Below are 69,450 nucleotides of genomic sequence, written 5' to 3'. Positions count from 1 at the left end.
GCAGGCCTTTCCTGATACTGTGGAGGGGTGAAATAGACTTTATTGGGAATGAGAAGTGTTTTGTTTCAACACATCCAGCTAGGGGTGAAAAGCTGAAATCTTACCCTGCGCTGAGCTCCATAACCCTGGGTAGAAGGTGTGACTTCTTCCCCTTGAAGCTTACCACCACCAAATGTCACAGGTATCAGTAACATTGGTGCCTGGAGGCTGGAAGAAGGCACAATGCTTTGCAGGCCTTTCCTGATACTGTGGAGGGGTGAAATAGACTTTATTGGGAATGAGAAGTGTTTTGCTTCAACACATCCAGCTAGGGGTGAAAAGCTGAAATCTTACCCTGCGCTGAGCTCCATAACCCTGGGTAGAAGGTGTGACTTCATCCACTTGAAGTTTAACACCACCAAATGTCACAGGTATCAGTAAAATTGGTGCCTGGAGGCTGGAAGTAGGCCCAAGGCCTTGCAGGCCTTTCCTGATACTGTGAAGGGGTGAAATAGACTTTATTGGGCATGTGGAGTGTTTTGCTTTAACACCTCCAGCCAGGGGGATAACCTGAAATCTTACCCTACGCTGAGCTCCATAACCCTGGGTAAAAGGTGTGACTACATCCCCTTGAAGCTTAACAGCACCAAATGTCACAGGTATCAGTACAATTGGTGCCTGCAGGCTGGAAGTAGGCCCAAGGCCTTTCAGGCCTTTCCTGATACTGTAAAAGGGGTGAAATAGACTTTATTGGGCATGTGAAGTGTTTTGCTTTAACACCCCCAGCAAGGGGGACAACCTGAAATCTTACCCTGCGCTGAGCTCCATAACCCTGGGTAGAAGGTGTGACTTCATCCCCTTGACGCTTAGCACCTCCAAATGTCACAGGTATCAGTAACATTGGTGCCTGGAGGCTGGAAGAAGGCACAATGCCTTGCAGGCCTTTCCTGATACTGTGGAGGGGTGAAATAGACTTTATTGGGAATGAGAAGTGTTTTGTTTCAACACATCCAGCTAGGGGTGAAAAGCTGAAATCTTACCCTGCGCTGAGCTCCATAACCCTGGGTAGAAGGTGTGACTTCATCCCCTTGAAGCTTAACACCACCAAATGTCACAGGTATGAGTAACATTGGTGCCTGGAGGCTGGAAGTAGGCCCAAGGCCTTGCATGCCTTTCCTGATACTGTGAAGGGGTGAAATAGACTTTAATGGGCATGTGGAGTGTTTTGCTTTAACGCCTCCAGCCAGGGGGATAACCTAAAATCTTACCCTGCGCTGAGCTCCATAACCCTGGGTAGAAAGTGTGACTTCATCCCCTTGAAGCTTAACACCACCAAATGTCACAGGTATCAGTAAAATTGGTGCCTGGGAGCTGGAAGTAGGCCCAAGGCCTTGCATGCCTTTCCTGATACTGTGGAGGGGTGAAATAGACTTTATTGGGCATGTGGTGTGTTTTGCTTTAACACCTCAAGCCGGGGGGATAACCTGGAATCTTACCCTGCGCTGAGCTCCATAACCCTGGGTAAAAGGTGTGACTTCATCCCCTTGAAGCTTAACACCACCAAATGTCACAGGTATCAGTAACATTGGTGCCTGGAGGCTGGAAGTAGGACCAAGGCCTTGCAGGCCTTTCCTGATACTGTGAAGGGGTGAAATAGACTTTATTGGGCATGTGGAGTGTTTTGCTTTAACACCTCAAGCCAGGGGGATAACCTGAAATCATACCCTGCGCTGAGCTCCATTACCCTGGGTAGAAGGTGTGACTTCATCCCCTTGAAGCTTAACACCACCAAATGTCACAGGTATCAGTACAATTGGTGCCTGCAGGCTGGAAGTAGGCCCAAGGCCTTTCAGGCCTTTCCTGATACTGTGAAGGGGTGAAATAGACTTTATTGGGCATGTGAGGTGTTTTGCTTAAACACCTCCAGCCAGGGGGATAACCTAAAATATTACCCTGCGCTGAGCTTCATAACCCTGGGTAGAAAGTGTGACTTCATCCCCTTGAAGCTTAACACCTCCAAATGTCACAGGTATCAGTGTAATTGGTGCCTGGAGGCTGGAAGTAGGCCCAAGGCCTTGTAGGCCTTTTACTGATACTGTGAAGGGGTGAAATAGACTTTATTGGGCATGTGAAGTGTTTTGCTTTAACACCTCAAGCCAGGGGGATTACCTGGAATCTTACCCTGCGCTGAGCTCCATAACCCTGGGTAAAAGGTGTGACTTCATCCCCTTGAAGCTTAACACCACCAAATGTCACAGGTATCAGTAACATTGGTGCCTGGAGGCTGGAAGTAGGCACAAGGCCTTGCAGGCCTTTCCTGGTACTTTGAAAGGGGTGAAATAGACTTTATTGGGCAAGTGAAGTGTTTTGCTTTAACACCTCAAGCCAGGGCGATAACATGAAATCTTACCCTGCGCTGAGCTCCATAACCCTGGGTAGAAGGTGGGACTTCTTCCCCTTGAAGCTTAACACCACCAAATGTCACAGGTATCAGTAACATTGGTGCCTGGAGGCTGGAAGTAGGCACAAGGCCTTACAGGCCTTTCCTGATACTGTGAAGGGGTGAAATAGACTTTAATGGGCATGTGGAGTGTTTTGCTTTAACACCTCCAGCCAGGGGGATAACCTAAAATCTTACCCTGCGCTGAGCTCCATAACCCTGGGTAGAAGGTGTGACTTCTTCCCCTTGAAGCTTAACACCACCAAAATGTCACAGGTATCAGTAACATTGGTGCCTGGAGGCCTGAAGTAGGCACAAGGCCTTGCAGGCCTTTCCTGATACTGGGAAAGGGTGAAATACACTGTACTGGGCATGTGAGGTGTTTTGCTTAAACACCTCAAGCCAGGGGGATAACCTGAAATATTACCCTGCGCTGAGCTCCATAACCCTGGGTAGAAGGTGTGACTTCTTCCCCTTTAAGCTTAACACCACCAAATGTCACAGGTGTCAGTAACATTGGTGCCTGGGGGCTGGAAGTAGGCCCAAGGCCTTGCAGGCCTTTCCTGATACTGTGAAGGGGTGAAATAGACTTTATTGGGCATGTGAAGTGTTTTGCTTTAACACCTCCAGCCAGGGGGATAACCCCAATTCTTACCCTGCGCTGAGCTCCATAAACCTGGGTAGAAAGTGTGACTTCATCCCCTTGAAGCTGAACACCACCAAATGTCACCGGTATCAGTAAAATTTGTGCCTGGAAGCTGGAAGTAGGCCCAAGGCCTTGCAGGCCTTTCCTGATACTGTGAAAGGGGTGAAATAGACTTTATTGGGCATGTGGAGTGTTTTGCTTTAACACCTCCAGCCAGGGGGATAACCTAAAATCTTACCCTGCGCTGAGCTCCATAACCCTGGGTAGAAAGTGTGACTTCATCCCCTTGAAGCTTAACACCACCAAATGTCACAGGTATCAGTAAAATTGGTGCCTGGAAGCTGGAAGTAGGCCCAAGGCCTTGCAGGCCTTTCCTGATACTGTGAAGGGGTGAAATAGACTTTTTTGGGCATGTGGAGTGTTTTGCTTTAACACCTCTAGCCAGGGGGATAACCTGAAATCTTACCCTGCGCTGAGCTCCATAACCCTGGGTAGAAGGTGTGACTTCATCCCCTTGAAGCTTAACACCACCAAATGTCACAGGTATGAGTAACATTGGTGCCTGGAGGCTGGAAGTAGGCCCAAGGCCTTGCATGCCTTTCCTGATACTGTGAAGGGGTGAAATAGACTTTAATGGGCATGTGGAGTGTTTTGCTTTAACACCTCCAGCCAGGGGGATAACCTAAAATCTTACCCTGCGCTGAGCTCCATAACCCTGGGTAGAAAGTGTGACTTCATCCCCTTGAAGCTTAACACCACCAAATGTCACAGGTATCAGTACAATTGGTGCCTGGAAGCTGGAAGTAGGCCCAAGGCCTTGCATGCCTTTCCAGATACTGTGGAGGGGTGAAATAGACTTTATTGGGCATGTGGTGTGTTTTGCTTTAACACCTCAAGCCGGGGGGATAACCTGGAATCTTACCCTGCGCTGAGCTCCATAACCCTGGGTAAAAGGTGTGACTTCATCCCCTTGAAGCTTAACACCACCAAATGTCACAGGTGTCAGTAACATTGGTGCCTGGGGGCTGGAAGTAGGGCCAAGGCCTTGCAGGCCTTTCCTGATACTGTGAAGGGGTGAAATAGACTTTTTTGGGCATGTGGAGTGTTTTGCTTTAACACCTCTAGCCAGGGGGATAACCTGAAATCTTACCCTGCGCTGAGCTCCATAACCCTGGGTAGAAGGTGTGACTTCATCCCCTTGAAGCTTAACACCACCAAATGTCACAGGTATGAGTAACATTGGTGCCTGGAGGCTGGAAGTAGGCCCAAGGCCTTGCATGCCTTTCCTGATACTGTGAAGGGGTGAAATAGACTTTAATGGGCATGTGGAGTGTTTTGCTTTAACACCTCCAGCCAGGGGGATAACCTAAAATCTTACCCTGCGCTGAGCTCCATAACCCTGGGTAGAAAGTGTGACTTCATCCCCTTGAAGCTTAACACCACCAAATGTCACAGGTATCAGTAAAATTGGTGCCTGGGAGCTGGAAGTCGGCCCAAGGCCTTGCATGCCTTTCCAGATACTGTGGAGGGGTGAAATAGACTTTATTGGGCATGTGGTGTGTTTTGCTTTAACACCTCAAGCCGGGGGGATAACCTGGAATCTTACCCTGCGCTGAGCTCCATAACCCTGGGTAAAAGGTGTGACTTCATCCCCTTGATGCTTAACACTAACAAATGTCACAGGTGTCAGTAACATTGGTGCCTGGGGGCTGGAAGTAGGCCCAAGGCCTTGCAGGCCTTTCCTGATACTGTGAAGGGGTGAAATAGACTGTGTTGGGCAAGTGAAGTGTTTTGCTTTAACACCTGCAGCCAGGGGGATAACCTGAATTGTTACCCTGCACTGAGCTCCATAACCCTGGGTAGAAGGTGTGACTTCTTCCCCTTGAAGCTTAACACCACCAAATGTCACAGGTATCAGTAACATTGGTGCCTGGAGGATGGAAGTAGGCCCAAGGCCTTGCAGGCCTTTCCTGATACTGTGAAGGGGTGAAATAGACTTTATTGGGCATGTGAAGTGTTTTGCTTTAACACCTCCAGCCAGGGGGATAATCTGAAATCTTACCCTGCGCTGAGCTCCATAACCCTGGGTAAAAGGTGTGCCTTCATCCCCTTGAAGCTCAACACCACCAAATGTCACAGGTATCAGTAACATTGGTGCCTGGAGGCTGGAAGTAGGACCAAGGCCTTGCAGGTCCTTCCTGATACTGTGAAGGGGTGAAATAGACTTTATTGGGCATGTGAAGTATTTTGCTTTAACACCTCCAGCCAGGGGGATAACCCCAATTCTTACCCTGCGCTGAGTTCCATAACCCTAGGTAGAAAGTGTGACTTCATCCCCTTGAAGCTGAACACCACCAAATGTCACCGGTATCAGTAAAATTGGTGCCTGGAAGCTGGAAGTAGGCCCAAGGCCTTGCAGGCCTTTCCTGATACTGTGAAAGGGGTGAAATAGACTTTATTGGGCATGTGGAGTGTTTTGCTTTAACACCTCCAGCCAGGGGGATAACCCCAATTCTTACCCTGCGCTGAGCTCCATAACCCTGGGTAGAAAGTGTGACTTCATCCCCTTGAAGCTGAACACCACCAAATGTCACCGGTATCAGTAAAATTTGTGCCTGGAAGCTGGAAGTAGGCCCAAGGCCTTGCAGGCCTTTCCTGATACTGTGAAAGGGGTGAAATAGACTTTTTTGGGCATGTGGAGTGTTTTGCTTTAACACCTCTAGCCAGGGGGATAACCTGAAATCTTACCCTGTGCTGAGCTCCATAACCCTGGGTAGAAGGTGTGACTTCATCCCCTTGAAGCTTAACACCACCAAATGTCACAGGTATGAGTAACATTGGTGCCTGGAGGCTGGAAGTAGGCCCAAGGCCTTGCATGCCTTTCCTGATACTGTGAAGGGGTGAAATAGACTTTAATGGGCATGTGGAGTGTTTTGCTTTAACACCTCCAGCCAGGGGGATAACCTAAAATCTTACCCTGCGCTGAGCTCCATAACCCTGGGTAGAGAGTGTGACTTCATCCCCTTGAAGCTTAACACCACCAAATGTCACAGGTATCAGTAAAATTGGTGCCTGGGAGCTGGAAGTAGGCCCAAGGCCTTGCATGCCTTTCCAGATACTGTGGAGGGGTGAAATAGACTTTATTGGGCATGTGAAGTGTTTTGCTTTAACACCTCAAGCCAGGGGGATTACCTGGAATCTTACCCTGCGCTGTGCTCCATAACCCTGGGTAAAAGGTGTGACTTCATCCCCTTGAAGCTTAACACCACCAAATGTCACAGGTATCAGTAACATTGGTGCCTGGAGGCTGGAAGTAGGCACAAGGCCTTGCAGGCCTTTCCTGGTACTTTGAAAGGGGTGAAATAGACTTTATTGGGCAAGTGAAGTGTTTTGCTTTAACACCTCAAGCCAGGGCGATAACATGAAATCTTACCCTGCGCTGAGCTCCATAACCCTGGGTAGAAGGTGGGACTTCTTCCCCTTGAAGCTTAACACCACCAAATGTCACAGGTATCAGTAACATTGGTGCCTGGAGGCTGGAAGTAGGCACAAGGCCTTACAGGCCTTTCCTGATACTGGGAAAGGGTGAAATACACTGTACTGGGCATGTGAGGTGTTTTGCTTAAACACCTCAAGCCAGGGGGATAACCTGAAATATTACCCTGCGCTGAGCTCCATAACCCTGGGTAGAAGGTGTGACTTTTTCCCCTTTAGGCTTAACACCACCAAATGTCACAGGTGTCAGTAACATTGGTGCCTGGGGGCTGGAAGTAGGCCCAAGGCCTTGCAGGCCTTTCCTGATACTGTGAAGGGGTGAAATAGACTGTGTTGGGCAAGTGAAGTGTTTTGCTTTAACACCTGCAGCCAGGGGGATAACCTGAATTGTTACCCTGCACTGAGCTCCATAACCCTGGGTAGAAGGTGTGACTTCTTCCCCTTGAAGCTTAACACCACCAAATGTCACAGGTATCAGTAACATTGGTGCCTGGAGGATGGAAGTAGGCCCAAGGCCTTGCAGGCCTTTCCTGATACTGTGAAGGGGTGAAATAGACTTTATTGGGCATGTGAAGTGTTTTGCTTTAACACCTCCAGCCAGGGGGATAATCTGAAATCTTACCCTGCGCTGAGCTCCATAACCCTGGGTAAAAGGTGTGCCTTCATCCCCTTGAAGCTCAACACCACCAAATGTCACAGGTATCAGTAACATTGGTGCCTGGAGGCTGGAAGTAGGACCAAGGCCTTGCAGGTCCTTCCTGATACTGTGAAGGGGTGAAATAGACTTTATTGGGCATGTGAAGTGTTTTGCTTTAACACCTCCAGCCAGGGGGATAACCCCAATTCTTACCCTGCGCTGAGCTCCATAACCCTGGGTAGAAAGTGTGACTTCATCCCCTTGAAGCTGAACACCACCAAATGTCACCGGTATCAGTAAAATTGGTGCCTGGAAGCTGGAAGTAGGCCCAAGGCCTTGCAGGCCTTTCCTGATACTGTGAAAGGGGTGAAATAGACTTTATTGGGCATGTGGAGTGTTTTGCTTTAACACCTCCAGCCAGGGGGATAACCCCAATTCTTACCCTGCGCTGAGCTCCATAACCCTGGGTAGAAAGTGTGACTTCATCCCCTTGAAGCTGAACACCACCAAATGTCACCGGTATCAGTAAAATTTGTGCCTGGAAGCTGGAAGTAGGCCCAAGGCCTTGCAGGCCTTTCCTGATACTGTGAAAGGGGTGAAATAGACTTTATTGGGCATGTGGAGTGTTTTGCTTTAACACCTCCAGCCAGGGGGATAACCTAAAATCTTACCCTGCGCTGAGCTCCATAACCCTGGGTAGAAAGTGTGACTTCATCCCCTTGAAGCTTAACACCACCAAATGTCACAGGTATCAGTAAAATTGGTGCCTGGAAGCTGGAAGTAGGCCCAAGGCCTTGCATGCCTTTCCTGATACTGTGAAGGGGTGAAATAGACTTTTTTGGGCATGTGGAGTGTTTTGCTTTAACACCTCTAGCCAGGGGGATAACCTGAAATCTTACCCTGCGCTGAGCTCCATAACCCTGGGTAGAAGGTGTGACTTCATCCCCTTGAAGCTTAACACCACCAAATGTCACAGGTATGAGTAACATTGGTGCCTGGAGGCTGGAAGTAGGCCCAAGGCCTTGCATGCCTTTCCTGATACTGTGAAGGGGTGAAATAGACTTTAATGGGCATGTGGAGTGTTTTGCTTTAACACCTCCAGCCAGGGGGATAACCTAAAATCTTACCCTGCGCTGAGCTCCATAACCCTGGGTAGAAAGTGTGACTTCATCCCCTTGAAGCTTAACACCACCAAATGTCACAGGTATCAGTAAAATTGGTGCCTGGGAGCTGGAAGTAGGCCCAAGGCCTTGCATGCCTTTCCAGATACTGTGGAGGGGTGAAATAGACTTTATTGGGCATGTGGTGTGTTTTGCTTTAACACCTCAAGCCGGGGGGATAACCTGGAATCTTACCCTGCGCTGAGCTCCATAACCCTGGGTAAAAGGTGTGACTTCATCCCCTTGAAGCTTAACACCACCAAATGTCACAGGTGTCAGTAACATTGGTGCCTGGGGGCTGGAAGTAGGCCCAAGGCCTTGCAGGCCTTTCCTGATACTGTGAAGGGGTGAAATAGACTTTTTTGGGCATGTGAAGTGTTTTGCTTTAACACCTCTAGCCAGGGGGATAACCTGAAATCTTACCCTGCGCTGAACTCCATAACCCTGGGTAGAAGGTGTGACTTCATCCCCTTGAAGCTTAACACCACCAAATGTCACAGGTATCAGTAACATTGGTGCCTGGAGGCTGGAAGTAGGCCCAAGGCCTTGCATGCCTTTCCTGATACTGTGAAGGGGTGAAATAGACTTTAATGGGCATGTGGAGTGTTTTGCTTTAACACCTCTAGCCAGGGGGATAACCTGAAATCTTACCCTGCGCTGAGCTCCATAACAATGGGTAGAAGGTGTGACTTCATCCCCTTGACGCTTAGCACCTCCAAATGTCACAGGTATCAGTAAAATTGGTGCCTGGAGGCTGGAAGTAGGCCCAAGGCCTTGCATGCCTTTCCTGATACTGTGAAGGGGTGAAATAGACTTTAATGGGCATGTGGAGTGTTTTGCTTTAACACCTCCAGCCAGGGGGATAACCTAAAATCTTACCCTGCGCTGAGCTCCATAACCCTGGGTAGAAAGTGTGACTTCATCCCCTTGAAGCTTAACACCACCAAATGTCACAGGTATCAGTAAAATTGGTGCCTGGAAGCTGGAAGTAGGCCCAAGGCCTTGCATGCCTTTCCAGATACTGTGGAGGGGTGAAATAGACTTTATTGGGCATGAGAAGTGTTTTGCTTCAACACATCCAGCTAGGGGTGAAAAGCTGAAATCTTACCCTGCACTGAGCTCCATAACCCTGGGTAGAAGGTGTGACTTCATCCCCTTGAAGTTGAACAACACCAAATGTCACAGGTATCAGTACAATTGGTGTCTGGAGGCTGGAAGTAGTCCCAAGGCCTTGCTTGCCTTTCCTGATACTGGGAAAGGGTGAAATACACTGTACTGGGGATGTGAGGTGTTTTGCCTAAACACCTCAAGCCAGGGGGATAACCTAAAATCTTACCCTGCGCTGAGCTCCATAACCCTGGGTAGAAAGTGTGACCTCATCCCCTTGAAGCTTAACACCACCAAATGTCACAGGTATCAGTACAATTGGTGCCTGGAGGCTGGAAGTAGGCCCAAGGCCTTGCAGGCCTTTCCTGATACTGTGAAGGGGTGAAATAGACTTTATTGGGCATGTGGAGTGTTTTGCTTTAACACCTCCAGCCAGGGGGATAACCTGAAATCTTACCCTGCGCTGAGCTCCATAACCCTGGGTAGAAGGTGTGACTTCTTCCCCTTGAAGCTTAACACCACCAAATGTCACAGGTATCAGTACAATTGGTGCCTGCTGGCTGGAAGTAGGCCCAAGGCCTTTCAGGCCTTTCCTGATACTGTAAAAGGGGTGAAATAGACTTTATTGGGCATGTGAAGTGTTTTGCTTTAACACCCCCAGCAAGGGGGACAACCTGAAATCTTACCCTGCGCTGAGCTCCATAACCCTGGGTAGAAGGTGTGACTTCTTCCCCTTGAAGCTTACCACCACCAAATGTCACAGGTATCAGTAACATTGGTGCCTGGAGGCTGGAAGAAGGCACAATGCCTTGCAGGCCTTTCCTGATACTGTGGAGGGGTGAAATAGACTTTATTGGGAATGAGAAGTGTTTTGTTTCAACACATCCAGCTAGGGGTGAAAAGCTGAAATCTTACCCTGCGCTGAGCTCCATAACCCTGGGTAGAAGGTGTTACTTCATCCCCTTGAAGTTGAACAACACCAAATGTCACAGGTATCAGTACAATTGGTGTCTGGAGGCTGGAAGTAGACCCAAGGCCTTGCAGGCCTTTCCTGATACTGTGAAGGGGTGAAATACAAATTATTGGGCATGTGAAGTGTTTTGCTTTAACACCTCAAGCCAGGGGGATAACCTGAAATCATACCCTGCACTGAGCTCCATTACCCTGGGTAGAAGGTGTGACTTCATCCCCTTGAAGCTTAACACCACCAAATGTCACAGGTATCAGTACAATTGGTGCCTGCAGGCTGGAAGTAGGCCCAAGGCCTTTCAGGCCTTTCCTGATACTGTGAAGGGGTGAAATAGACTTTATTGGGCATGTGAGGTGTTTTGCTTAAACACCTCCAGCCAGGGGGATAACCTAAAATATTACCCTGCGCTGAGCTTCATAAGCCTGGGTAGAAAGTGCGACTTCATCCCCTTGAAGCTTAACACCTCCAAATGTCACAGGTATCAGTGTAATTGGTGCCTGGAGGCTGGAAGTAGGCCCAAGGCCTTGTAGGCCTTTCCTGATACTGTGAAGGGGTGAAATAGACTTTAATGGGCATGTGGAGTGTTTTGCTTTAACACCTCCAGCCAGGGGGATAACCTAAAATCTTACCCTGCGCTGAGCTCCATAACCCTGGGTAGAAGGTGTGACTTCTTCCCCTTGAAGCTTAACACCACCAAATGTCACAGGTGTCAGTAACATTGGTGCCTGGGGGCTGGAAGTAGGCCCAAGGCCTTGCAGGCCTTTCCTGATACTGTGAAGGGGTGAAATAGACTTTAATGGGCATGTGGAGTGTTTTGCTTTAACACCTCCAGCCAGGGGGATAACCTAAAATCATACCCTGCGCTGAGCTCCATAACCCTGGGTAGAAGGTGTGACTTCTTCCCCTTGAAGCTTAACACCACCAAATGTCACAGGTATCAGTAACATTGGTGCCTGGAGGCCTGAAGTAGGCCCAAGGCCTTGCAGGCCTTTCCTGATACTGTGAAGGGGTGAAATACAAATTATTGGGCATGTGAAGTGTTTTGCTTTAACACCTCAAGCCAGGGGGATAACCTGAAATCATACCCTGCACTGAGCTCCATTACCCTGGGTAGAAGGTGTGACTTCATCCCCTTGAAGCTTAACACCACCAAATGTCACAGGTGTCAGTACAATTGGTGCCTGCAGGCTGGAAGTAGGCCCAAGGCCTTTCAGGCCTTTCCTGATACTGTGAAGGGGTGAAATAGACTTTATTGGGCATGTGAGGTGTTTTGCTTAAACACCTCCAGCCAGGGGGATAACCTAAAATATTACCCTGCGCTGAGCTTCATAACCCTGGGTAGAAAGTGCGACTTCATCCCCTTGAAGCTTAACACCTCCAAATGTCACAGGTATCAGTGTAATTGGTGCCTGGAGGCTGGAAGTAGGCCCAAGGCCTTGTAGGCCTTTTACTGATACTGTGAAGGGGTGAAATAGACTTTATTGGGCATGTGAAGTGTTTTGCTTTAACACCTCAAGCCAGGGGGATTACCTGGAATCTTACCCTGCGCTGAGCTCCATAACCCTGGGTAAAAGGTGTGACTTCATCCCCTTGAAGCTGAACACCTCCAAATGTCTCAAGTATCACAAAAACAGGTGCCTGGAGGCTGGAAACTGGCACTAGGCCTTGCAGGCCTTTCCTGATACTGTGAAGGGGTGAAATAGACTTTAATGGGCATGTGGAGTGTTTTGCTTTAACACCTCCAGCCAGGGGGATAACCTAAAATCTTACCCTGCGCTGAGCTCCATAACCCTGGGTAGAAGGTGTGACTTCTTCCCCTTGAAGCTTAACACCACCAAATGTCACAGGTATCAGTAACATTGGTGCCTGGAGGCCTGAAGTAGGCACAAGGCCTTGCATGCCTTTCCTGATACTGGGAAAGGGTGAAATACACTGTACTGGGCATGTGAGGTGTTTTGCTTAAACACCTCAAGCCAGGGGGATAACCTGAAATATTACCCTGCGCTGAGCTCCATAACCCTGGGTAGAAGGTGTGACTTCTTCCCCTTTAAGCTTAACACCACCAAATGTCGCAGGTGTCAGTAACATTGGTGCCTGGGGGCTGAAAGTAGGCCCAAGGCCTTGCAGGCCTTTCCTGATACTGTGAAGGGGTGAAATAGACTGTGTTGGGCAAGTGAAGTGTTTTGCTTTAACACCTGCAGCCAGGGGGATAACCTGAATTGTTACCCTGCACTGAGCTCCATAACCCTGGGTAGAAGGTGTGACTTCTTCCCCTTGAAGCTTAACACCACCAAATGTCACAGGTATCAGTAACATTGGTGCCTGGAGGATGGAAGTAGGCCCAAGGCCTTGCAGGCCTTTCCTGATACTGTGAAGGGGTGAAATAGACTTTATTGGGCATGTGAAGTGTTTTGCTTTAACACCTCCAGCCAGGGGGATAACCCCAATTCTTACCCTGCGCTGAGCTCCATAACCCTAAGGTAGAAAGTGTGACTTCATCCCCTTGAAGCTGAACACCACCAAATGTCACCGGTATCAGTAAAATTGGTGCCTGGAAGCTGGAAGTAGGCCCAAGGCCTTGCAGGCCTTTCCTGATACTGTGAAAGGGGTGAAATAGACTTTATTGGGCATGTGGAGTGTTTTGCTTTAACACCTCCAGCCAGGGGGATAACCCCAATTCTTACCCTGCGCTGAGCTCCATAACCCTGGGTAGAAAGTGTGACTTCATCCCCTTGAAGCTGAACACCACCAAATGTCACCGGTATCAGTAAAATTTGTGCCTGGAAGCTGGAAGTAGGCCCAAGGCCTTGCAGGCCTTTCCTGATACTGTGAAAGGGGTGACATAGACTTTATTGGGCATGTGGAGTGTTTTGCTTTAACACCTCCAGCCAGGGGGATAACCTAAAATCTTACCCTGCGCTGAGCTCCATAACCCTGGGTAGAAAGTGTGACTTCATCCCCTTGAAGCTTAACACCACCAAATGTCACAGGTATGAGTAACATTGGTGCCTGGAGGCTGGAAGTAGGCCCAAGGCCTTGCATGCCTTTCCTGATACTGTGAAGGGGTGAAATAGACTTTAATGGGCATGTGGAGTGTTTTGCTTTAACACCTCCAGCCAGGGGGATAACCTAAAATCTTACCCTGCGCTGAGCTCCATAACCCTGGGTAGAAAGTGTGACTTCATCCCCTTGAAGCTTAACACCACCAAATGTCACAGGTATCAGTAAAATTGGTGCCTGGGAGCTGGAAGTAGGCCCAAGGCCTTGCATGCCTTTCCAGATACTGTGGAGGGGTGAAATAGACTTTATTGGGCATGTGGAGTGTTTTGCTTTAACACCTCCAGCCAGGGGGATAACCTAAAATCTTACCCTGCGCTGAGCTCCATAACCCTGGGTAGAAGGTGTGACTTCTTCCCCTTGAAGCTTAACACCACCAAATGTCACAGGTATCAGTAACATTGGTGCCTGGAGGCCTGAAGTAGGCACAAGGCCATGCAGGCCTTTCCTGATACTGGGAAAGGGTGAAATACACTGTACTGTGCATGTGAGGTGTTTTGCTTAAACACCTCAAGCCAGGGGGATAACCTGAAATATTACCCTGCGCTGAGCTCCATAACCCTGGGTAGAAGGTGTGACTTCTTCCCCTTTAAGCTTAACACCACCAAATGTCACAGGTGTCAGTAACATTGGTGCCTGGGGGCTGGAAGTAGGCCCAAGGCCTTGCAGGCCTTTCCTGATACTGTGAAGGGGTGAAATAGACTTTTTTGGGCATGTGGAGTGTTTTGCTTTAACACCTCTAGCCAGGGGGATAACCTGAAATCTTACCCTGCGCTGAGCTCCATAACCCTGGGTAGAAGGTGTGACTTCATCCCCTTGAAGCTTAACACCACCAAATGTCACAGGTATGAGTAACATTGGTGCCTGGAGGCTGGAAGTAGGCCCAAGGCCTTGCATGCCTTTCCTGATACTGTGAAGGGGTGAAATAGACTTTAATGGGCATGTGGAGTGTTTTGCTTTAACACCTCCAGCCAGGGGGATAACCTAAAATCTTACCCTGCGCTGAGCTCCATAACCCTGGGTAGAAAGTGTGACTTCATCCCCTTGAAGCTTAACACCACCAAATGTCACAGGTATCAGTAACATTGGTGCCTGGGAGCTGGAAGTAGGCCCAAGGCCTTGCATGCCTTTCCAGATACTGTGGAGGGGTGAAATAGACTTTATTGGGCATGTGGTGTGTTTTGCTTTAACACCTCAGGCCGGGGGGATAACCTGGAATCTTACCCTGCGCTGAGCTCCATAACCCTGGGTAAAAGGTGTGACTTCATCCCCTTGAAGCTTAACACCACCAAATGTCACAGGTGTCAGTAACATTGGTGCCTGGGGGCTGGAAGTAGGCCCAAGGCCTTGCAGGCCTTTCCTGATACTGTGAAGGGGTGAAATAGACTTTATTTTGCATGTGAAGTGTTTTTCTTTAACACCTCCAGCCAGGGGGATAACCCGAATTCTTACCCTGCACTGAGCTCCATAACCCTGGGTAGAAGGTGTGACTTCATCCCCTTGAAGCTTAACACCACCAAATGTCACAGGTGTCAGTAACATTGGTGCCTGGGGGCTGGAAGTAGGCCCAAGGCCTTGCAGGCCTTTCCTGATACTGTGAAGGGGTGAAATAGACTTTATTGGGCATGTGGTGTGTTTTGCTTTAACACCTCAAGCCGGGGGGATAACCTGGAATCTTACCCTGCGCTGAGCTCCATAACCCTGGGTAAAAGGTGTGACTTCATCCCCTTGAAGCTTAACACCACCAAATGTCACAGGTGTCAGTAACATTTGTGCCTGGGGGCTGGAAGTAGGCCCAAGGCCTTGCAGGCCTTTCCTGATACTGTGAAGGGGTGAAATAGACTTTTTTGGGCATGTGGAGTGTTTTGCTTTAACACCTCTAGCCAGGGGGATAACCTGAAATCTTACCCTGCGCTGAGCTCCATAACCCTGGGTAGAAGGTGTGACTTCATCCCCTTGAAGCTTAACACCACCAAATGTCACAGGTATGAGTAACATTGGTGCCTGGAGGCTGGAAGTAGGCCCAAGGCCTTGCATGCCTTTCCTGATACTGTGAAGGGGTGAAATAGACTTTAATGGGCATGTGGAGTGTTTTGCTTTAACACCTCCAGCCAGGGGGATAACCTAAAATCTTACCCTGCGCTGAGCTCCATAACCCTGGGTAGAAAGTGTGACTTCATCCCCTTGAAGCTTAACACCACCAAATGTCACAGGTATCAGTAAAATTGGTGCCTGGGAGCTGGAAGTAGGCCCAAGGCCTTGCATGCCTTTCCAGATACTGTGGAGGGGTGAAATAGACTTTATTGGGCATGTGGTGTGTTTTGCTTTAACACCTCAAGCCGGGGGGATAACCTGGAATCTTACCCTGCGCTGAGCTCCATAACCCTGGGTAAAAGGTGTGACTTCATCCCCTTGAAGCTTAACACCACCAAATGTCACAGGTGTCAGTAACATTGGTGCCTGGGGGCTGGAAGTAGGCCCAAGGCCTTGCAGGCCTTTCCTGATACTGTGAAGGGGTGAAATAGACTTTTTTGGGCATGTGGAGTGTTTTGCTTTAACACCTCTAGCCAGGGGGATAACCTGAAATCTTACCCTGCGCTGAGCTCCATAACCCTGGGTAGAAGGTGTGACTTCATCCCCTTGAAGCTTAACACCACCAAATGTCACAGGTATGAGTAACATTGGTGCCTGGAGGCTGGAAGTAGGCCCAAGGCCTTGCATGCCTTTCCTGATACTGTGAAGGGGTGAAATTGACTTTTTTGGGCATGTGGAGTGTTTTGCTTTAACACCTCCAGCCAGGGGGATAACCTAAAATCTTACCCTGCGCTGAGCTCCATAACCCTGGGTAGAAAGTGTGACTTCATCCCCTTGAAGCTTAACACCACCAAATGTCACAGGTATCAGTAAAATTGGTGCCTGGGAGCTGGAAGTAGGCCCAAGGCCTTGCATGCCTTTCCAGATACTGTGGAGGGGTGAAATAGACTTTATTGGGCATGTGGTGTGTTTTGCTTTAACACCTCAAGCCGGGGGGATAACCTGGAATCTTACCCTGCGCTGAGCTCCATAACCCTGGGTAAAAGGTGTGACTTCATCCCCTTGAAGCTTAACACCACCAAATGTCACAGGTGTCAGTAACATTGGTGCCTGGGGGCTGGAAGTAGGCCCAAGGCCTTGCAGGCCTTTCCTGATACTGTGAAGGGGTGAAATAGACTTTATTGGGCATGTGGTGTGTTTTGCTTTAACACCTCAAGCCGGGGGGATAACCTGGAATCTTACCCTGCGCTGAGCTCCATAACCCTGGGTAAAAGGTGTGACTTCATCCCCTTGAAGCTTAACACCACCAAATGTCACAGGTGTCAGTAACATTTGTGCCTGGGGGCTGGAAGTAGGCCCAAGGCCTTGCAGGCCTTTCCTGATACTGTGAAGGGGTGAAATAGACTTTTTTGGGCATGTGGAGTGTTTTGCTTTAACACCTCTAGCCAGGGGGATAACCTGAAATCTTACCCTGCGCTGAGCTCCATAACCCTGGGTAGAAGGTGTGACTTCATCCCCTTGAAGCTTAACACCACCAAATGTCACAGGTATGAGTAACATTGGTGCCTGGAGGCTGGAAGTAGGCCCAAGGCCTTGCATGCCTTTCCTGATACTGTGAAGGGGTGAAATAGACTTTAATGGGCATGTGGAGTGTTTTGCTTTAACACCTCCAGCCAGGGGGATAACCTAAATTCTTACCCTGCGCTGAGCTCCATAACCCTGGGTAGAAAGTGTGACTTCATGCCCTTGAAGCTTAACACCACCAAATGTCACAGGTATCAGTAAAATTGGTGCCTGGGAGCTGGAAGAAGACCCATGGCCTTGCCGGCCTCATCTGACACTGTGAAGGGGTGACATACACTTTATTGGACTTTTGAAGTGTGTTGTTTTCACACCCCCAGCCAGGAGTATAACCCTAAATATTACCCTGCGCGGAGTTCCTTAGCCCTGGGTAGGAGGAGTGACTTTGTACCCTTGAAGCTGCAGGCTTCATAATGTCACAAGTATCACGAAAATAGGTGCCTGGAGGTCGGAAATGTGCCTATGGTCTTGCAGGCCTGGGTCTGATACTGTAAAGGGGTTAGATACAGTGTTGGAATAAATAACTCTTTCGTTTTCCCACCGCCAGCCAGGGATGGAACCTGAAATCTTACCCTGCGCGGGGCTCCATAGCCCAGGCTCGTAGGAGCAACTGTATCCCCTTTGAAGATTAACTCCGCCAAATGTTACAAGTATCCCTATAAGAGGTGTTTGGAGGCTAGGAATGGGCCCACAGCCTTGTGCTGATACTGTAACAGGGGGGTATCTCACCCTGCGCGGAGCTCCATAGCCCTGTGCAGAAATAGACACTTTGTGCCTGCAGGCTAGAAATGGGCTTGGGACACTGAAGGCTAGGATCTGATAATGCAAAGTGCTTTATATACCTTTTGAATGACGTTTATTTTTCTCCGCCTCCAGCCTAAGGGGAAATCCTGAAATATTACCCTAATCTGAGCTCCATAGCCCTATGTAGAAAAAGTGACTTAGTCCCCTAGAACCTAAACATTGAGCAAAATATATATATATTTTGTATAAACAGTTTTAAATGGGTAAATTGTACCCGGATCGGAGCTCCATAAGCCGGGTAGAAAAAGTGACTTTGGCCCCTTGAACCTAGAGTTATTTGAAGAAGAAAAAAAAATTGTATGTGTATATATTTTTTTTTATTTATTTATTTTGGACCACCTTCAGCTTAGGGGGAAAACCTGAAGTTTTACCCGGATCGGAGCTCCACATCCTCGGGTAGAAACAGTGACGTTGTCCCCTTGAACCTCAAGTTAGTTAAAAAAAAAAAAAAAGTTTAGTTTTCTTTTTTTTTTGCCGACCTCCGGCTAAGGGGGAAAACCCGAAATTGTACCCGGATCGGAGCTCCCCAGCCCTGGGTAGAACAAGTGACTTTGTCCCCTTGAACCTAAGGAGACAGTAAAAAAAAAAAGTATATATAGTTTTTTTTGTTTTTTTTGCCGACCTCCAGCTAAGGGGGAAAACCGGAAATGTTACCCGAATCGGAGCTCACCAGCTCTGGGTAGGAAAAGTGACTTTGTCCCCTAGAACCTAAAGAGTTAGTAAAAAAATTTAAAAATGAGAATATATATATATTTTTTTTTTTTGACGACCTCCAGCTAAGGGGGAAATGTGGAAATTGTACCCGAATCAGAGCTCACCAGCCATGGCTAGAAACATGGCTTGAACATAAAGTTAGAAAAAAAGTGTATGTATCGTTTTTTTTTTTTGCCGACCTCCAGCTAAGGGGGAAATGCGGAAATTTTACCCGAATCGGAGCTCACCAGCCCTGGGTAGAAGTGGTGCCCACGTCCCCTTGAACCAAAATGTCCACACACAAAAAAGAAAAATACTGAAACCGCTGTTTAAAGGCCCAGAGGGACCCGTAAACGGACATGGTGGTTCACCACACAATTTCGGATCCCACACCCTCTTCCTATAGGCCTGCATGGGAACCCTACTTTATCGACTATTAAGCCCCAGGGCTTACAGCTCCTGGGTGGAAGACAAAGTTGGAGATAGCACGGCCGTTCCGCCGCCCAGCCATCTGGTCGCCGTAGCTGACTGGGCTATCTGGTCGCCGACCAGATGGCCCAGTGATCTGCGGCGACCAGATGGCCGGGCGGCGAAATGGCCGCGCTAACTCCAACTTTGTCTCCCAGCCAGGCGCTGTAAGCCCCCACTACGTGGGGGGCTTAATAGTCGGTGAACTGCGTGACTCGTGGGGCCCTGAGCCGGGCTAAACCCACCGTAGGTCCCCAGTCCAGGGCTCCATGATGGCAGGCCCCTGGACCGGGCTGAACCTGCCTTATCTCCCCTGTGAAGGACTCCAGGATAACGTGACCCTGGGACGGGCTAAACACCAATTAGGTCCCCAGGCCAGGGCTCCGTGATGGCAGGCCCCTGGACCGGGCTGAACCTACCTTAGGTCCCCAGTCCAGGGCTCCATGATGGCAGGCCCCTGGACCGGGCTGAACCCACCTTCGGTCCCCAGACAAGGGCTCCATGATGGCGGGCCCCTGGGCCGGGCTAAACCCACCGTAGGTCCCCAGTCCAGGGCTCCATGATGGCAGGCCCCTGGACCGGGCTGAACCCACCTTATGTCCCCAGTCCAGGCTCCATTATGGCGGGCCCCTGGGCCGGGCTAAACCTGCCTTATCTCCCCAGTGAAGGGCTCCAGGCTAACGGGACCCTGGGACGGGCTAAACACGCCTTAGGTCCCCAGGCAAGGGCTCCATGATGGCGGGTCCCTGGTCCGGGCTAAACCCACCGTAGGTCCCCAGGCAAGGGCTCCATGATGGCGGGCCACTGGTCCGAGCTAAACCCACCGTAGGTCCCCTGTCAAGGGCTCCATGATGGCGGGCCCCTGGGCCGGGCTAAACCTGCCTTATCTCCCCAGTGAAGGGCTCCAGGATAACGGGACCCTGGGACGGGCTAAGCCCACCATAGGTCCCCAGTCCAGGGCTCCATGATGGCAGGCCCCTGGACCGGGCTGAACCTGCCTTATCTCCCCAGTTAAGGGCTCCATGATGGCAGGCCACTGGACCGGGCTGAACCCACCTTAGGTCCCCAGTCCAGGGCTCCATGATGGCAGGCCCCTGGACCGGGCTGAACCCACTTTAGGTGCCCAGTCCAGGGCTCCGTGATGGCGGGCCCCTGGGCCGGGCTAAACACGCCTTAGGTCCCCAGTTTAGGGCTCCAGGATAACGGGACCCTGGGACGGGCTAAGCCCACCATAGGTCGACAGGCAAGGGCTCCATGATGGCGGGCCCCTGGGCCGGGCTAAACCTGCCTTATCTGGCCAGTGAAGGCTCCAGGCTAACGGAACCCTGGGACGGGCTAAGCCCACCATAGGCCATGATGGCAGGCCCCTGGACCGGGCTGAACCCACCGTAGGTCCCCAGACAAGGGGTACATAATGGCGGGCACCTGGGCCGGTCTAAACACCCCCTTAGTTCCGCAGGGAAGGGTTCCAGCATGGCGGGCTCGTGGGCCGGGCAAAAGCCCCCCATGGTCCCCAGTCCAGGGCTCCAGGATGGCGTGCCCCTGGTCCGGTCTAAACACCCCCTTAGGGACCCAGTCCAGGGCTCCTGGGCCACGGGACAGCGCCCGACATGGTAGGGTGGCACCGGAGCAAATCCCCTCGTATTGGGCTAGCGAGTAGCCGATCCCGGCTCTGCGGCAACAATAGTGCATAGACACAGCTCTCCCATGACATCGTGGTCGGCTCTTAAAAGAGCCTTTGGGTTGGTGTTTTGCGTTATTTTCCGTGGGCAAGTCGAGTGTTTAACCGCCGAATCCGTAGAGGGTGCGGCCCTGGCGCTTCAGGGCATAGACCACATCCATGGCGGTGACGGTCTTCCTCTTGGCGTGCTCGGTGTAGGTGACGGCATCCCGGATCACGTTCTCCAGGAAAACCTTGAGCACCCCGCGGGTCTCCTCGTAGATGAGGCCGGAGATGCGCTTGACTCGCCACGGCGCGCCAGGCGGCGAATGGCCGGCTTGGTGATGCCCTGGATGTTGTCCCGGAGCACCTTGCGGTGCCTCTTGGCGCCGCCTTTGCCGAGCCCCTTCCCTCCTTTGCCGCGTCCAGACATGTTCTCCTCTCGGTGCTGTGAGCAGAAATGAAGTCTCGACCAGCAGCGGCTGCTTATATGGAGGAGCAGCGGACCCGCGCGGGAGCCCTGTGACGATACCCTGTGAGGCGGGAGAGCCCGGCCACGGCCCGCCCTCCGCAGGGAGCGGGGGCTGGAGAGGCCGTTGCCGTTTGAAAAAGAGCGGGCTCCCAGCCCGCCTTTGTTATGGGTTGGCTCAGCAGCTGCCGCCGGTGCACTGATCACAGTCAAACACGCACACTCCTCCGTTCCAGGCCCCCACTTGTCACCGCGGCCCGCCTAACCCTCGCGTTCGGTGCCCGCTCGGCTGGGGCAAGTCTGCAAAATGTGTCCCTGAATATTCAAATTATACATGTATATACAAAAAAAAAAAAAAATCAAAAACATTAATATGGTCGGCCTCATGCTAGGCTTTGGGACGGGACAACATTAAAGTGTACGGCCAGAGCTTGGGCATGCCCCCCCTATGAAGCTACGGTGCGGTCTTCTTGTTGTCCCGGGCGGCGTTGCCGGCCAGCTCCAGGATCTCAGCGGTCAGGTACTCCAGCACTGCAGCCAGATAGACGGGGGCACCGGCGCCCACCCTCTCGGCGTAGCTTCCCTTCCGGAGCAGCCTGTGCACACGGCCCACGGGAAACTGGAGCCCGGCTCTGGAAGAGCGTGTCTTGGCCTTGGCGCGGGCCTTTCCTCCCTGCTTTCCTCTTCCAGACATGGCGATCGATCTAGGGTCTCAGTCACACAACAGAGAGAAGAATACTTCTCTTTCTGCTGGACTCGGTAATATAAAGACTTCGAGAGCGTCTGATTGGTTGACAGCTAGGCGCTGACAGTACTTCTCATTGGAGGAGGGCTTAACATAGGAAGTGGGGAGCCTGCCAATGAGAAGAGAGAGCTGGGAAGGAGACTGCTTTGCAGGCCAAGCCCATAAATACAAGTGCCGGGCCCTCCTTCCGTATTTCTTTCGGCTTCACAGCAAGCAGTGAAAGAGCGTCCACCATGCCTGAACCAGCCAAGTCCGCGCCGGCTCCCAAGAAGGGCTCTAAGAAAGCGCTCTCCAAGCCGCCCAAGAAGGACGGGAAGAAGCGCAGGAAAAGCAGGAAGGAAAGCTATGCCATCTACATTTACAAAGTGATGAAGCAGGTGCACCCAGATACCGGCATTTCCTCCAAGGCCATGGGCATCATGAACTCCTTCGTGAACGACATCTTCGAGCGCATCGCTAACGAGTCTTCCAAACTGGCTCTCTACAACTCGCGGCGCACCATCACCTCCCGGGAGATCCAGACTGCAGTCCGCCTTCTGCTGCCCGGAGAGCTGGCCAAGCACGCCGTGTCGGAGGGCACCAAGGCCGTCACCAAGTACACCAGCGCCAAGTAAGGCTTCGAGGCGCATCACCAACAAACACAACGGCTCTTTTAAGGGCCAATCACTTCCTCCTTTTAAGAGCTAATGTGCTTCTGTTATCACTTGAGAAATATGTGTTTTAGAAGGGTAATGTTGAGTGCAGAAAGGCCCGCTCTCACGGGGCTTGCTGCAGACCGAGGGCCGACAGAGCAGGCAACCCGTTTTGCCTCTTTAAATTAACATATTCCTATGAATGAGCCCTCGTTGGGACCAAGTGTCACATAAGCACTGTAACGATGAGGTTAAATAAACCCACTGGGAATTCGCGCATCTGCCCGTGGGCTTATTCTTTTCCATGTATGGGGCGAACAGTGTTTGTGTGAGCCGGTTTAACGTTGTGTTAGTACTTTTAAGACCCTGGGGAACGGCTATAATCCGCCCCGGGGCAAACGTTCCTGAAATCGGACACATGAACCCGATGTACTGGCAGCACAGATGCGCTATAGCGCTGGCTTGTGACCAGCGGATCCCTACACAACCCTCTACCCCCAAATAAGCGCTCTATTAAATGAAGGACACATTTAAGAGGTGTTTGTGCACTGTGAACACGGAGTGCTCCGGTTCCCCCCCAGAGCCGGTATAAGTTGCCCAGTACTCGAGGTACTCTCAGAACCCGACGTACCGGGAGCACAGATGCCCCATAGTGCTGGCTTGTGACCCGCGGATCCCGACCACAACCCTCCACCCAAACAACGCTTTAAAATGAAGGACACATTGGAGAGGTGTTTGTGCACTGTGAACACAGAGTGCTCTGGTTTCTCCAGAGCCGGCGGTATAAGTTGCCCAGTGCTCGAGGTACTCACAGCCCACCCTCCCTAACCTGTAAAACACGTGCCATGACAGATAAGATAAGCTCGTAGGTGACAGGGTGGTGGCCCTTAAAAGAGCCGTTGTGGTGGTTGTCCGGGTCGGTCTGTCGCCTTAGGCCCTCTCGCCTCGGATGCGACGTGCCAGCTGGATGTCCTTGGGCATGATGGTCACCCTCTTGGCGTGGATGGCGCACAGGTTGGTGTCCTCGAAGAGCCCGACCAGGTAGGCCTCGCTGGCCTCCTGCAGGGCCATGACGGCGGAGCTCTGGAAGCGCAGGTCGGTCTTGAAGTCCTGGGCGATCTCCCTCACCAGGCGCTGGAAGGGCAGCTTGCGGATGAGGAGCTCGGTGGACTTCTGGTAGCGGCGGATCTCGCGGAGGGCCACGGTGCCGGGCCGGTAGCGGTGAGGCTTCTTGACGCCGCCGGTGGCAGGCGCGCTCTTGCGGGCAGCCTTGGTGGCCAGCTGCTTGCGGGGCGCTTTGCCGCCGGTGGACTTGCGGGCTGTCTGCTTGGTGCGGGCCATGGCGGGAGCGGTCTCTCTCGGCGAAGGCAGAGAAGAATGGCGTCGAACGGGGAAAGAGCCCTATTTATGTCCTCACAGACGGAGGGCTGCTCTGGTTGGCTGAGGAGACCGCCCCACGTTCGAAAATAGCCCGCGGTGTGCAATGATTGGTTACTGGACTGGAGGCTGCAGCCTAGCTGTCCAATGAGCTGTGGATAAAAGAGAACCCTCCGGTTGGATGATGTAGCCGGAGCCCGCGCCCCGGCCAGCCTTTGTCTCCGTGTCCGTCCATCCGCTGGTGGTCCACCCGACCCCGGTCAGCCGGGAGAGGAGCCCGAGATGTCATGAGCACGCCGCCCTGGAACACTCCCCGTTACCTGCGCTCGATGGAAAGTTCACAATCGTCTGCTTTATGCAGACACTATGTCGAGTTTGCCCGGGTACAGTGAAAGCACCAACACACACACACACACACACGTTAGCACACGTTTATAATAAACTGAGGTCTCATAACTCCCAGACCCCCTTTTACCCGCCCCATGTCACCCTGGAGCACGCAGTGCCCTGCGCTCCATTTAAAGTTCACAATCGTCTGCTTTATGCATACACTATGTCGAGTCTGCCCGGGTACAGTGAAAGCACCGAGACACAAACACGTAAGTATTGCACATGTACTATGAACGGAGGTCTTATAACTCCCGGACCCCCTTGTTTTCTATGTGATAACGATTTCAATCCACTCAGCACCGAAAGAGCCGTTTTATATGGCCAAGATCACACGCAGCACTCGCCTGTGAAACGGTGCGCTGGGATGTTTTGTGCGGTTTATTTTTGGAAAAGTGGGGCATTGGGTGGGTGCAAAGGTGGGGATGAACACGCTCTCTTCTAGACAGGGTGGTGGCCCTTAAAAGAGCCTTTGTGTTTGCAGTGTCTCGGTGCAAGCCCTTACTTCTTCTTGGGTGCTGCCTTTTTGGGCTTGGCTGCTTTGGGCTTGGCTGCCTTGGGTTTGACTACCTTGGCAGGGCTTTTCTTGGCTACTTTGGGCTTCGCCGCCTTGGCTTTCGCTGGGCTCTTGGCAGCCTTCTTGGCGGGGGCAGCCTTGGGCTTCTTGGGGCTCTTGGCTGCCGCCGGCTTCTTGACCTTCTTCGGGCTCTTCTTGACCCCCGCGGGAGCCTTTTTGGGCTTCTTGGCGGCAGGGGCAGCTTTCTTGGCCGCTGGCTTCTTGGTGGCTGTCTTCTTTGCCGCCTTCTTGCCCACCAGCTGCTTCTTGTTCACCTTGAAGGAGCCGGAGGCCCCGGTGCCCTTCAGCTGGGCTAGGGCGCCTTTGCTGACCAGGCTCTTCAGGGAGACCTTTACTCGGCCCTTGTTCTTGTCCGCATCGTAGCCGGCGGCGAGCAGCCCCTTCTTCAGGGCCGACAGGGAGACTCCCTTCCTCTCGGCCGAGGCAGTCACCACCTTCATAATCATGTCGGACACGCTGGGACCGGAAGGCTTCTTGGCCTTGGAGGCCCCCGCTGCTTTCTTCTGCTGCTTCTTCTTGGGGGCGACCTCAGCGGGAGGAGCCGCGACGGCGGGAGCGGTTTCTGCCATTGTAATGCAAGTCTGGGCGCAGGCACGGTCAGAGAACAGAAATGTACCGCCCGAGCCGAGCCCCGTGCATATATAGGGAGGAGCCAGCCCCTGATTGGTCCCGGGGAGAGAGGGCTGTGCGAGGCGCACTCGGCTCCCTGCTCCCAGCTGACTTTTGTGTTTCCTACCATCGGAATAACTAAGTTTTAAAACACAATCACTGAAACACACGCTCCCAGGCACACATGAAAAGAAGCCCAGCTTCAGCCCCTTCCCGCCCCCGCCCCCGTTTCAGCTGCCCCCGTCCTCAGAGGCTCGTAATGCCCCGTGGATCTCTGCCCTCCCCCGATGGCTGACGCCTCCGTGCCTGGAATCCCGGGCCCCGGGCCCCTTTTCCCCGGTCCACCCTCGCGCTCCGAGGCCGGGAGCGGCGGCCCGCGGGCGGGAGGGGCCTCCTGCAGGGAGCGGGCCCTGTGGCGGCGCAGTGGGGCTCCGGGGGCCGCGGGGAACGGGTTCTGGAACTGGCCGAAGTAACACAGGGCTCCGCCGGCCGAGCGCGGGGAGTGGAGACAATGCCCGGGGTCCAGGGGGGCCCTCGCCGCGCGCCTGCACCCTCGGCTGTGGCACCCACGAGTCGGGGGCAGCCGGGGGACTTTCACAAGCAGCGGGGCACGGTCCGGGCTCAGGCATCACCAGGGTGCTGCGCGCTGATAGCTGCACATGCAAGCAGAGGGCATTCACTGCCAAGGGCCGAGCTGGAGGAGACGGGCGCAGACTCAACATCATAAGCACACAGTGGCACGGTGAAGGCAGGCGGCCGAGTTAGGCCTGCATGATTAACGGCACCCCGAGGGAGAGCAGAGGGTGTGAATGCACCTGAAATGGTGACCCCCCCCAGTACCTGCATGGAGGCACTCTGCTGAGCTGCTTTTTTACAGCTGGAGTTAGGTTTTTTACCACTCAGGTGACGTACGTAGAAGGGAACCGACCTTAACAACGCGGTCAAAACACGTGACTATCACTGTTGTAGTGAGCCCGATTGCTGGCGTGGGGACCACTCCTGAATCAAATGGTCTGTCAAGAGAGCGAACAGTGCCCACGAATCAGATTCTGCGCCTGGCAGCCTGATTGAGATCTACTGCTAATTACAGGCTTTCGCTTTGGATGTAGGCAGAGGGAACCAAAAATAAAACACTTCACATAGTCCAAAACGTATATGAACACCATTCACAGTTTCAGATCTTAGCCTTCAGGTACTCTGGCCCATCCCTAGCTTGTCACTGGTATCACTAAAACTGGTGCCTGGGGCCTGGAAACACACCCAAGGCCTTGCAGGTCTTTCCTGATACTGTGAAGGGGTGAAATAAATGTTATTGGGCATGTGAGGTGTTTTGCTTTAACACCTCCATCCAGGGGGATGACCTGAATCCTTACCCTGCGCTGAGCTCCATAACCCTGGGTTGAAGGTGTGACTTCATCCCCTTGAAGCTTAACACCACCACATGTCACAGGTATCAGTAACATTGGTGCCTGGAGGCTGGAAGTAGGCACAAGGCCTTGCAGGCCTTTCCTGATACTGCGAAGGGGTGAAATACAATTTATTGGGCATGTGAAGTGTTTTGCTTTAACACCTCCAGCCAGGGAGGATAACCTAAAATCTTACCCTGCGTTGAGCTCCATAACCCTGGGTAGAAAGTGTGACTTCATCCCCTTGAAGTTTAACACCACCAAATGTCACAGGTATCAGTAAAATTGGTGCCTGGATGCTGGAAGTAGGCCCAAGGCCTTGCAGGCCTTTCCGGATACTGTGAAGGGGTGAAATAGACTTTATTGGGCATGTGGAGTGTTTTGCTTTAACACCTCCAGCCAGTGGTATAACCTGAATTCTTACCCTGCACCGAGCTCCATAACCCTGGGTAGAAGGTGTGACTTCTTCCCCTTGAAGCTTAACACCTCCAAATCTCACAGGTATCAGTAACATTGGTGCCTGGAGGCTGGAAGTAGGCACAAGGCCTTGAAGGCCTTTCCTGATACTGGGAAAGGGTGAAATAAACTGTACTGGGCATGTGAGTTGTTTTGCTTAAACACCTCCAGCCAGGGGGATAACCTACAATCTTACCCTGCGCTGAGCTCCATAACCCTGGGTACAAAGTGTGACTTCATCCCCTTGAAGCTTAACACCACCAAATGTCACAGGTATCAGTAAAATTGGTGCCCGGAAGCTGGAAGTAGGCCCAAGGCCTTGCAGGCCTTTCCTGATACTGTGAAGGGGTGAAATACACTTTATTGGGCATGTGAAGTGTTTTGCTTTAACGCCTCCAGCCAGGGGGATAGCCTGAATGCTTACCCTGCGTTGAGCACCATAACCCTGGGTAGAAGGTGTGACTTCTTCCCCTTGAAGCTTAACACCACCAAATGTCACAGGTGTCAGTAACATTGGTGCCTAGGGGCTGGAAGTAGGCCCAAGGCCTTGCAGGCCTTTCCTGATACTGTGAAGGGGTGAAATAGACTTTATTGGGCATGTGAAGTGTTTTGCTTTAACACCTCAGGCCAGGGGGATAAACTGAAATCTTACCCTGCACTGAGCTCCATAACCCTGGGTAGAAGGTGTGACCTCATCCCCTTGAAGCTTAACAACACCAAATGTCACAGGTATCAGTAACATTGGTGCCTGGAGGCTGGAAGTAGGCCCAAGGCCTTGCAGGCCTTTCCTGATACTGTGAATGGGTGAAATACACATTGTTGTGTATGGTAATTGTTCTATTTTCACGCCTCCAGCCTGGGGAGAAGCATGAAATCTTACCCTGCGTGGAGCTCCATAACCCTGGGTAGAAGGTGCGACTTCATCCCCTTGAAGCTTAACACCACCAAATGTCACAGGTATCAGTGACATTGGTGCCTGGAGGCTGGAAGTAGGCCCAAGGCCTTGCAGGCCTTTCCTGATACTGTGAAGGGGTGACATAGACTTTATTGGGCATGTGAAGTGTTTTGCTTTAACACCTCCAGCCAGGGGGATAACCTGAATTCTTACCCTGCGCTGAGCTCCATAACCCTGGGTAGAAGGTGTGACTTCTTCCCCTTTAAGCTTAACACCACCAAATGTCACAGGTGTCAGTAACATTGGTGCCTGGAGGCTGGATGTAGGCCCAAGGCCTTGCAGGCCTTTCCTGATACTGTGGATGGGTGAAATAGACTTTATTGGGCATGTGAAGTGTTTTGCTTCAACACATCCAGCTAGGGGTGAAAAGCTGAAATCTTACCCTGCGCTGAGCTCCATAACCCTGGGTAAAAGGTGTGACTTCATCCCCTTGAAGCTTAACACCACCAAATGTCACAGGTATCAGTAAAATTAGTGCCTGGAGGCTGGAAGTAGGCACAATGCCTTGCAGGCCTTTCCTGATACTGTGGAGGGGTGAAATAGACTTTATTGGGAATGAGAAGTGTTTTGTTTCAACACATCCAGCTAGGGGTGAAAAGCTGAAATCTTACCCTGCGCTGAGCTCCATAACCCTGGGTAGAAGGTGTGACTTCTTCCCCTTGAAGCTTACCACCACCAAATGTCACAGGTATCAGTAACATTGGTGCCTGGAGGCTGGAAGTAGGCCCAAGGCCTTGCATGCCTTTCCTGATACTGTGAAGGGGTGAAATAGACTTTAATGGGCATGTGGAGTGTTTTGCTTTAACACCTCCAGCCAGGGGGATAACCTGAAATCTTACCCTACGCTGAGCTCCATAACCCTGGGTAAAAGGTGTGACTACATCCCCTTGAAGCTTAACACCACCAAATGTCACAGGTATCAGTACAATTGGTGCCTGCAGGCTGGAAGTAGGCCCAAGGCCTTTCAGGCCTTTCCTGATACTGTAAAAGGGGTGAAATAGACTTTATTGGGCATGTGAAGTGTTTTGCTTTAACACCCCCAGCAAGGGGGACAACCTGAAATCTTACCCTGCGCTGAGCTCCATAACCCTGGGTAGAAGGTGTGACTTCTTCCCCTTGAAGCTTACCACCACCAAATGTCACAGGTATCAGTAACATTGGTGCCTGGAGGCTGGAAGTAGGCACAATGCCTTGCAGGCCTTTCCTGATACTGTGGAGGGGTGAAATAGACTTTATTGGGAATGAGAAGTGTTTTGTTTCAACACATCCAGCTAGGGGTGAAAAGCTGAAATCTTACCCTGCGCTGAGCTCCATAACCCTGAGTAGAAGGTGTGACTTCTTCCCCTTGAAGCTTACCACCACCAAATGTCACAGGTATCAGTAACATTGGTGCCTGGAGGCTGGAAGAAGGCACAATGCTTTGCAGGCCTTTCCTGATACTGTGGAGGGGTGAAATAGACTTTATTGGGAATGAGAAGTGTTTTGCTTCAACACATCCAGCTAGGGGTGAAAAGCTGAAATCTTACCCTGCGCTGAGCTCCATAACCCTGGGTAGAAGGTGTGACTTCATCCACTTGAAGTTTAACACCACCAAATGTCACAGGTATCAGTAAAATTGGTGCCTGGAGGCTGGAAGTAGGCCCAAGGCCTTGCAGGCCTTTCCTGATACTGTGAAGGGGTGAAATAGACTTTATTGGGCATGTGGAGTGTTTTGCTTTAACACCTCCAGCCAGGGGGATAACCTGAAATCTTACCCTACGCTGAGCTCCATAACCCTGGGTAAAAGGTGTGACTACATCCCCTTGAAGCTTAACAGCACCAAATGTCACAGGTATCAGTACAATTGGTGCCTGCAGGCTGGAAGTAGGCCCAAGGCCTTTCAGGCCTTTCCTGATACTGTAAAAGGGGTGAAATAGACTTTATTGGGCATGTGAAGTGTTTTGCTTTAACACCCCCAGCAAGGGGGACAACCTGAAATCTTACCCTGCGCTGAGCTCCATAACCCTGGGTAGAAGGTGTGACTTCATCCCCTTGACGCTTAGCACCTCCAAATGTCACAGGTATCAGTAACATTGGTGCCTGGAGGCTGGAAGAAGGCACAATGCCTTGCAGGCCTTTCCTGATACTGTGGAGGGGTGAAATAGACTTTATTGGGAATGAGAAGTGTTTTGTTTCAACACATCCAGCTAGGGGTGAAAAGCTGAAATCTTACCCTGCGCTGAGCTCCATAACCCTGGGTAGAAGGTGTGACTTCTTCCCCTTGAAGCTTACCACCACCAAATGTCACAGGTATCAGTAACATTGGTGCCTGGAGGCTGGAAGAAGGCACAATGCTTTGCAGGCCTTTCCTGATACTGTGGAGGGGTGAAATAGACTTTATTGGGAATGAGAAGTGTTTTGCTTCAACACATCCAGCTAGGGGTGAAAAGCTGAAATCTTACCCTGCGCTGAGCTCCATAACCCTGGGTAGAAGGTGTGACTTCATCCCCTTGAAGCTTAACACCACCAAATGTCACAGGTATGAGTAACATTGGTGCCTGGAGGCTGGAAGTAGGCCCAAGGCCTTGCATGCCTTTCCTGATACTGTGAAGGGGTGAAATAGACTTTAATGGGCATGTGGAGTGTTTTGCTTTAACGCCTCCAGCCAGGGGGATAACCTAAAATCTTACCCTGCGCTGAGCTCCATAACCCTGGGTAGAAAGTGTGACTTCATCCCCTTGAAGCTTAACACCACCAAATGTCACAGGTATCAGTAAAATTGGTGCCTGGGAGCTGGAAGTAGGCCCAAGGCCTTGCATGCCTTTCCTGATACTGTGGAGGGGTGAAATAGACTTTATTGGGCATGTGGTGTGTTTTGCTTTAACACCTCAAGCCGGGGGGATAACCTGGAATCTTACCCTGCGCTGAGCTCCATAACCCTGGGTAAAAGGTGTGACTTCATCCCCTTGAAGCTTAACACCACCAAATGTCACAGGTATCAGTAACATTGGTGCCTGGAGGCTGGAAGTAGGACCAAGGCCTTGCAGGCCTTTCCTGATACTGTGAAGGGGTGAAATAGACTTTATTGGGCATGTGGAGTGTTTTGCTTTAACACCTCAAGCCAGGGGGATAACCTGAAATCATACCCTGCGCTGAGCTCCATTACCCTGGGTAGAAGGTGTGACTTCATCCCCTTGAAGCTTAACACCACCAAATGTCACAGGTATCAGTACAATTGGTGCCTGCAGGCTGGAAGTAGGCCCAAGGCCTTTCAGGCCTTTCCTGATACTGTGAAGGGGTGAAATAGACTTTATTGGGCATGTGAGGTGTTTTGCTTAAACACCTCCAGCCAGGGGGATAACCTAAAATATTACCCTGCGCTGAGCTTCATAACCCTGGGTAGAAAGTGCGACTTCATCCCCTTGAAGCTTAACACCTCCAAATGTCACAGGTATCAGTGTAATTGGTGCCTGGAGGCTGGAAGTAGGCCCAAGGCCTTGTAGGCCTTTTACTGATACTGTGAAGGGGTGAAATAGACTTTATTGGGCATGTGAAGTGTTTTGCTTTAACACCTCAAGCCAGGGGGATTACCTGAAATCTTACCCTGCGCTGAGCTCCATAACCCTGGGTAAAAGGTGTGACTTCATCCCCTTGAAGCTTAACACCACCAAATGTCACAGGTATCAGTAACATTGGTGCCTGGAGGCTGGAAGTAGGCACAAGGCCTTGCAGGCCTTTCCTGGTACTTTGAAAGGGGTGAAATAGACTTTATTGGGCAAGTGAAGTGTTTTGCTTTAACACCTCAAGCCAGGGCGATAACATGAAATCTTACCCTGCGCTGAGCTCCATAACCCTGGGTAGAAGGTGGGACTTCTTCCCCTTGAAGCTTAACACCACCAAATGTCACAGGTATCAGTAACATTGGTGCCTGGAGGCTGGAAGTAGGCACAAGGCCTTACAGGCCTTTCCTGATACTGTGAAGGGGTGAAATAGACTTTATTGGGCATGTGGAGTGTTTTGCTTTAACACCTCCAGCCAGGGGGATAACCTGAAATCTTACCCTGCCCTGAGCTCCATAACCCTGGGTAGAAGGTGTGGCTTTATCCCCTTGAAGCTGAACACCTCCAAATGTCACAAGTATCACAAGAACAGGTGCCTAGGGGCTGGAAGTAGGCCCAAGGCCTTGCAGGCCTTTCCTGATACTGTGAAGGGGTGAAATAGACTTTATTGGGCATGTGAAGTGTTTTGCTTTAACACCTCAGGCCAGGGGGATAAACTGAAATCTTACCCTGCACTGAGCTCCATAACCCTGGGTAGAAGGTGTGACCTCATCCCCTTGAAGCTTAACAACACCAAATGTCACAGGTATCAGTAACATTGGTGCCTGGAGGCTGGAAGTAGGCCCAAGGCCTTGCAGGCCTTTCCTGATACTGTGAATGGGTGAAATACACATTGTTGTGTATGGTAATTGTTCTATTTTCACGCCTCCAGCCTGGGGAGAAGCATGAAATCTTACCCTGCGTGGAGCTCCATAACCCTGGGTAGAAGGTGCGACTTCATCCCCTTGAAGCTTAACACCACCAAATGTCACAGGTATCAGTGACATTGGTGCCTGGAGGCTGGAAGTAGGCCCAAGGCCTTGCAGGCCTTTCCTGATACTGTGAAGGGGTGACATAGACTTTATTGGGCATGTGAAGTGTTTTGTTTTAACACCTCCAGCCAGGGGGATAACCTGAATTCTTACCCTGCGCTGAGCTCCATAACCCTGGGTAGAAGGTGTGACTTCTTCCCCTTTAAGCTTAACACCACCAAATGTCACAGGTGTCAGTAACATTGGTGCCTGGAGGCTGGATGTAGGCCCAAGGCCTTGCAGGCCTTTCCTGATACTGTGGATGGGTGAAATAGACTTTATTGGGCATGTGAAGTGTTTTGCTTCAACACATCCAGCTAGGGGTGAAAAGCTGAAATCTTACCCTGCGCTGAGCTCCATAACCCTGGGTAAAAGGTGTGACTTCATCCCCTTGAAGCTTAACACCACCAAATGTCACAGGTATCAGTAAAATTAGTGCCTGGAGGCTGGAAGTAGGCACAATGCCTTGCAGGCCTTTCCTGATACTGTGGAGGGGTGAAATAGACTTTATTGGGAATGAGAAGTGTTTTGTTTCAACACATCCAGCTAGGGGTGAAAAGCTGAAATCTTACCCTGCGCTGAGCTCCATAACCCTGGGTAGAAGGTGGTACTTCTTCCCCTTGAAGCTTACCACCACCAAATGTCACAGGTATCAGTAACATTGGTGCCTGGAGGCTGGAAGTAGGCCCAAGGCCTTGCAGGCCTTTCCTGATACTGTGAAGGGGTGAAATAGACTTTAATGGGCATGTGGAGTGTTTTGCTTTAACACCTCCAGCCAGGGGGATAACCTGAAATCTTACCCTACGCTGAGCTCCATAACCCTGGGTAAAAGGTGTGACTACATCCCCTTGAAGCTTAACACCACCAAATGTCACAGGTATCAGTACAATTGGTGCCTGCAGGCTGGAAGTAGGCCCAAGGCCTTTCAGGCCTTTCCTGATACTGTAAAAGGGGTGAAATAGACTTTATTGGGCATGTGAAGTGTTTTGCTTTAACACCCCCAGCAAGGGGGACAACCTGAAATCTTACCCTGCGCTGAGCTCCATAACCCTGGGTAGAAGGTGTGACTTCTTCCCCTTGAAGCTTACCACCACCAAATGTCACAGGTATCAGTAACATTGGTGCCTGGAGGCTGGAAGTAGGCACAATGCCTTGCAGGCCTTTCCTGATACTGTGGAGGGGTGAAATAGACTTTATTGGGAATGAGAAGTGTTTTGTTTCAACACATCCAGCTAGGGGTGAAAAGCTGAAATCTTACCCTGCGCTGAGCTCCATAACCCTGGGTAGAAGGTGTGACTTCTTCCCCTTGAAGCTTACCACCACCAAATGTCACAGGTATCAGTAACATTGGTGCCTGGAGGCTGGAAGAAGGCACAATGCTTTGCAGGCCTTTCCTGATACTGTGGAGGGGTGAAATAGACTTTATTGGGAATGAGAAGTGTTTTGCTTCAACACATCCAGCTAGGGGTGAAAAGCTGAAATCTTACCCTGCGCTGAGCTCCATAACCCTGGGTAGAAGGTGTGACTTCATCCACTTGAAGTTTAACACCACCAAATGTCACAGGTATCAGTAAAATTGGTGCCTGGAGGCTGGAAGTAGGCCCAAGGCCTTGCAGGCCTTTCCTGATACTGTGAAGGGGTGAAATAGACTTTATTGGGCATGTGGAGTGTTTTGCTTTAACACCTCCAGCCAGGGGGATAACCTGAAATCTTACCCTACGCTGAGCTCCATAACCCTGGGTAAAAGGTGTGACTACATCCCCTTGAAGCTTAACAGCACCAAATGTCACAGGTATCAGTACAATTGGTGCCTGCAGGCTGGAAGTAGGCCCAAGGCCTTTCAGGCCTTTCCTGATACTGTAAAAGGGGTGAAATAGACTTTATTGGGCATGTGAAGTGTTTTGCTTTAACACCCCCAGCAAGGGGGACAACCTGAAATCTTACCCTGCGCTGAGCTCCATAACCCTGGGTAGAAGGTGTGACTTCATCCCCTTGACGCTTAGCACCTCCAAATGTCACAGGTATCAGTAACATTGGTGCCTGGAGGCTGGAAGAAGGCACAATGCCTTGCAGGCCTTTCCTGATACTGTGGAGGGGTGAAATAGACTTTATTGGGAATGAGAAGTGTTTTGTTTCAACACATCCAGCTAGGGGTGAAAAGCTGAAATCTTACCCTGCGCTGAGCTCCATAACCCTGGGTAGAAGGTGTGACTTCATCCCCTTGAAGCTTAACACCACCAAATGTCACAGGTATGAGTAACATTGGTGCCTGGAGGCTGGAAGTAGGCCCAAGGCCTTGCATGCCTTTCCTGATACTGTGAAGGGGTGAAATAGACTTTAATGGGCATGTGGAGTGTTTTGCTTTAACGCCTCCAGCCAGGGGGATAACCTAAAATCTTACCCTGCGCTGAGCTCCATAACCCTGGGTAGAAAGTGTGACTTCATCCCCTTGAAGCTTAACACCACCAAATGTCACAGGTATCAGTAAAATTGGTGCCTGGGAGCTGGAAGTAGGCCCAAGGCCTTGCATGCCTTTCCTGATACTGTGGAGGGGTGAAATAGACTTTATTGGGCATGTGGTGTGTTTTGCTTTAACACCTCAAGCCGGGGGGATAACCTGGAATCTTACCCTGCGCTGAGCTCCATAACCCTGGGTAAAAGGTGTGACTTCATCCCCTTGAAGCTTAACACCACCAAATGTCACAGGTATCAGTAACATTGGTGCCTGGAGGCTGGAAGTAGGACCAAGGCCTTGCAGGCCTTTCCTGATACTGTGAAGGGGTGAAATAGACTTTATTGGGCATGTGGAGTGTTTTGCTTTAACACCTCAAGCCAGGGGGATAACCTGAAATCATACCCTGCGCTGAGCTCCATTACCCTGGGTAGAAGGTGTGACTTCATCCCCTTGAAGCTTAACACCACCAAATGTCACAGGTATCAGTACAATTGGTGCCTGCAGGCTGGAAGTAGGCCCAAGGCCTTTCAGGCCTTTCCTGATACTGTGAAGGGGTGAAATAGACTTTATTGGGCATGTGAGGTGTTTTGCTTAAACACCTCCAGCCAGGGGGATAACCTAAAATATTACCCTGCGCTGAGCTTCATAACCCTGGGTAGAAAGTGTGACTTCATCCCCTTGAAGCTTAACACCTCCAAATGTCACAGGTATCAGTGTAATTGGTGCCTGGAGGCTGGAAGTAGGCCCAAGGCCTTGTAGGCCTTTTACTGATACTGTGAAGGGGTGAAATAGACTTTATTGGGCATGTGAAGTGTTTTGCTTTAACACCTCAAGCCAGGGGGATTACCTGGAATCTTACCCTGCGCTGAGCTCCATAACCCTGGGTAAAAGGTGTGACTTCATCCCCTTGAAGCTTAACACCACCAAATGTCACAGGTATCAGTAACATTGGTGCCTGGAGGCTGGAAGTAGGCACAAGGCCTTGCAGGCCTTTCCTGGTACTTTGAAAGGGGTGAAATAGACTTTATTGGGCAAGTGAAGTGTTTTGCTTTAACACCTCAAGCCAGGGCGATAACATGAAATCTTACCCTGCGCTGAGCTCCATAACCCTGGGTAGAAGGTGGGACTTCTTCCCCTTGAAGCTTAACACCACCAAATGTCACAGGTATCAGTAACATTGGTGCCTGGAGGCTGGAAGTAGGCACAAGGCCTTACAGGCCTTTCCTGATACTGTGAAGGGGTGAAATAGACTTTAATGGGCATGTGGAGTGTTTTGCTTTAACACCTCCAGCCAGGGGGATAACCTAAAATCTTACCCTGCGCTGAGCTCCATAACCCTGGGTAGAAGGTGTGACTTCTTCCCCTTGAAGCTTAACACCACCAAAATGTCACAGGTATCAGTAACATTGGTGCCTGGAGGCCTGAAGTAGGCACAAGGCCTTGCAGGCCTTTCCTGATACTGGGAAAGGGTGAAATACACTGTACTGGGCATGTGAGGTGTTTTGCTTAAACACCTCAAGCCAGGGGGATAACCTGAAATATTACCCTGCGCTGAGCTCCATAACCCTGGGTAGAAGGTGTGACTTCTTCCCCTTTAAGCTTAACACCACCAAATGTCACAGGTGTCAGTAACATTGGTGCCTGGGGGCTGGAAGTAGGCCCAAGGCCTTGCAGGCCTTTCCTGATACTGTGAAGGGGTGAAATAGACTTTATTGGGCATGTGAAGTGTTTTGCTTTAACACCTCCAGCCAGGGGGATAACCCCAATTCTTACCCTGCGCTGAGCTCCATAAACCTGGGTAGAAAGTGTGACTTCATCCCCTTGAAGCTGAACACCACCAAATGTCACCGGTATCAGTAAAATTTGTGCCTGGAAGCTGGAAGTAGGCCCAAGGCCTTGCAGGCCTTTCCTGATACTGTGAAAGGGGTGAAATAGACTTTATTGGGCATGTGGAGTGTTTTGCTTTAACACCTCCAGCCAGGGGGATAACCTAAAATCTTACCCTGCGCTGAGCTCCATAACCCTGGGTAGAAAGTGTGACTTCATCCCCTTGAAGCTTAACACCACCAAATGTCACAGGTATCAGTAAAATTGGTGCCTGGAAGCTGGAAGTAGGCCCAAGGCCTTGCAGGCCTTTCCTGATACTGTGAAGGGGTGAAATAGACTTTTTTGGGCATGTGGAGTGTTTTGCTTTAACACCTCTAGCCAGGGGGATAACCTGAAATCTTACCCTGCGCTGAGCTCCATAACCCTGGGTAGAAGGTGTGACTTCATCCCCTTGAAGCTTAACACCACCAAATGTCACAGGTATGAGTAACATTGGTGCCTGGAGGCTGGAAGTAGGCCCAAGGCCTTGCATGCCTTTCCTGATACTGTGAAGGGGTGAAATAGACTTTAATGGGCATGTGGAGTGTTTTGCTTTAACACCTCCAGCCAGGGGGATAACCTAAAATCTTACCCTGCGCTGAGCTCCATAACCCTGGGTAGAAAGTGTGACTTCATCCCCTTGAAGCTTAACACCACCAAATGTCACAGGTATCAGTACAATTGGTGCCTGGAAGCTGGAAGTAGGCCCAAGGCCTTGCATGCCTTTCCAGATACTGTGGAGGGGTGAAATAGACTTTATTGGGCATGTGGTGTGTTTTGCTTTAACACCTCAAGCCGGGGGGATAACCTGGAATCTTACCCTGCGCTGAGCTCCATAACCCTGGGTAAAAGGTGTGACTTCATCCCCTTGAAGCTTAACACCACCAAATGTCACAGGTGTCAGTAACATTGGTGCCTGGGGGCTGGAAGTAGGGCCAAGGCCTTGCAGGCCTTTCCTGATACTGTGAAGGGGTGAAATAGACTTTTTTGGGCATGTGGAGTGTTTTGCTTTAACACCTCTAGCCAGGGGGATAACCTGAAATCTTACCCTGCGCTGAGCTCCATAACCCTGGGTAGAAGGTGTGACTTCATCCCCTTGAAGCTTAACACCACCAAATGTCACAGGTATGAGTAACATTGGTGCCTGGAGGCTGGAAGTAGGCCCAAGGCCTTGCATGCCTTTCCTGATACTGTGAAGGGGTGAAATAGACTTTAATGGGCATGTGGAGTGTTTTGCTTTAACACCTCCAGCCAGGGGGATAACCTAAAATCTTACCCTGCGCTGAGCTCCATAACCCTGGGTAGAAAGTGTGACTTCATCCCCTTGAAGCTTAACACCACCAAATGTCACAGGTATCAGTAAAATTGGTGCCTGGGAGCTGGAAGTAGGCCCAAGGCCTTGCATGCCTTTCCAGATACTGTGGAGGGGTGAAATAGACTTTATTGGGCATGTGGTGTGTTTTGCTTTAACACCTCAAGCCGGGGGGATAACCTGGAATCTTACCCTGCGCTGAGCTCCATAACCCTGGGTAAAAGGTGTGACTTCATCCCCTTGATGCTTAACACTAACAAATGTCACAGGTGTCAGTAACATTGGTGCCTGGGGGCTGGAAGTAGGCCCAAGGCCTTGCAGGCCTTTCCTGATACTGTGAAGGGGTGAAATAGACTGTGTTGGGCAAGTGAAGTGTTTTGCTTTAACACCTGCAGCCAGGGGGATAACCTGAATTGTTACCCTGCACTGAGCTCCATAACCCTGGGTAGAAGGTGTGACTTCTTCCCCTTGAAGCTTAACACCACCAAATGTCACAGGTATCAGTAACATTGGTGCCTGGAGGATGGAAGTAGGCCCAAGGCCTTGCAGGCCTTTCCTGATACTGTGAAGGGGTGAAATAGACTTTATTGGGCATGTGAAGTGTTTTGCTTTAACACCTCCAGCCAGGGGGATAATCTGAAATCTTACCCTGCGCTGAGCTCCATAACCCTGGGTAAAAGGTGTGCCTTCATCCCCTTGAAGCTCAACACCACCAAATGTCACAGGTATCAGTAACATTGGTGCCTGGAGGCTGGAAGTAGGACCAAGGCCTTGCAGGTCCTTCCTGATACTGTGAAGGGGTGAAATAGACTTTATTGGGCATGTGAAGTATTTTGCTTTAACACCTCCAGCCAGGGGGATAACCCCAATTCTTACCCTGCGCTGAGTTCCATAACCCTAGGTAGAAAGTGTGACTTCATCCCCTTGAAGCTGAACACCACCAAATGTCACCGGTATCAGTAAAATTGGTGCCTGGAAGCTGGAAGTAGGCCCAAGGCCTTGCAGGCCTTTCCTGATACTGTGAAAGGGGTGAAATAGACTTTATTGGGCATGTGGAGTGTTTTGCTTTAACACCTCCAGCCAGGGGGATAACCCCAATTCTTACCCTGCGCTGAGCTCCATAACCCTGGGTAGAAAGTGTGACTTCATCCCCTTGAAGCTGAACACCACCAAATGTCACCGGTATCAGTAAAATTTGTGCCTGGAAGCTGGAAGTAGGCCCAAGGCCTTGCAGGCCTTTCCTGATACTGTGAAAGGGGTGAAATAGACTTTTTTGGGCATGTGGAGTGTTTTGCTTTAACACCTCTAGCCAGGGGGATAACCTGAAATCTTACCCTGTGCTGAGCTCCATAACCCTGGGTAGAAGGTGTGACTTCATCCCCTTGAAGCTTAACACCACCAAATGTCACAGGTATGAGTAACATTGGTGCCTGGAGGCTGGAAGTAGGCCCAAGGCCTTGCATGCCTTTCCTGATACTGTGAAGGGGTGAAATAGACTTTAATGGGCATGTGGAGTGTTTTGCTTTAACACCTCCAGCCAGGGGGATAACCTAAAATCTTACCCTGCGCTGAGCTCCATAACCCTGGGTAGAGAGTGTGACTTCATCCCCTTGAAGCTTAACACCACCAAATGTCACAGGTATCAGTAAAATTGGTGCCTGGGAGCTGGAAGTAGGCCCAAGGCCTTGCATGCCTTTCCAGATACTGTGGAGGGGTGAAATAGACTTTATTGGGCATGTGAAGTGTTTTGCTTTAACACCTCAAGCCAGGGGGATTACCTGGAATCTTACCCTGCGCTGTGCTCCATAACCCTGGGTAAAAGGTGTGACTTCATCCCCTTGAAGCTTAACACCACCAAATGTCACAGGTATCAGTAACATTGGTGCCTGGAGGCTGGAAGTAGGCACAAGGCCTTGCAGGCCTTTCCTGGTACTTTGAAAGGGGTGAAATAGACTTTATTGGGCAAGTGAAGTGTTTTGCTTTAACACCTCAAGCCAGGGCGATAACATGAAATCTTACCCTGCGCTGAGCTCCATAACCCTGGGTAGAAGGTGGGACTTCTTCCCCTTGAAGCTTAACACCACCAAATGTCACAGGTATCAGTAACATTGGTGCCTGGAGGCTGGAAGTAGGCACAAGGCCTTACAGGCCTTTCCTGATACTGGGAAAGGGTGAAATACACTGTACTGGGCATGTGAGGTGTTTTGCTTAAACACCTCAAGCCAGGGGGATAACCTGAAATATTACCCTGCGCTGAGCTCCATAACCCTGGGTAGAAGGTGTGACTTTTTCCCCTTTAGGCTTAACACCACCAAATGTCACAGGTGTCAGTAACATTGGTGCCTGGGGGCTGGAAGTAGGCCCAAGGCCTTGCAGGCCTTTCCTGATACTGTGAAGGGGTGAAATAGACTGTGTTGGGCAAGTGAAGTGTTTTGCTTTAACACCTGCAGCCAGGGGGATAACCTGAATTGTTACCCTGCACTGAGCTCCATAACCCTGGGTAGAAGGTGTGACTTCTTCCCCTTGAAGCTTAACACCACCAAATGTCACAGGTATCAGTAACATTGGTGCCTGGAGGATGGAAGTAGGCCCAAGGCCTTGCAGGCCTTTCCTGATACTGTGAAGGGGTGAAATAGACTTTATTGGGCATGTGAAGTGTTTTGCTTTAACACCTCCAGCCAGGGGGATAATCTGAAATCTTACCCTGCGCTGAGCTCCATAACCCTGGGTAAAAGGTGTGCCTTCATCCCCTTGAAGCTCAACACCACCAAATGTCACAGGTATCAGTAACATTGGTGCCTGGAGGCTGGAAGTAGGACCAAGGCCTTGCAGGTCCTTCCTGATACTGTGAAGGGGTGAAATAGACTTTATTGGGCATGTGAAGTGTTTTGCTTTAACACCTCCAGCCAGGGGGATAACCCCAATTCTTACCCTGCGCTGAGCTCCATAACCCTGGGTAGAAAGTGTGACTTCATCCCCTTGAAGCTGAACACCACCAAATGTCACCGGTATCAGTAAAATTGGTGCCTGGAAGCTGGAAGTAGGCCCAAGGCCTTGCAGGCCTTTCCTGATACTGTGAAAGGGGTGAAATAGACTTTATTGGGCATGTGGAGTGTTTTGCTTTAACACCTCCAGCCAGGGGGATTACCCCAATTCTTACCCTGCGCTGAGCTCCATAACCCTGGGTAGAAAGTGTGACTTCATCCCCTTGAAGCTGAACACCACCAAATGTCACCGGTATCAGTAAAATTTGTGCCTGGAAGCTGGAAGTAGGCCCAAGGCCTTGCAGGCCTTTCCTGATACTGTGAAAGGGGTGAAATAGACTTTATTGGGCATGTGGAGTGTTTTGCTTTAACACCTCCAGCCAGGGGGATAACCTAAAATCTTACCCTGCGCTGAGCTCCATAACCCTGGGTAGAAAGTGTGACTTCATCCCCTTGAAGCTTAACACCACCAAATGTCACAGGTATCAGTAAAATTGGTGCCTGGAAGCTGGAAGTAGGCCCAAGGCCTTGCATGCCTTTCCTGATACTGTGAAGGGGTGAAATAGACTTTTTTGGGCATGTGGAGTGTTTTGCTTTAACACCTCTAGCCAGGGGGATAACCTGAAATCTTACCCTGCGCTGAGCTCCATAACCCTGGGTAGAAGGTGTGACTTCATCCCCTTGAAGCTTAACACCACCAAATGTCACAGGTATGAGTAACATTGGTGCCTGGAGGCTGGAAGTAGGCCCAAGGCCTTGCATGCCTTTCCTGATACTGTGAAGGGGTGAAATAGACTTTAATGGGCATGTGGAGTGTTTTGCTTTAACACCTCCAGCCAGGGGGATAACCTAAAATCTTACCCTGCGCTGAGCTCCATAACCCTGGGTAGAAAGTGTGACTTCATCCCCTTGAAGCTTAACACCACCAAATGTCACAGGTATCAGTAAAATTGGTGCCTGGGAGCTGGAAGTAGGCCCAAGGCCTTGCATGCCTTTCCAGATACTGTGGAGGGGTGAAATAGACTTTATTGGGCATGTGGTGTGTTTTGCTTTAACACCTCAAGCCGGGGGGATAACCTGGAATCTTACCCTGCGCTGAGCTCCATAACCCTGGGTAAAAGGTGTGACTTCATCCCCTTGAAGCTTAACACCACCAAATGTCACAGGTGTCAGTAACATTGGTGCCTGGGGGCTGGAAGTAGGCCCAAGGCCTTGCAGGCCTTTCCTGATACTGTGAAGGGGTGAAATAGACTTTTTTGGGCATGTGAAGTGTTTTGCTTTAACACCTCTAGCCAGGGGGATAACCTGAAATCTTACCCTGCGCTGAACTCCATAACCCTGGGTAGAAGGTGTGACTTCATCCCCTTGAAGCTTAACACCACCAAATGTCACAGGTATCAGTAACATTGGTGCCTGGAGGCTGGAAGTAGGCCCAAGGCCTTGCATGCCTTTCCTGATACTGTGAAGGGGTGAAATAGACTTTAATGGGCATGTGGAGTGTTTTGCTTTAACACCTCTAGCCAGGGGGATAACCTGAAATCTTACCCTGCGCTGAGCTCCATAACAATGGGTAGAAGGTGTGACTTCATCCCCTTGACGCTTAGCACCTCCAAATGTCACAGGTATCAGTAAAATTGGTGCCTGGAGGCTGGAAGTAGGCCCAAGGCCTTGCATGCCTTTCCTGATACTGTGAAGGGGTGAAATAGACTTTAATGGGCATGTGGAGTGTTTTGCTTTAACACCTCCAGCCAGGGGGATAACCTAAAATCTTACCCTGCGCTGAGCTCCATAACCCTGGGTAGAAAGTGTGACTTCATCCCCTTGAAGCTTAACACCACCAAATGTCACAGGTATCAGTAAAATTGGTGCCTGGAAGCTGGAAGTAGGCCCAAGGCCTTGCATGCCTTTCCAGATACTGTGGAGGGGTGAAATAGACTTTATTGGGCATGAGAAGTGTTTTGCTTCAACACATCCAGCTAGGGGTGAAAAGCTGAAATCTTACCCTGCACTGAGCTCCATAACCCTGGGTAGAAGGTGTGACTTCATCCCCTTGAAGTTGAACAACACCAAATGTCACAGGTATCAGTACAATTGGTGTCTGGAGGCTGGAAGTAGTCCCAAGGCCTTGCTTGCCTTTCCTGATACTGGGAAAGGGTGAAATACACTGTACTGGGGATGTGAGGTGTTTTGCCTAAACACCTCAAGCCAGGGGGATAACCTAAAATCTTACCCTGCGCTGAGCTCCATAACCCTGGGTAGAAAGTGTGACCTCATCCCCTTGAAGCTTAACACCACCAAATGTCACAGGTATCAGTACAATTGGTGCCTGGAGGCTGGAAGTAGGCCCAAGGCCTTGCAGGCCTTTCCTGATACTGTGAAGGGGTGAAATAGACTTTATTGGGCATGTGGAGTGTTTTGCTTTAACACCTCCAGCCAGGGGGATAACCTGAAATCTTACCCTGCGCTGAGCTCCATAACCCTGGGTAGAAGGTGTGACTTCTTCCCCTTGAAGCTTAACACCACCAAATGTCACAGGTATCAGTACAATTGGTGCCTGCTGGCTGGAAGTAGGCCCAAGGCCTTTCAGGCCTTTCCTGATACTGTAAAAGGGGTGAAATAGACTTTATTGGGCATGTGAAGTGTTTTGCTTTAACACCCCCAGCAAGGGGGACAACCTGAAATCTTACCCTGCGCTGAGCTCCATAACCCTGGGTAGAAGGTGTGACTTCTTCCCCTTGAAGCTTACCACCACCAAATGTCACAGGTATCAGTAACATTGGTGCCTGGAGGCTGGAAGAAGGCACAATGCCTTGCAGGCCTTTCCTGATACTGTGGAGGGGTGAAATAGACTTTATTGGGAATGAGAAGTGTTTTGTTTCAACACATCCAGCTAGGGGTGAAAAGCTGAAATCTTACCCTGCGCTGAGCTCCATAACCCTGGGTAGAAGGTGTTACTTCATCCCCTTGAAGTTGAACAACACCAAATGTCACAGGTATCAGTACAATTGGTGTCTGGAGGCTGGAAGTAGACCCAAGGCCTTGCAGGCCTTTCCTGATACTGTGAAGGGGTGAAATACAAATTATTGGGCATGTGAAGTGTTTTGCTTTAACACCTCAAGCCAGGGGGATAACCTGAAATCATACCCTGCACTGAGCTCCATTACCCTGGGTAGAAGGTGTGACTTCATCCCCTTGAAGCTTAACACCACCAAATGTCACAGGTATCAGTACAATTGGTGCCTGCAGGCTGGAAGTAGGCCCAAGGCCTTTCAGGCCTTTCCTGATACTGTGAAGGGGTGAAATAGACTTTATTGGGCATGTGAGGTGTTTTGCTTAAACACCTCCAGCCAGGGGGATAACCTAAAATATTACCCTGCGCTGAGCTTCATAAGCCTGGGTAGAAAGTGCGACTTCATCCCCTTGAAGCTTAACACCTCCAAATGTCACAGGTATCAGTGTAATTGGTGCCTGGAGGCTGGAAGTAGGCCCAAGGCCTTGTAGGCCTTTCCTGATACTGTGAAGGGGTGAAATAGACTTTAATGGGCATGTGGAGTGTTTTGCTTTAACACCTCCAGCCAGGGGGATAACCTAAAATCTTACCCTGCGCTGAGCTCCATAACCCTGGGTAGAAGGTGTGACTTCTTCCCCTTGAAGCTTAACACCACCAAATGTCACAGGTGTCAGTAACATTGGTGCCTGGGGGCTGGAAGTAGGCCCAAGGCCTTGCAGGCCTTTCCTGATACTGTGAAGGGGTGAAATAGACTTTAATGGGCATGTGGAGTGTTTTGCTTTAACACCTCCAGCCAGGGGGATAACCTAAAATCATACCCTGCGCTGAGCTCCATAACCCTGGGTAGAAGGTGTGACTTCTTCCCCTTGAAGCTTAACACCACCAAATGTCACAGGTATCAGTAACATTGGTGCCTGGAGGCCTGAAGTAGGCCCAAGGCCTTGCAGGCCTTTCCTGATACTGTGAAGGGGTGAAATACAAATTATTGGGCATGTGAAGTGTTTTGCTTTAACACCTCAAGCCAGGGGGATAACCTGAAATCATACCCTGCACTGAGCTCCATTACCCTGGGTAGAAGGTGTGACTTCATCCCCTTGAAGCTTAACACCACCAAATGTCACAGGTGTCAGTACAATTGGTGCCTGCAGGCTGGAAGTAGGCCCAAGGCCTTTCAGGCCTTTCCTGATACTGTGAAGGGGTGAAATAGACTTTATTGGGCATGTGAGGTGTTTTGCTTAAACACCTCCAGCCAGGGGGATAACCTAAAATATTACCCTGCGCTGAGCTTCATAACCCTGGGTAGAAAGTGCGACTTCATCCCCTTGAAGCTTAACACCTCCAAATGTCACAGGTATCAGTGTAATTGGTGCCTGGAGGCTGGAAGTAGGCCCAAGGCCTTGTAGGCCTTTTACTGATACTGTGAAGGGGTGAAATAGACTTTATTGGGCATGTGAAGTGTTTTGCTTTAACACCTCAAGCCAGGGGGATTACCTGGAATCTTACCCTGCGCTGAGCTCCATAACCCTGGGTAAAAGGTGTGACTTCATCCCCTTGAAGCTGAACACCTCCAAATGTCTCAAGTATCACAAAAACAGGTGCCTGGAGGCTGGAAACTGGCACTAGGCCTTGCAGGCCTTTCCTGATACTGTGAAGGGGTGAAATAGACTTTAATGGGCATGTGGAGTGTTTTGCTTTAACACCTCCAGCCAGGGGGATAACCTAAAATCTTACCCTGCGCTGAGCTCCATAACCCTGGGTAGAAGGTGTGACTTCTTCCCCTTGAAGCTTAACACCACCAAATGTCACAGGTATCAGTAACATTGGTGCCTGGAGGCCTGAAGTAGGCACAAGGCCTTGCATGCCTTTCCTGATACTGGGAAAGGGTGAAATACACTGTACTGGGCATGTGAGGTGTTTTGCTTAAACACCTCAAGCCAGGGGGATAACCTGAAATATTACCCTGCGCTGAGCTCCATAACCCTGGGTAGAAGGTGTGACTTCTTCCCCTTTAAGCTTAACACCACCAAATGTCGCAGGTGTCAGTAACATTGGTGCCTGGGGGCTGAAAGTAGGCCCAAGGCCTTGCAGGCCTTTCCTGATACTGTGAAGGGGTGAAATAGACTGTGTTGGGCAAGTGAAGTGTTTTGCTTTAACACCTGCAGCCAGGGGGATAACCTGAATTGTTACCCTGCACTGAGCTCCATAACCCTGGGTAGAAGGTGTGACTTCTTCCCCTTGAAGCTTAACACCACCAAATGTCACAGGTATCAGTAACATTGGTGCCTGGAGGATGGAAGTAGGCCCAAGGCCTTGCAGGCCTTTCCTGATACTGTGAAGGGGTGAAATAGACTTTATTGGGCATGTGAAGTGTTTTGCTTTAACACCTCCAGCCAGGGGGATAACCCCAATTCTTACCCTGCGCTGAGCTCCATAACCCTAAGGTAGAAAGTGTGACTTCATCCCCTTGAAGCTGAACACCACCAAATGTCACCGGTATCAGTAAAATTGGTGCCTGGAAGCTGGAAGTAGGCCCAAGGCCTTGCAGGCCTTTCCTGATACTGTGAAAGGGGTGAAATAGACTTTATTGGGCATGTGGAGTGTTTTGCTTTAACACCTCCAGCCAGGGGGATAACCCCAATTCTTACCCTGCGCTGAGCTCCATAACCCTGGGTAGAAAGTGTGACTTCATCCCCTTGAAGCTGAACACCACCAAATGTCACCGGTATCAGTAAAATTTGTGCCTGGAAGCTGGAAGTAGGCCCAAGGCCTTGCAGGCCTTTCCTGATACTGTGAAAGGGGTGACATAGACTTTATTGGGCATGTGGAGTGTTTTGCTTTAACACCTCCAGCCAGGGGGATAACCTAAAATCTTACCCTGCGCTGAGCTCCATAACCCTGGGTAGAAAGTGTGACTTCATCCCCTTGAAGCTTAACACCACCAAATGTCACAGGTATGAGTAACATTGGTGCCTGGAGGCTGGAAGTAGGCCCAAGGCCTTGCATGCCTTTCCTGATACTGTGAAGGGGTGAAATAGACTTTAATGGGCATGTGGAGTGTTTTGCTTTAACACCTCCAGCCAGGGGGATAACCTAAAATCTTACCCTGCGCTGAGCTCCATAACCCTGGGTAGAAAGTGTGACTTCATCCCCTTGAAGCTTAACACCACCAAATGTCACAGGTATCAGTAAAATTGGTGCCTGGGAGCTGGAAGTAGGCCCAAGGCCTTGCATGCCTTTCCAGATACTGTGGAGGGGTGAAATAGACTTTATTGGGCATGTGGAGTGTTTTGCTTTAACACCTCCAGCCAGGGGGATAACCTAAAATCTTACCCTGCGCTGAGCTCCATAACCCTGGGTAGAAGGTGTGACTTCTTCCCCTTGAAGCTTAACACCACCAAATGTCACAGGTATCAGTAACATTGGTGCCTGGAGGCCTGAAGTAGGCACAAGGCCATGCAGGCCTTTCCTGATACTGGGAAAGGGTGAAATACACTGTACTGTGCATGTGAGGTGTTTTGCTTAAACACCTCAAGCCAGGGGGATAACCTGAAATATTACCCTGCGCTGAGCTCCATAACCCTGGGTAGAAGGTGTGACTTCTTCCCCTTTAAGCTTAACACCACCAAATGTCACAGGTGTCAGTAACATTGGTGCCTGGGGGCTGGAAGTAGGCCCAAGGCCTTGCAGGCCTTTCCTGATACTGTGAAGGGGTGAAATAGACTTTTTTGGGCATGTGGAGTGTTTTGCTTTAACACCTCTAGCCAGGGGGATAACCTGAAATCTTACCCTGCGCTGAGCTCCATAACCCTGGGTAGAAGGTGTGACTTCATCCCCTTGAAGCTTAACACCACCAAATGTCACAGGTATGAGTAACATTGGTGCCTGGAGGCTGGAAGTAGGCCCAAGGCCTTGCATGCCTTTCCTGATACTGTGAAGGGGTGAAATAGACTTTAATGGGCATGTGGAGTGTTTTGCTTTAACACCTCCAGCCAGGGGGATAACCTAAAATCTTACCCTGCGCTGAGCTCCATAACCCTGGGTAGAAAGTGTGACTTCATCCCCTTGAAGCTTAACACCACCAAATGTCACAGGTATCAGTAACATTGGTGCCTGGGAGCTGGAAGTAGGCCCAAGGCCTTGCATGCCTTTCCAGATACTGTGGAGGGGTGAAATAGACTTTATTGGGCATGTGGTGTGTTTTGCTTTAACACCTCAGGCCGGGGGGATAACCTGGAATCTTACCCTGCGCTGAGCTCCATAACCCTGGGTAAAAGGTGTGACTTCATCCCCTTGAAGCTTAACACCACCAAATGTCACAGGTGTCAGTAACATTGGTGCCTGGGGGCTGGAAGTAGGCCCAAGGCCTTGCAGGCCTTTCCTGATACTGTGAAGGGGTGAAATAGACTTTATTTTGCATGTGAAGTGTTTTTCTTTAACACCTCCAGCCAGGGGGATAACCCGAATTCTTACCCTGCACTGAGCTCCATAACCCTGGGTAGAAGGTGTGACTTCATCCCCTTGAAGCTTAACACCACCAAATGTCACAGGTGTCAGTAACATTGGTGCCTGGGGGCTGGAAGTAGGCCCAAGGCCTTGCAGGCCTTTCCTGATACTGTGAAGGGGTGAAATAGACTTTATTGGGCATGTGGTGTGTTTTGCTTTAACACCTCAAGCCGGGGGGATAACCTGGAATCTTACCCTGCGCTGAGCTCCATAACCCTGGGTAAAAGGTGTGACTTCATCCCCTTGAAGCTTAACACCACCAAATGTCACAGGTGTCAGTAACATTTGTGCCTGGGGGCTGGAAGTAGGCCCAAGGCCTTGCAGGCCTTTCCTGATACTGTGAAGGGGTGAAATAGACTTTTTTGGGCATGTGGAGTGTTTTGCTTTAACACCTCTAGCCAGGGGGATAACCTGAAATCTTACCCTGCGCTGAGCTCCATAACCCTGGGTAGAAGGTGTGACTTCATCCCCTTGAAGCTTAACACCACCAAATGTCACAGGTATGAGTAACATTGGTGCCTGGAGGCTGGAAGTAGGCCCAAGGCCTTGCATGCCTTTCCTGATACTGTGAAGGGGTGAAATAGACTTTAATGGGCATGTGGAGTGTTTTGCTTTAACACCTCCAGCCAGGGGGATAACCTAAAATCTTACCCTGCGCTGAGCTCCATAACCCTGGGTAGAAAGTGTGACTTCATCCCCTTGAAGCTTAACACCACCAAATGTCACAGGTATCAGTAAAATTGGTGCCTGGGAGCTGGAAGTAGGCCCAAGGCCTTGCATGCCTTTCCAGATACTGTGGAGGGGTGAAATAGACTTTATTGGGCATGTGGTGTGTTTTGCTTTAACACCTCAAGCCGGGGGGATAACCTGGAATCTTACCCTGCGCTGAGCTCCATAACCCTGGGTAAAAGGTGTGACTTCATCCCCTTGAAGCTTAACACCACCAAATGTCACAGGTGTCAGTAACATTGGTGCCTGGGGGCTGGAAGTAGGCCCAAGGCCTTGCAGGCCTTTCCTGATACTGTGAAGGGGTGAAATAGACTTTTTTGAGCATGTGGAGTGTTTTGCTTTAACACCTCTAGCCAGGGGGATAACCTGAAATCTTACCCTGCGCTGAGCTCCATAACCCTGGGTAGAAGGTGTGACTTCATCCCCTTGAAGCTTAACACCACCAAATGTCACAGGTATGAGTAACATTGGTGCCTGGAGGCTGGAAGTAGGCCCAAGGCCTTGCATGCCTTTCCTGATACTGTGAAGGGGTGAAATTGACTTTTTTGGGCATGTGGAGTGTTTTGCTTTAACACCTCCAGCCAGGGGGATAACCTAAAATCTTACCCTGCGCTGAGCTCCATAACCCTGGGTAGAAAGTGTGACTTCATCCCCTTGAAGCTTAACACCACCAAATGTCACAGGTATCAGTAAAATTGGTGCCTGGGAGCTGGAAGTAGGCCCAAGGCCTTGCATGCCTTTCCAGATACTGTGGAGGGGTGAAATAGACTTTATTGGGCATGTGGTGTGTTTTGCTTTAACACCTCAAGCCGGGGGGATAACCTGGAATCTTACCCTGCGCTGAGCTCCATAACCCTGGGTAAAAGGTGTGACTTCATCCCCTTGAAGCTTAACACCACCAAATGTCACAGGTGTCAGTAACATTGGTGCCTGGGGGCTGGAAGTAGGCCCAAGGCCTTGCAGGCCTTTCCTGATACTGTGAAGGGGTGAAATAGACTTTATTGGGCATGTGGTGTGTTTTGCTTTAACACCTCAAGCCGGGGGGATAACCTGGAATCTTACCCTGCGCTGAGCTCCATAACCCTGGGTAAAAGGTGTGACTTCATCCCCTTGAAGCTTAACACCACCAAATGTCACAGGTGTCAGTAACATTTGTGCCTGGGGGCTGGAAGTAGGCCCAAGGCCTTGCAGGCCTTTCCTGATACTGTGAAGGGGTGAAATAGACTTTTTTGGGCATGTGGAGTGTTTTGCTTTAACACCTCTAGCCAGGGGGATAACCTGAAATCTTACCCTGCGCTGAGCTCCATAACCCTGGGTAGAAGGTGTGACTTCATCCCCTTGAAGCTTAACACCACCAAATGTCACAGGTATGAGTAACATTGGTGCCTGGAGGCTGGAAGTAGGCCCAAGGCCTTGCATGCCTTTCCTGATACTGTGAAGGGGTGAAATAGACTTTAATGGGCATGTGGAGTGTTTTGCTTTAACACCTCCAGCCAGGGGGATAACCTAAATTCTTACCCTGCGCTGAGCTCCATAACCCTGGGTAGAAAGTGTGACTTCATGCCCTTGAAGCTTAACACCACCAAATGTCACAGGTATCAGTAAAATTGGTGCCTGGGAGCTGGAAGAAGACCCATGGCCTTGCCGGCCTCATCTGACACTGTGAAGGGGTGACATACACTTTATTGGACTTTTGAAGTGTGTTGTTTTCACACCCCCAGCCAGGAGTATAACCCTAAATATTACCCTGCGCGGAGTTCCTTAGCCCTGGGTAGGAGGAGTGACTTTGTACCCTTGAAGCTGCAGGCTTCATAATGTCACAAGTATCACGAAAATAGGTGCCTGGAGGTCGGAAATGTGCCTATGGTCTTGCAGGCCTGGGTCTGATACTGTAAAGGGGTTAGATACAGTGTTGGAATAAATAACTCTTTCGTTTTCCCACCGCCAGCCAGGGATGGAACCTGAAATCTTACCCTGCGCGGGGCTCCATAGCCCAGGCTCGTAGGAGCAACTGTATCCCCTTTGAAGATTAACTCCGCCAAATGTTACAAGTATCCCTATAAGAGGTGTTTGGAGGCTAGGAATGGGCCCACAGCCTTGTGCTGATACTGTAACAGGGGGGTATCTCACCCTGCGCGGAGCTCCATAGCCCTGTGCAGAAATAGACACTTTGTGCCTGCAGGCTAGAAATGGGCTTGGGACACTGAAGGCTAGGATCTGATAATGCAAAGTGCTTTATATACCTTTTGAATGACGTTTATTTTTCTCCGCCTCCAGCCTAAGGGGAAATCCTGAAATATTACCCTAATCTGAGCTCCATAGCCCTATGTAGAAAAAGTGACTTAGTCCCCTAGAACCTAAACATTGAGCAAAATATATATATATTTTGTATAAACAGTTTTAAATGGGTAAATTGTACCCGGATCGGAGCTCCATAAGCCGGGTAGAAAAAGTGACTTTGGCCCCTTGAACCTAGAGTTATTTGAAGAAGAAAAAAAAATTGTATGTGTATATATTTTTTTTTATTTATTTATTTTGGACCACCTTCAGCTTAGGGGGAAAACCTGAAGTTTTACCCGGATCGGAGCTCCACATCCTCGGGTAGAAACAGTGACGTTGTCCCCTTGAACCTCAAGTTAGTTAAAAAAAAAAAAAAAGTTTAGTTTTCTTTTTTTTTTGCCGACCTCCGGCTAAGGGGGAAAACCCGAAATTGTACCCGGATCGGAGCTCCCCAGCCCTGGGTAGAACAAGTGACTTTGTCCCCTTGAACCTAAGGAGACAGTAAAAAAAAAAAGTATATATAGTTTTTTTTGTTTTTTTTGCCGACCTCCAGCTAAGGGGGAAAACCGGAAATGTTACCCGAATCGGAGCTCACCAGCTCTGGGTAGGAAAAGTGACTTTGTCCCCTAGAACCTAAAGAGTTAGTAAAAAAATTTAAAAATGAGAATATATATATATTTTTTTTTTTTGACGACCTCCAGCTAAGGGGGAAATGTGGAAATTGTACCCGAATCAGAGCTCACCAGCCATGGCTAGAAACATGGCTTGAACATAAAGTTAGAAAAAAAGTGTATGTATCGTTTTTTTTTTTTGCCGACCTCCAGCTAAGGGGGAAATGCGGAAATTTTACCCGAATCGGAGCTCACCAGCCCTGGGTAGAAGTGGTGCCCACGTCCCCTTGAACCAAAATGTCCACACACAAAAAAGAAAAATACTGAAACCGCTGTTTAAAGGCCCAGAGGGACCCGTAAACGGACATGGTGGTTCACCACACAATTTCGGATCCCACACCCTCTTCCTATAGGCCTGCATGGGAACCCTACTTTATCGACTATTAAGCCCCAGGGCTTACAGCTCCTGGGTGGAAGACAAAGTTGGAGATAGCACGGCCGTTCCGCCGCCCAGCCATCTGGTCGCCGTAGCTGACTGGGCTATCTGGTCGCCGACCAGATGGCCCAGTGATCTGCGGCGACCAGATGGCCGGGCGGCGAAATGGCCGCGCTAACTCCAACTTTGTCTCCCAGCCAGGCGCTGTAAGCCCCCACTACGTGGGGGGCTTAATAGTCGGTGAACTGCGTGACTCGTGGGGCCCTGAGCCGGGCTAAACCCACCGTAGGTCCCCAGTCCAGGGCTCCATGATGGCAGGCCCCTGGACCGGGCTGAACCTGCCTTATCTCCCCTGTGAAGGACTCCAGGATAACGTGACCCTGGGACGGGCTAAACACCAATTAGGTCCCCAGGCCAGGGCTCCGTGATGGCAGGCCCCTGGACCGGGCTGAACCTACCTTAGGTCCCCAGTCCAGGGCTCCATGATGGCAGGCCCCTGGACCGGGCTGAACCCACCTTCGGTCCCCAGACAAGGGCTCCATGATGGCGGGCCCCTGGGCCGGGCTAAACCCACCGTAGGTCCCCAGTCCAGGGCTCCATGATGGCAGGCCCCTGGACCGGGCTGAACCCACCTTATGTCCCCAGTCCAGGCTCCATTATGGCGGGCCCCTGGGCCGGGCTAAACCTGCCTTATCTCCCCAGTGAAGGGCTCCAGGCTAACGGGACCCTGGGACGGGCTAAACACGCCTTAGGTCCCCAGGCAAGGGCTCCATGATGGCGGGTCCCTGGTCCGGGCTAAACCCACCGTAGGTCCCCAGGCAAGGGCTCCATGATGGCGGGCCACTGGTCCGAGCTAAACCCACCGTAGGTCCCCTGTCAAGGGCTCCATGATGGCGGGCCCCTGGGCCGGGCTAAACCTGCCTTATCTCCCCAGTGAAGGGCTCCAGGATAACGGGACCCTGGGACGGGCTAAGCCCACCATAGGTCCCCAGTCCAGGGCTCCATGATGGCAGGCCCCTGGACCGGGCTGAACCTGCCTTATCTCCCCAGTTAAGGGCTCCATGATGGCAGGCCACTGGACCGGGCTGAACCCACCTTAGGTCCCCAGTCCAGGGCTCCATGATGGCAGGCCCCTGGACCGGGCTGAACCCACTTTAGGTGCCCAGTCCAGGGCTCCGTGATGGCGGGCCCCTGGGCCGGGCTAAACACGCCTTAGGTCCCCAGTTTAGGGCTCCAGGATAACGGGACCCTGGGACGGGCTAAGCCCACCATAGGTCGACAGGCAAGGGCTCCATGATGGCGGGCCCCTGGGCCGGGCTAAACCTGCCTTATCTGGCCAGTGAAGGCTCCAGGCTAACGGAACCCTGGGACGGGCTAAGCCCACCATAGGCCATGATGGCAGGCCCCTGGACCGGGCTGAACCCACCGTAGGTCCCCAGACAAGGGGTACATAATGGCGGGCACCTGGGCCGGTCTAAACACCCCCTTAGTTCCGCAGGGAAGGGTTCCAGCATGGCGGGCTCGTGGGCCGGGCAAAAGCCCCCCATGGTCCCCAGTCCAGGGCTCCAGGATGGCGTGCCCCTGGTCCGGTCTAAACACCCCCTTAGGGACCCAGTCCAGGGCTCCTGGGCCACGGGACAGCGCCCGACATGGTAGGGTGGCACCGGAGCAAATCCCCTCGTATTGGGCTAGCGAGTAGCCGATCCCGGCTCTGCGGCAACAATAGTGCATAGACACAGCTCTCCCATGACATCGTGGTCGGCTCTTAAAAGAGCCTTTGGGTTGGTGTTTTGCGTTATTTTCCGTGGGCAAGTCGAGTGTTTAACCGCCGAATCCGTAGAGGGTGCGGCCCTGGCGCTTCAGGGCATAGACCACATCCATGGCGGTGACGGTCTTCCTCTTGGCGTGCTCGGTGTAGGTGACGGCATCCCGGATCACGTTCTCCAGGAAAACCTTGAGCACCCCGCGGGTCTCCTCGTAGATGAGGCCGGAGATGCGCTTGACTCGCCACGGCGCGCCAGGCGGCGAATGGCCGGCTTGGTGATGCCCTGGATGTTGTCCCGGAGCACCTTGCGGTGCCTCTTGGCGCCGCCTTTGCCGAGCCCCTTCCCTCCTTTGCCGCGTCCAGACATGTTCTCCTCTCGGTGCTGTGAGCAGAAATGAAGTCTCGACCAGCAGCGGCTGCTTATATGGAGGAGCAGCGGACCCGCGCGGGAGCCCTGTGACGATACCCTGTGAGGCGGGAGAGCCCGGCCACGGCCCGCCCTCCGCAGGGAGCGGGGGCTGGAGAGGCCGTTGCCGTTTGAAAAAGAGCGGGCTCCCAGCCCGCCTTTGTTATGGGTTGGCTCAGCAGCTGCCGCCGGTGCGCAGATCACAGTCAAACACACGCAAGCACCTACCTTCCCGGCCCGCCTAAACCTCCCGTTCCTTTCCCCCTCCCAATATGAACAGCCTCGGGCATGTTTTAATGGAGCCCACACACTCACCGACACCACCCCGCTGTGTTTGGCCGCCTGCAACCTAGTAACACTGCCCACATCTCGCTCCCGGCTGGGGCAAGCCTGCACAAGGTGTCCCCCAAAAATGAAAAAAATATACATGTATATATTGATTGAAAAAGAGCGCGCTCCCAGCCCGCCTCTTTGTCAGGGGCTCCCGATCGGGCTCAGCAGCTGCCGCCGGTGCACTGATCACAGTCAAACACGCACACTCCTCCGTTCCAGGCCCCCACTTGTCACCGCGGCCCGCCTAACCCTCGCGTTCGGTGCCCGCTCGGCTGGGGCAAGTCTGCAAAATGTGTCCCTGAATATTCAAATTATACATGTATATACAAAAAAAAAAAAAAAATCAAAAACATTAATATGGTCGGCCTCATGCTAGGCTTTGGGACGGGACAACATTAAAGTGTACGGCCAGAGCTTGGGCATGCCCCCCCTATGAAGCTACGGTGCGGTGCGGGCGCTGCCGCACCTATGAAGCCGCCAGAGTAACACCTCAGCACGGATACGCTCTTTGATGGAGTCTGTGGATGGCCCTGAAAAGAACCTTTGTGTTTAGGGTGTGTTTCCACGGGGGTCTGCGGGCCTTTACTTGCTTGCTTTGCCCTGTGCCTTGTGGCTCTCGGTTTTCTTGGGCAGCAGCACGGCCTGGATGTTGGGCAGGACTCCTCCCTGGGCGATGGTGACTCGGCCCAGCAGCTTGTTCAGCTCCTCGTCGTTGCGGATGGCCAACTGGAGGTGTCTGGGGATGATGCGGGTCTTCTTGTTGTCCCGGGCGGCGTTGCCGGCCAGCTCCAGGATCTCAGCGGTCAGGTACTCCAGCACTGCAGCCAGATAGACGGGGGCACCGGCGCCCACCCTCTCGGCGTAGCTTCCCTTCCGGAGCAGCCTGTGCACACGGCCCACGGGAAACTGGAGCCCGGCTCTGGAAGAGCGTGTCTTGGCCTTGGCGCGGGCCTTTCCTCCCTGCTTTCCTCTTCCAGACATGGCGATCGATCTAGGGTCTCAGTCACACAACAGAGAGAAGAATACTTCTCTTTCTGCTGGACTCGGTAATATAAAGACTTCGAGAGCGTCTGATTGGTTGACAGCTAGGCGCTGACAGTACTTCTCATTGGAGGAGGGCTTAACATAGGAAGTGGGGAGCCTGCCAATGAGAAGAGAGAGCTGGGAAGGAGACTGCTTTGCAGGCCAAGCCCATAAATACAAGTGCCGGGCCCTCCTTCCGTATTTCTTTCGGCTTCACAGCAAGCAGTGAAAGAGCGTCCACCATGCCTGAACCAGCCAAGTCCGCGCCGGCTCCCAAGAAGGGCTCTAAGAAAGCGCTCTCCAAGCCGCCCAAGAAGGACGGGAAGAAGCGCAGGAAAAGCAGGAAGGAAAGCTATGCCATCTACATTTACAAAGTGATGAAGCAGGTGCACCCAGATACCGGCATTTCCTCCAAGGCCATGGGCATCATGAACTCCTTCGTGAACGACATCTTCGAGCGCATCGCTAACGAGTCTTCCAAACTGGCTCTCTACAACTCGCGGCGCACCATCACCTCCCGGGAGATCCAGACTGCAGTCCGCCTTCTGCTGCCCGGAGAGCTGGCCAAGCACGCCGTGTCGGAGGGCACCAAGGCCGTCACCAAGTACACCAGCGCCAAGTAAGGCTTCGAGGCGCATCACCAACAAACACAACGGCTCTTTTAAGGGCCAATCACTTCCTCCTTTTAAGAGCTAATGTGCTTCTGTTATCACTTGAGAAATATGTGTTTTAGAAGGGTAATGTTGAGTGCAGAAAGGCCCGCTCTCACGGGGCTTGCTGCAGACCGAGGGCCGACAGAGCAGGCAACCCGTTTTGCCTCTTTAAATTAACATATTCCTATGAATGAGCCCTCGTTGGGACCAAGTGTCACATAAGCACTGTAACGATGAGGTTAAATAAACCCACTGGGAATTCGCGCATCTGCCCGTGGGCTTATTCTTTTCCATGTATGGGGCGAACAGTGTTTGTGTGAGCCGGTTTAACGTTGTGTTAGTACTTTTAAGACCCTGGGGAACGGCTATAATCCGCCCCGGGGCAAACGTTCCTGAAATCGGACACATGAACCCGATGTACTGGCAGCACAGATGCGCTATAGCGCTGGCTTGTGACCAGCGGATCCCTACACAACCCTCTACCCCCAAATAAGCGCTCTATTAAATGAAGGACACATTTAAGAGGTGTTTGTGCACTGTGAACACGGAGTGCTCCGGTTCCCCCCCAGAGCCGGTATAAGTTGCCCAGTACTCGAGGTACTCTCAGAACCCGACGTACCGGGAGCACAGATGCCCCATAGTGCTGGCTTGTGACCCGCGGATCCCGACCACAACCCTCCACCCAAACAACGCTTTAAAATGAAGGACACATTGGAGAGGTGTTTGTGCACTGTGAACACAGAGTGCTCTGGTTTCTCCAGAGCCGGCGGTATAAGTTGCCCAGTGCTCGAGGTACTCACAGCCCACCCTCCCTAACCTGTAAAACACGTGCCATGACAGATAAGATAAGCTCGTAGGTGACAGGGTGGTGGCCCTTAAAAGAGCCGTTGTGGTGGTTGTCCGGGTCGGTCTGTCGCCTTAGGCCCTCTCGCCTCGGATGCGACGTGCCAGCTGGATGTCCTTGGGCATGATGGTCACCCTCTTGGCGTGGATGGCGCACAGGTTGGTGTCCTCGAAGAGCCCGACCAGGTAGGCCTCGCTGGCCTCCTGCAGGGCCATGACGGCGGAGCTCTGGAAGCGCAGGTCGGTCTTGAAGTCCTGGGCGATCTCCCTCACCAGGCGCTGGAAGGGCAGCTTGCGGATGAGGAGCTCGGTGGACTTCTGGTAGCGGCGGATCTCGCGGAGGGCCACGGTGCCGGGCCGGTAGCGGTGAGGCTTCTTGACGCCGCCGGTGGCAGGCGCGCTCTTGCGGGCAGCCTTGGTGGCCAGCTGCTTGCGGGGCGCTTTGCCGCCGGTGGACTTGCGGGCTGTCTGCTTGGTGCGGGCCATGGCGGGAGCGGTCTCTCTCGGCGAAGGCAGAGAAGAATGGCGTCGAACGGGGAAAGAGCCCTATTTATGTCCTCACAGACGGAGGGCTGCTCTGGTTGGCTGAGGAGACCGCCCCACGTTCGAAAATAGCCCGCGGTGTGCAATGATTGGTTACTGGACTGGAGGCTGCAGCCTAGCTGTCCAATGAGCTGTGGATAAAAGAGAACCCTCCGGTTGGATGATGTAGCCGGAGCCCGCGCCCCGGCCAGCCTTTGTCTCCGTGTCCGTCCATCCGCTGGTGGTCCACCCGACCCCGGTCAGCCGGGAGAGGAGCCCGAGATGTCATGAGCACGCCGCCCTGGAACACTCCCCGTTACCTGCGCTCGATGGAAAGTTCACAATCGTCTGCTTTATGCAGACACTATGTCGAGTTTGCCCGGGTACAGTGAAAGCACCAACACACACACACACACACACGTTAGCACACGTTTATAATAAACTGAGGTCTCATAACTCCCAGACCCCCTTTTACCCGCCCCATGTCACCCTGGAGCACGCAGTGCCCTGCGCTCCATTTAAAGTTCACAATCGTCTGCTTTATGCATACACTATGTCGAGTCTGCCCGGGTACAGTGAAAGCACCGAGACACAAACACGTAAGTATTGCACATGTACTATGAACGGAGGTCTTATAACTCCCGGACCCCCTTGTTTTCTATGTGATAACGATTTCAATCCACTCAGCACCGAAAGAGCCGTTTTATATGGCCAAGATCACACGCAGCACTCGCCTGTGAAACGGTGCGCTGGGATGTTTTGTGCGGTTTATTTTTGGAAAAGTGGGGCATTGGGTGGGTGCAAAGGTGGGGATGAACACGCTCTCTTCTAGACAGGGTGGTGGCCCTTAAAAGAGCCTTTGTGTTTGCAGTGTCTCGGTGCAAGCCCTTACTTCTTCTTGGGTGCTGCCTTTTTGGGCTTGGCTGCTTTGGGCTTGGCTGCCTTGGGTTTGACTACCTTGGCAGGGCTTTTCTTGGCTACTTTGGGCTTCGCCGCCTTGGCTTTCGCTGGGCTCTTGGCAGCCTTCTTGGCGGGGGCAGCCTTGGGCTTCTTGGGGCTCTTGGCTGCCGCCGGCTTCTTGACCTTCTTCGGGCTCTTCTTGACCCCCGCGGGAGCCTTTTTGGGCTTCTTGGCGGCAGGGGCAGCTTTCTTGGCCGCTGGCTTCTTGGTGGCTGTCTTCTTTGCCGCCTTCTTGCCCACCAGCTGCTTCTTGTTCACCTTGAAGGAGCCGGAGGCCCCGGTGCCCTTCAGCTGGGCTAGGGCGCCTTTGCTGACCAGGCTCTTCAGGGAGACCTTTACTCGGCCCTTGTTCTTGTCCGCATCGTAGCCGGCGGCGAGCAGCCCCTTCTTCAGGGCCGACAGGGAGACTCCCTTCCTCTCGGCCGAGGCAGTCACCACCTTCATAATCATGTCGGACACGCTGGGACCGGAAGGCTTCTTGGCCTTGGAGGCCCCCGCTGCTTTCTTCTGCTGCTTCTTCTTGGGGGCGACCTCAGCGGGAGGAGCCGCGACGGCGGGAGCGGTTTCTGCCATTGTAATGCAAGTCTGGGCGCAGGCACGGTCAGAGAACAGAAATGTACCGCCCGAGCCGAGCCCCGTGCATATATAGGGAGGAGCCAGCCCCTGATTGGTCCCGGGGAGAGAGGGCTGTGCGAGGCGCACTCGGCTCCCTGCTCCCAGCTGACTTTTGTGTTTCCTACCATCGGAATAACTAAGTTTTAAAACACAATCACTGAAACACACGCTCCCAGGCACACATGAAAAGAAGCCCAGCTTCAGCCCCTTCCCGCCCCCGCCCCCGTTTCAGCTGCCCCCGTCCTCAGAGGCTCGTAATGCCCCGTGGATCTCTGCCCTCCCCCGATGGCTGACGCCTCCGTGCCTGGAATCCCGGGCCCCGGGCCCCTTTTCCCCGGTCCACCCTCGCGCTCCGAGGCCGGGAGCGGCGGCCCGCGGGCGGGAGGGGCCTCCTGCAGGGAGCGGGCCCTGTGGCGGCGCAGTGGGGCTCCGGGGGCCGCGGGGAACGGGTTCTGGAACTGGCCGAAGTAACACAGGGCTCCGCCGGCCGAGCGCGGGGAGTGGAGACAATGCCCGGGGTCCAGGGGGGCCCTCGCCGCGCGCCTGCACCCTCGGCTGTGGCACCCACGAGTCGGGGGCAGCCGGGGGACTTTCACAAGCAGCGGGGCACGGTCCGGGCTCAGGCATCACCAGGGTGCTGCGCGCTGATAGCTGCACATGCAAGCAGAGGGCATTCACTGCCAAGGGCCGAGCTGGAGGAGACGGGCGCAGACTCAACATCATAAGCACACAGTGGCACGGTGAAGGCAGGCGGCCGAGTTAGGCCTGCATGATTAACGGCACCCCGAGGGAGAGCAGAGGGTGTGAATGCACCTGAAATGGTGACCCCCCCCAGTACCTGCATGGAGGCACTCTGCTGAGCTGCTTTTTTACAGCTGGAGTTAGGTTTTTTACCACTCAGGTGACGTACGTAGAAGGGAACCGACCTTAACAACGCGGTCAAAACACGTGACTATCACTGTTGTAGTGAGCCCGATTGCTGGCGTGGGGACCACTCCTGAATCAAATGGTCTGTCAAGAGAGCGAACAGTGCCCACGAATCAGATTCTGCGCCTGGCAGCCTGATTGAGATCTACTGCTAATTACAGGCTTTCGCTTTGGATGTAGGCAGAGGGAACCAAAAATAAAACACTTCACATAGTCCAAAACGTATATGAACACCATTCACAGTTTCAGATCTTAGCCTTCAGGTACTCTGGCCCATCCCTAGCTTGTCACTGGTATCACTAAAACTGGTGCCTGGGGCCTGGAAACACACCCAAGGCCTTGCAGGTCTTTCCTGATACTGTGAAGGGGTGAAATAAATGTTATTGGGCATGTGAGGTGTTTTGCTTTAACACCTCCATCCAGGGGGATGACCTGAATCCTTACCCTGCGCTGAGCTCCATAACCCTGGGTTGAAGGTGTGACTTCATCCCCTTGAAGCTTAACACCACCACATGTCACAGGTATCAGTAACATTGGTGCCTGGAGGCTGGAAGTAGGCACAAGGCCTTGCAGGCCTTTCCTGATACTGCGAAGGGGTGAAATACAATTTATTGGGCATGTGAAGTGTTTTGCTTTAACACCTCCAGCCAGGGAGGATAACCTAAAATCTTACCCTGCGTTGAGCTCCATAACCCTGGGTAGAAAGTGTGACTTCATCCCCTTGAAGTTTAACACCACCAAATGTCACAGGTATCAGTAAAATTGGTGCCTGGATGCTGGAAGTAGGCCCAAGGCCTTGCAGGCCTTTCCGGATACTGTGAAGGGGTGAAATAGACTTTATTGGGCATGTGGAGTGTTTTGCTTTAACACCTCCAGCCAGTGGTATAACCTGAATTCTTACCCTGCACCGAGCTCCATAACCCTGGGTAGAAGGTGTGACTTCTTCCCCTTGAAGCTTAACACCTCCAAATCTCACAGGTATCAGTAACATTGGTGCCTGGAGGCTGGAAGTAGGCACAAGGCCTTGAAGGCCTTTCCTGATACTGGGAAAGGGTGAAATAAACTGTACTGGGCATGTGAGTTGTTTTGCTTAAACACCTCCAGCCAGGGGGATAACCTACAATCTTACCCTGCGCTGAGCTCCATAACCCTGGGTACAAAGTGTGACTTCATCCCCTTGAAGCTTAACACCACCAAATGTCACAGGTATCAGTAAAATTGGTGCCCGGAAGCTGGAAGTAGGCCCAAGGCCTTGCAGGCCTTTCCTGATACTGTGAAGGGGTGAAATACACTTTATTGGGCATGTGAAGTGTTTTGCTTTAACGCCTCCAGCCAGGGGGATAGCCTGAATGCTTACCCTGCGTTGAGCACCATAACCCTGGGTAGAAGGTGTGACTTCTTCCCCTTGAAGCTTAACACCACCAAATGTCACAGGTGTCAGTAACATTGGTGCCTAGGGGCTGGAAGTAGGCCCAAGGCCTTGCAGGCCTTTCCTGATACTGTGAAGGGGTGAAATAGACTTTATTGGGCATGTGAAGTGTTTTGCTTTAACACCTCAGGCCAGGGGGATAAACTGAAATCTTACCCTGCACTGAGCTCCATAACCCTGGGTAGAAGGTGTGACCTCATCCCCTTGAAGCTTAACAACACCAAATGTCACAGGTATCAGTAACATTGGTGCCTGGAGGCTGGAAGTAGGCCCAAGGCCTTGCAGGCCTTTCCTGATACTGTGAATGGGTGAAATACACATTGTTGTGTATGGTAATTGTTCTATTTTCACGCCTCCAGCCTGGGGAGAAGCATGAAATCTTACCCTGCGTGGAGCTCCATAACCCTGGGTAGAAGGTGCGACTTCATCCCCTTGAAGCTTAACACCACCAAATGTCACAGGTATCAGTGACATTGGTGCCTGGAGGCTGGAAGTAGGCCCAAGGCCTTGCAGGCCTTTCCTGATACTGTGAAGGGGTGACATAGACTTTATTGGGCATGTGAAGTGTTTTGCTTTAACACCTCCAGCCAGGGGGATAACCTGAATTCTTACCCTGCGCTGAGCTCCATAACCCTGGGTAGAAGGTGTGACTTCTTCCCCTTTAAGCTTAACACCACCAAATGTCACAGGTGTCAGTAACATTGGTGCCTGGAGGCTGGATGTAGGCCCAAGGCCTTGCAGGCCTTTCCTGATACTGTGGATGGGTGAAATAGACTTTATTGGGCATGTGAAGTGTTTTGCTTCAACACATCCAGCTAGGGGTGAAAAGCTGAAATCTTACCCTGCGCTGAGCTCCATAACCCTGGGTAAAAGGTGTGACTTCATCCCCTTGAAGCTTAACACCACCAAATGTCACAGGTATCAGTAAAATTAGTGCCTGGAGGCTGGAAGTAGGCACAATGCCTTGCAGGCCTTTCCTGATACTGTGGAGGGGTGAAATAGACTTTATTGGGAATGAGAAGTGTTTTGTTTCAACACATCCAGCTAGGGGTGAAAAGCTGAAATCTTACCCTGCGCTGAGCTCCATAACCCTGGGTAGAAGGTGTGACTTCTTCCCCTTGAAGCTTACCACCACCAAATGTCACAGGTATCAGTAACATTGGTGCCTGGAGGCTGGAAGTAGGCCCAAGGCCTTGCATGCCTTTCCTGATACTGTGAAGGGGTGAAATAGACTTTAATGGGCATGTGGAGTGTTTTGCTTTAACACCTCCAGCCAGGGGGATAACCTGAAATCTTACCCTACGCTGAGCTCCATAACCCTGGGTAAAAGGTGTGACTACATCCCCTTGAAGCTTAACACCACCAAATGTCACAGGTATCAGTACAATTGGTGCCTGCAGGCTGGAAGTAGGCCCAAGGCCTTTCAGGCCTTTCCTGATACTGTAAAAGGGGTGAAATAGACTTTATTGGGCATGTGAAGTGTTTTGCTTTAACACCCCCAGCAAGGGGGACAACCTGAAATCTTACCCTGCGCTGAGCTCCATAACCCTGGGTAGAAGGTGTGACTTCTTCCCCTTGAAGCTTACCACCACCAAATGTCACAGGTATCAGTAACATTGGTGCCTGGAGGCTGGAAGTAGGCACAATGCCTTGCAGGCCTTTCCTGATACTGTGGAGGGGTGAAATAGACTTTATTGGGAATGAGAAGTGTTTTGTTTCAACACATCCAGCTAGGGGTGAAAAGCTGAAATCTTACCCTGCGCTGAGCTCCATAACCCTGAGTAGAAGGTGTGACTTCTTCCCCTTGAAGCTTACCACCACCAAATGTCACAGGTATCAGTAACATTGGTGCCTGGAGGCTGGAAGAAGGCACAATGCTTTGCAGGCCTTTCCTGATACTGTGGAGGGGTGAAATAGACTTTATTGGGAATGAGAAGTGTTTTGCTTCAACACATCCAGCTAGGGGTGAAAAGCTGAAATCTTACCCTGCGCTGAGCTCCATAACCCTGGGTAGAAGGTGTGACTTCATCCACTTGAAGTTTAACACCACCAAATGTCACAGGTATCAGTAAAATTGGTGCCTGGAGGCTGGAAGTAGGCCCAAGGCCTTGCAGGCCTTTCCTGATACTGTGAAGGGGTGAAATAGACTTTATTGGGCATGTGGAGTGTTTTGCTTTAACACCTCCAGCCAGGGGGATAACCTGAAATCTTACCCTACGCTGAGCTCCATAACCCTGGGTAAAAGGTGTGACTACATCCCCTTGAAGCTTAACAGCACCAAATGTCACAGGTATCAGTACAATTGGTGCCTGCAGGCTGGAAGTAGGCCCAAGGCCTTTCAGGCCTTTCCTGATACTGTAAAAGGGGTGAAATAGACTTTATTGGGCATGTGAAGTGTTTTGCTTTAACACCCCCAGCAAGGGGGACAACCTGAAATCTTACCCTGCGCTGAGCTCCATAACCCTGGGTAGAAGGTGTGACTTCATCCCCTTGACGCTTAGCACCTCCAAATGTCACAGGTATCAGTAACATTGGTGCCTGGAGGCTGGAAGAAGGCACAATGCCTTGCAGGCCTTTCCTGATACTGTGGAGGGGTGAAATAGACTTTATTGGGAATGAGAAGTGTTTTGTTTCAACACATCCAGCTAGGGGTGAAAAGCTGAAATCTTACCCTGCGCTGAGCTCCATAACCCTGGGTAGAAGGTGTGACTTCTTCCCCTTGAAGCTTACCACCACCAAATGTCACAGGTATCAGTAACATTGGTGCCTGGAGGCTGGAAGAAGGCACAATGCTTTGCAGGCCTTTCCTGATACTGTGGAGGGGTGAAATAGACTTTATTGTGAATGAGAAGTGTTTTGCTTCAACACATCCAGCTAGGGGTGAAAAGCTGAAATCTTACCCTGCGCTGAGCTCCATAACCCTGGGTAGAAGGTGTGACTTCATCCCCTTGAAGCTTAACACCACCAAATGTCACAGGTATGAGTAACATTGGTGCCTGGAGGCTGGAAGTAGGCCCAAGGCCTTGCATGCCTTTCCTGATACTGTGAAGGGGTGAAATAGACTTTAATGGGCATGTGGAGTGTTTTGCTTTAACACCTCCAGCCAGGGGGATAACCTAAAATCTTACCCTGCGCTGAGCTCCATAACCCTGGGTAGAAAGTGTGACTTCATCCCCTTGAAGCTTAACACCACCAAATGTCACAGGTATCAGTAAAATTGGTGCCTGGGAGCTGGAAGTAGGCCCAAGGCCTTGCATGCCTTTCCTGATACTGTGGAGGGGTGAAATAGACTTTATTGGGCATGTGGTGTGTTTTGCTTTAACACCTCAAGCCGGGGGGATAACCTGGAATCTTACCCTGCGCTGAGCTCCATAACCCTGGGTAAAAGGTGTGACTTCATCCCCTTGAAGCTTAACACCACCAAATGTCACAGGTATCAGTAACATTGGTGCCTGGAGGCTGGAAGTAGGACCAAGGCCTTGCAGGCCTTTCCTGATACTGTGAAGGGGTGAAATAGACTTTATTGGGCATGTGGAGTGTTTTGCTTTAACACCTCAAGCCAGGGGGATAACCTGAAATCATACCCTGCGCTGAGCTCCATTACCCTGGGTAGAAGGTGTGACTTCATCCCCTTGAAGCTTAACACCACCAAATGTCACAGGTATCAGTACAATTGGTGCCTGCAGGCTGGAAGTAGGCCCAAGGCCTTTCAGGCCTTTCCTGATACTGTGAAGGGGTGAAATAGACTTTATTGGGCATGTGAGGTGTTTTGCTTAAACACCTCCAGCCAGGGGGATAACCTAAAATATTACCCTGCGCTGAGCTTCATAACCCTGGGTAGAAAGTGCGACTTCATCCCCTTGAAGCTTAACACCTCCAAATGTCACAGGTATCAGTGTAATTGGTGCCTGGAGGCTGGAAGTAGGCCCAAGGCCTTGTAGGCCTTTTACTGATACTGTGAAGGGGTGAAATAGACTTTATTGGGCATGTGAAGTGTTTTGCTTTAACACCTCAAGCCAGGGGGATTACCTGGAATCTTACCCTGCGCTGAGCTCCATAACCCTGGGTAAAAGGTGTGACTTCATCCCCTTGAAGCTTAACACCACCAAATGTCACAGGTATCAGTAACATTGGTGCCTGGAGGCTGGAAGTAGGCACAAGGCCTTGCAGGCCTTTCCTGGTACTTTGAAAGGGGTGAAATAGACTTTATTGGGCAAGTGAAGTGTTTTTCTTTAACACCTCAAGCCAGGGCGATAACATGAAATCTTACCCTGCGCTGAGCTCCATAACCCTGGGTAGAAGGTGGGACTTCTTCCCCTTGAAGCTTAACACCACCAAATGTCACAGGTATCAGTAACATTGGTGCCTGGAGGCTGGAAGTAGGCACAAGGCCTTACAGGCCTTTCCTGATACTGTGAAGGGGTGAAATAGACTTTATTGGGCATGTGGAGTGTTTTGCTTTAACACCTCCAGCCAGGGGGATAACCTGAAATCTTACCCTGCCCTGAGCTCCATAACCCTGGGTAGAAGGTGTGGCTTTATCCCCTTGAAGCTGAACACCTCCAAATGTCACAAGTATCACAAGAACAGGTGCCTAGGGGCTGGAAGTAGGCCCAAGGCCTTGCAGGCCTTTCCTGATACTGTGAAGGGGTGAAATAGACTTTATTGGGCATGTGAAGTGTTTTGCTTTAACACCTCAGGCCAGGGGGATAAACTGAAATCTTACCCTGCACTGAGCTCCATAACCCTGGGTAGAAGGTGTGACCTCATCCCCTTGAAGCTTAACAACACCAAATGTCACAGGTATCAGTAACATTGGTGCCTGGAGGCTGGAAGTAGGCCCAAGGCCTTGCAGGCCTTTCCTGATACTGTGAATGGGTGAAATACACATTGTTGTGTATGGTAATTGTTCTATTTTCACGCCTCCAGCCTGGGGAGAAGCATGAAATCTTACCCTGCGTGGAGCTCCATAACCCTGGGTAGAAGGTGCGACTTCATCCCCTTGAAGCTTAACACCACCAAATGTCACAGGTATCAGTGACATTGGTGCCTGGAGGCTGGAAGTAGGCCCAAGGCCTTGCAGGCCTTTCCTGATACTGTGAAGGGGTGACATAGACTTTATTGGGCATGTGAAGTGTTTTGCTTTAACACCTCCAGCCAGGGGGATAACCTGAATTCTTACCCTGCGCTGAGCTCCATAACCCTGGGTAGAAGGTGTGACTTCTTCCCCTTTAAGCTTAACACCACCAAATGTCACAGGTGTCAGTAACATTGGTGCCTGGAGGCTGGATGTAGGCCCAAGGCCTTGCAGGCCTTTCCTGATACTGTGGATGGGTGAAATAGACTTTATTGGGCATGTGAAGTGTTTTGCTTCAACACATCCAGCTAGGGGTGAAAAGCTGAAATCTTACGCTGCGCTGAGCTCCATAACCCTGGGTAAAAGGTGTGACTTCATCCCCTTGAAGCTTAACACCACCAAATGTCACAGGTATCAGTAAAATTAGTGCCTGGAGGCTGGAAGTAGGCACAATGCCTTGCAGGCCTTTCCTGATACTGTGGAGGGGTGAAATAGACTTTATTGGGAATGAGAAGTGTTTTGTTTCAACACATCCAGCTAGGGGTGAAAAGCTGAAATCTTACCCTGCGCTGAGCTCCATAACCCTGGGTAGAAGGTGTGACTTCTTCCCCTTGAAGCTTACCACCACCAAATGTCACAGGTATCAGTAACATTGGTGCCTGGAGGCTGGAAGTAGGCCCAAGGCCTTGCAGGCCTTTCCTGATACTGTGAAGGGGTGAAATAGACTTTAATGGGCATGTGGAGTGTTTTGCTTTAACACCTCCAGCCAGGGGGATAACCTGAAATCTTACCCTACGCTGAGCTCCATAACCCTGGGTAAAAGGTGTGACTACATCCCCTTGAAGCTTAACACCACCAAATGTCACAGGTATCAGTACAATTGGTGCCTGCAGGCTGGAAGTAGGCCCAAGGCCTTTCAGGCCTTTCCTGATACTGTAAAAGGGGTGAAATAGACTTTATTGGGCATGTGAAGTGTTTTGCTTTAACACCCCCAGCAAGGGGGACAACCTGAAATCTTACCCTGCGCTGAGCTCCATAACCCTGGGTAGAAGGTGTGACTTCTTCCCCTTGAAGCTTACCACCACCAAATGTCACAGGTATCAGTAACATTGGTGCCTGGAGGCTGGAAGTAGGCACAATGCCTTGCAGGCCTTTCCTGATACTGTGGAGGGGTGAAATAGACTTTATTGGGAATGAGAAGTGTTTTGTTTCAACACATCCAGCTAGGGGTGAAAAGCTGAAATCTTACCCTGCGCTGAGCTCCATAACCCTGGGTAGAAGGTGTGACTTCTTCCCCTTGAAGCTTACCACCACCAAATGTCACAGGTATCAGTAACATTGGTGCCTGGAGGCTGGAAGAAGGCACAATGCTTTGCAGGCCTTTCCTGATACTGTGGAGGGGTGAAATAGACTTTATTGGGAATGAGAAGTGTTTTGCTTCAACACATCCAGCTAGGGGTGAAAAGCTGAAATCTTACCCTGCGCTGAGCTCCATAACCCTGGGTAGAAGGTGTGACTTCATCCACTTGAAGTTTAACACCACCAAATGTCACAGGTATCAGTAAAATTGGTGCCTGGAGGCTGGAAGTAGGCCCAAGGCCTTGCAGGCCTTTCCTGATACTGTGAAGGGGTGAAATAGACTTTATTGGGCATGTGGAGTGTTTTGCTTTAACACCTCCAGCCAGGGGGATAACCTGAAATCTTACCCTACGCTGAGCTCCATAACCCTGGGTAAAAGGTGTGACTACATCCCCTTGA

At 51.2% G+C, this 69,450-nt stretch overlaps 7 protein-coding genes across 7 annotated transcripts; 2 read left to right on the top strand and 5 right to left on the bottom strand.

Annotated features, from left to right (window-relative positions):
• Positions 1-22,178: 22,178 nt before the first annotated feature.
• Positions 22,179-22,559, top strand: LOC144827887 (histone H2B 1.2-like). The gene has a single exon (XM_078686049.1). It carries the CDS (start codon positions 22,179-22,181, stop codon positions 22,557-22,559), a length of 381 nt encoding a protein of 126 aa, XP_078542175.1.
• Positions 22,560-23,507: 948 nt separating this feature from the next.
• On the bottom strand, positions 23,508-23,978 carry LOC144826981 (histone H3). The gene has a single exon (XM_078685444.1). It carries the CDS (start codon positions 23,916-23,918, stop codon positions 23,508-23,510), a length of 411 nt encoding a protein of 136 aa, XP_078541570.1. The 5' UTR covers positions 23,919-23,978.
• Positions 23,979-24,792: 814 nt separating this feature from the next.
• On the bottom strand, positions 24,793-25,487 carry LOC144826980 (histone H1.3-like). Its single transcript, XM_078685443.1, has one exon. It carries the CDS (start codon positions 25,485-25,487, stop codon positions 24,843-24,845), a length of 645 nt encoding a protein of 214 aa, XP_078541569.1. The 3' UTR covers positions 24,793-24,842.
• Positions 25,488-56,191: 30,704 nt separating this feature from the next.
• On the bottom strand, positions 56,192-56,624 carry LOC144826979 (histone H2A type 2-C-like). Its single transcript, XM_078685442.1, has one exon. It carries the CDS (start codon positions 56,622-56,624, stop codon positions 56,226-56,228), a length of 399 nt encoding a protein of 132 aa, XP_078541568.1. The 3' UTR covers positions 56,192-56,225.
• Positions 56,625-56,908: 284 nt separating this feature from the next.
• On the top strand, positions 56,909-57,315 carry LOC144826978 (histone H2B 1.2-like). The gene has a single exon (XM_078685441.1). It carries the CDS (start codon positions 56,909-56,911, stop codon positions 57,287-57,289), a length of 381 nt encoding a protein of 126 aa, XP_078541567.1. The 3' UTR covers positions 57,290-57,315.
• A 922-nt stretch (positions 57,316-58,237) lies between these two features.
• On the bottom strand, positions 58,238-58,708 carry LOC144826977 (histone H3). Its single transcript, XM_078685440.1, has one exon. It carries the CDS (start codon positions 58,646-58,648, stop codon positions 58,238-58,240), a length of 411 nt encoding a protein of 136 aa, XP_078541566.1. The 5' UTR covers positions 58,649-58,708.
• An 814-nt stretch (positions 58,709-59,522) lies between these two features.
• LOC144826976 (histone H1.3-like) lies at positions 59,523-60,217 on the bottom strand. The gene has a single exon (XM_078685438.1). It carries the CDS (start codon positions 60,215-60,217, stop codon positions 59,573-59,575), a length of 645 nt encoding a protein of 214 aa, XP_078541564.1. The 3' UTR covers positions 59,523-59,572.
• Positions 60,218-69,450: the final 9,233 nt, after the last annotated feature.

Source organism: Lissotriton helveticus, chromosome 4_1, assembly GCF_964261635.1.
Source record: "Lissotriton helveticus chromosome 4_1, aLisHel1.1, whole genome shotgun sequence".
NCBI lineage: Eukaryota > Metazoa > Chordata > Amphibia > Caudata > Salamandridae > Lissotriton > Lissotriton helveticus.
Note: the sequence above shows the minus strand (reverse complement) of the source record. Positions and strands in the feature narration are given on the sequence as shown.

Excerpts from the sequence above, each read along its gene's own strand:
- LOC144827887 (XM_078686049.1), top strand. The coding sequence starts at position 22,179 with ATGCCTGAACCAGCCAAGTCCGCGCCGGCTCCCAAGAAGGGCTCTAAG.
- LOC144826981 (XM_078685444.1), bottom strand. The coding sequence starts at position 23,918 with ATGGCCCGCACCAAGCAGACAGCCCGCAAGTCCACCGGCGGCAAAGCG.
- LOC144826980 (XM_078685443.1), bottom strand. The coding sequence starts at position 25,487 with ATGGCAGAAACCGCTCCCGCCGTCGCGGCTCCTCCCGCTGAGGTCGCC.
- LOC144826979 (XM_078685442.1), bottom strand. The coding sequence starts at position 56,624 with ATGTCTGGAAGAGGAAAGCAGGGAGGAAAGGCCCGCGCCAAGGCCAAG.
- LOC144826978 (XM_078685441.1), top strand. The coding sequence starts at position 56,909 with ATGCCTGAACCAGCCAAGTCCGCGCCGGCTCCCAAGAAGGGCTCTAAG.
- LOC144826977 (XM_078685440.1), bottom strand. The coding sequence starts at position 58,648 with ATGGCCCGCACCAAGCAGACAGCCCGCAAGTCCACCGGCGGCAAAGCG.
- LOC144826976 (XM_078685438.1), bottom strand. The coding sequence starts at position 60,217 with ATGGCAGAAACCGCTCCCGCCGTCGCGGCTCCTCCCGCTGAGGTCGCC.